Genomic DNA, 72,089 nt, shown 5'->3' on the forward strand with positions numbered 1-72,089 from the left:
TGACAAACTTGCCATCAAAGGCTAGCTACACTAGCCTACTTGTCCATTATGTCATTTACACCCCGAAATGACCATGCATCTCTGCCTCCTCTATCCCTACGCCAAGGCGCTCGGGATGAAGGTGATGTCCATATTTCAACATACAATCCCTACAAATGTGGCCCAAAACAACTTTGATTGCATGGCCGATTGGTGGCATGTTTTCTCCAAGACCACACCTAAAAACATGCAATGAGAAATAAATGGATTGTTGATATATATCATGTGGAACATTTGGAAGGAACAAAATAGAAGAATGTTCCAAAACAAATCGAAGAGATTCAAGGATGTGGCTAACATTATCGTTGACGATGTCAAACAGCGGAGGAACACACTTTTTGTTGCACATAATACTATTTCCTTCCTATGTAGTTTTCCAGTGGCTTGTACTCCATCGCCCTTAGAATGCGCTACTAGCTATGGTTGCGGTGTGACTGTTGTAAAAAAAAACTGCTCAAAATCCTCTCCTAATTGATTTGGCAGAGCTCCTGCTATTTTCTGCAAAGAAAATATCTGCAACCTACACTACACCAGGAGGCCAAAAAGATCTGTTAACCATTTGTTTGTAAGTAATTTTTGTTTAAACTTAGTAGTAGGCCACTGCTCAAGGAATAACTTAGTAGTAGTCCACTGCTCAAGGAATAACTTAGTAGTAGTGTGTTGGGCTATAAGGTTGAGCATCAAGCAATGCCAGAATCCATCAAAACCGGTGTGCTCATGTCTCACGGGGCACATGCTGATCACCGGCTATGTTCATCCTCAGCGATTTGCAACCAAAACGATCAAGATCCTACTAGGCGTGTTGGAGGTTTGGTACAGACTCTCTTTAATGCTTTTGATTTGTCTATTTCATCATTTTTTTAGTATTTACAATGGACCATTTGGCCATCCTTCACACCTCTTGATTCTGGTATGTGTTGTAAAGCAAGAAAAGGACACACACACAACACAAGCCTGCCTGCATCCTTACAAAATTCATCATAAAAAGTTGGCTAGGCATCCATTGCCTCCAGACCTATCCAAATGGGACTGCTAGATCTGCCTGGCATGGACTTGGCTAGGCACAACTTGGTTATGACATGGCCCATCAGGCCCTAGTTAAGTTAACGAGCCATTCTGTGCCGGCCCGTGTGCCAGAGTAGTGGCCCATAGCATGGCCCGTGAGCGTGCGTGCTAGGCCGGGTTGGCCCGGGTACGCTTACGGCATGACCGGCTGTTCCAGCTGGTCTCGTCCGAAAATAGAAAGATTCAAAAATAATAGTTAAAAAATAAAAATAATCAATTTTTAATGAAAAATAGAAAAAAAGCTTTATTGATTGGTTGCCTCGTTACAGACCTTTCTACTAGAAGAAAAAAGAGTACAACCTATACTCTAAAAAGGCGAAAATTACACACTGACAGTTACCCTCGTCAGGTCTTGTCCCCATGGGTTTCAGACCCTATGAGGATAAGTTTAGGTGGGAAAACAGCCTCGCAGGGGCATCAGGTTAGGGCCCTAACCCGAATTGGGTTTGAGGCCAGGGCTGTGTTTTCCCTTCCGGGTGGCCCCATGGGCCTTGAAATGCATTGACGGGCCTAGGAGTGGAGGAGCCCAGGCGACCCAGTTAGCCAGAAAATGCGCACGCGCAAGCTGGCTCGCACAAACACACCCCGCCTAACCGCCATTCATCCAGTTTCCCACTACTCATCCTCCGTTCGTTCGTTCAGTGACCGCCCTCGTTGCTCCACAACCGCCCATTGTCGCTGCACCCCACGTGTCTGCTCCGCCTCGCCTGCACGCCCTTCACCACCTCGGTCGTCTCCTTGCCCCTTCTCCCACTGTCACACTTCAGATACCGTAATCCATCATTAAGTATGCATACGTATCATAACACCATGCTTAGTGTAATTACTAGTAGTTAGTCACATTTTGAAATTGTTATGTGATCGATCGATATATGTTTTCACCATATGTATATGTGTGGGAACTGCTTTGGAAAAGTTTAGATAGCCCAAAGTCATTTAGGAAGGATAAGGAAAAGAATAGGAAGAAACAGAGAAAAGAACGAAGCCTTTCAGCATGCAGATCCTGCCCCACGGTCTGACCGCCAAAGTGTAGAACCACTTAAAAGCCTTTCCACCGATGCTCTTATCCTCTCCCTCGTTCATTCTTCCTCACAGAGAGAGGGAGAGAGAGAGGAAGAGAGAAAGAGAAAGAGGGAGAAAGGGAGATCCCACCCTTTCTTCCACCTAGAGCTCCATGGAGGCCAAAGATCAAAGGAGGAGGTTGCCCACGAGTTCCCCATGTTGTCCTAAGCTCATCCCCAAGCCTCCCTTCGCCGGAGCATGCCCGAAGCTCTTCTTCCTCTAGACCGGTTGTAGCACCCCAAAGCTGATCTCCACCTTGGAGCTTCCCCAGAGCCGGCCAACCCTTAAGAAAGCTTCCTCACACCAAGGTGAAACTTCACAACCCCTTTCCCCTCGTTTTCCCAAAGTTTTCTCCACTTCCCATGGCCATAGAACCAAGCTCTACCTAGCCTTGTATGTTGATCCATGGGGCCCAAACTTTTGGCCCCATGAATAGCGCTCAAAACACCTAAATGGATCCCCTTAGTTACATGGAGCATTTAGGTGCCGGCCTTGGCCGAAGGCATCATCAGAATCATCGTCGGTGGGCTCGCCAAGTGCTCTAACCACTGTCCCAGGAATCAGACCGCCTCTCGTGCTGGTATGATTGCCGGGAACCAAACCTACGCTCTTCCCAGGAGTCTGGCCACCACTCCCAGTGGTCTGACCACCTTTGTTGGCGGTCTGACAACGGTAACTCAGATAGAACCGTTTTAGTGCAGTTTACTGTTTCTGAAACTTGTAAAATTCATAATAAATTTCATGTAGCTCTAAAAACTATGAAACCAATTTTGTTGGTTTCATAATAACTTCCTCTAGCCATTAAAAATATCCACAACCATTAAATAGTTAATTAACTTCCTGAGATTAATTAATTATGGTAAATCTTAATTAATTCACCATTAATTCATCGCAAGTCCAAAATTGGTGAAACCAATTTTTTAGTCTTCTTATGACTTGTGATAACTAGGAAATTTGTTTTCACATCATGTTGCAATGCATTTTGTTCATGATCATGCTTTGTATGCTTATTGCGATGCATTTTAATTCTTTTAGCGAATGACGTTCCGGAGAGTGACGGCTTTTCTTGAAGTGTTTTTTTGTTGTTGTTCATATTTGTGAAGCAGAGCACCAAAGCAAGTATCTAACCATATTTTACCTTGTACTTTGGATGATGTGATGTCTAAATTGATAAACTATAACTTTATGTATGTTATGCATGTTAGCAAGTCAGTGTCGGATTTTATGGGTAGAAACTATGTTGATGCATTATTCCTACCTTGATATTGATGATCTCAATCCTTGTAGCCTATGATTAATCATATTAATGTTTAACTTAAAAGTATCCGATATGTTTAGCAATGCATAGATCGTCGGTAGAAGTCGAGCAGTGGTTCGACCATCATTCGCGAGCTTAGGGCTTATTAATGTTCACAAAAATAATGATGGTGTTTGTTTGTATGAGTTGTGAGGATGAGATGAGATGCAATTGGTGCTAGGGGTAGGTCGGGAGAGGAACCCAAATGCCATAGGCCGCTTGCATTGATTAAGCATTGTCCGTTCTTGCAGTTGACTTTAGCACTATTCTGTACTTACAACGTATCCATATATGAGATGGATGAGCTAAATATCTTTGTAGATGTGATCCTTAGGAGTGCGAGTCTATGGTGTTGTGGCCATAATAGACTTGTAGATGTATCTAGTTTGTTCGATGAGTAGTTCTAGATTACCTTCGTACCTATATACGCATGTTCAAACGGTTATCACGAGTACCCTCTTATGTGGACTTTAGCGGGTTGCACATGTCGTGTGGGTACAGATGTACCCAATGCAGGGTGTAAGAACAATTCGAATTACCGCACTCTCGATCATGAGCATGCTTCTATTCATTTGCATTAATCGTAGAGTTCCGAATGTGGTTATGATGGTATGAGAGGAAGTGGATAGAGATGGTTGATGATGAGTTGTTATGGTTTGAGTTACATATATGATTATGTTGATGATCTCAGAATGGGATGATACTTGTGGTTAAGTGTAGATGCTCACATATTTAAGTCAATTTCTACTTTTGCATATAAATTCACTTAACCTTGTGGTTAATTTCTTGCTAATTTATCCAGATGCATAATCCTTGGAGTCTGGTTATTATATGTACCTATTATGAATTAAGTCTTACGAATATCTTCATACTCACGCTGCTTGTTTGCTTTTCAACTGGAGTTGGGTGCCAGCTACTTGAATCCCACCGAAAGCGGTGTGGTGGCGAGCAGTCGTTATACTACCTCTAACCCCGATCGGTTGCCTTGTGGGCAAATAACACCACCAATGTTTATTTTCTTTATATGTTTTCCGCTTCGATTTATGTATATTTATGCTAGATAACACTTATCTTTATTTAGTTCATCCACTTGTAATATCATTTAATCACGATGTTGTGATATACATGTTGGTAGAGATATGTATGGATAATAGTTCTCCTGTGAATTATCAAAACAGGCATATCAGAACTACCGAGATTGGATTCGGGTTAATTATAAGTGGCTGCGATTGATGTGATGAGATGTAGGTTAGCATGTGACGCATCAAGAGACGGATGTGAGCTAGCTCTCATCTTATTAAATGATTGTCCCAATGATTAATTAGAATTTAATCTGGACGAGTTCTCACAATATGGTATCAGAGCATGATTGACATGATAGTATAATAGTTTTAAGTAAAATATATCAACCTCACTAAGAAAACTCACTAATGCTTAATTTCATGCTTTAAGAATATACTCTATTTTACTCCTTACATTTTTCTTAGAGCTATCTCTTGTCTTGTGCTTGATAATATGACTCAATTGTTCTCTAACTCATCTTGCTCTCTCATGGGTTACGGGTGAATTGGAAATACTCTTACTTCTGTTGTTTATTTAAGGATTTGTGTCTTGTCTAATTCTTGATGTCTGTTCTATTGTACCTCACCTTGTCATTGATCTTCTCTCTCGTATTCATGCTTTTCTCGCTCATGGTGTAATGGCAGAAGTTGCCGACAGAGGGAATGTGTGATGGAGATGTATGAGGAACGTGTCTTCTATGTCGTGGTTTTAGGCCAAATGAGAGCATAGGAACCGAATCTAGTTAACTAAAAGTTAGTCGAACTCAAGTCACGAGAATTAGGGCGTAGCTTCTTTTCACGAGCAATGAGACGATTAATTAGCAACACTATTGCCCCTAAGTGTAATGAAATCATTGTTATTGCTTCATTTTTGGTTTTGTTGTTAGAGCGTGTGACGTGCATAGAGCGCATTTGTGAGTCGCGATTGGCGTATCATCATGATTATCGACGTTCATGATCAATGTTGAATGGCACTAAAAATTCAAATATTTGGAGTTAGAAAGGAGAAATAATCAAATAATAAAACAAAGAATGGAAGAAACAAGAAAGAATATCGATGCAAAAAATCATCAAGATTTCTTCAGGACAGCAGGATGATGATGTTGAAATTTCTCAAATTTTTGCAACAGTTCAAACTAACATTGCTAAATTATCATAAATTCTCAAGAACTTTGAGACAAGGATGAGAGGAGAAAACATGAGAGCAACTATTGTTGCTGGTGTGGAATGAGAGGGAAGGATTGTGCTCTATTTATAGGTGAAAATGGTGAATTTTGCCAAAAAAATAGATTTTTTTGGAGCCTAAACTGTCACAAAACAACTAGAAATTTAAATTTTTTTGGGTTAACACAGCCCGCTTAACCCATTAACATGTGTGCCCCCACGTGTCGGTCGTGCCTAGCCGGACCGACGCCACGTGCCAACAGCTCTGAGCCGAGCCACTGACATGCTTGTCCGTGCTGTGCCCATGCTGGCCCTTCGCAGCCGGGTCGGGCCATGTCGCCACGGCGTGCCACAACCTCAGCCTAGGTATAGCCTGGTGACCCATGTTGCGCTGACCCGACTGTAGCGAAAATGACCCTATTAGGTCATGATTATGATTTTGGTGATTAATGATAACATAGTTAATGGGGCTAACATATTTGTTAAGTATATATTTTAGTGGATCTCATAGATGCAATACATAAAGAAACCACCGTAGCCGTGATAAAGTTTGACTGAATTAGAAAAAGGTCCCATAGAATTTGTTCTCACCGGAATGTCCGGTGCAGAAGGGTTGTACACGCCGGAGCATTATGTCTAGAGGTTGATAGCCTCACCGGATAGTCCAGTGAATAGGAAATGAGAACACTGGAATGTTTCTGATAAAGGAGGAGGTGATTGAGGACCTCACCGGATAGTCCAATGATCTGCGGTGGGTAACACTAAAGTATTTCCTATAGGGAAGAATACAAGTGCAGAAAACTGAAGATCAACCTACCGGATGGTCTGGTGCTTGGTTTGTGCACACCGGATTATAGCGCCGGAGCATTTCTTGCAAAGGCGACTGGTAGTGTTGAAGAATGAAGAATAACCCACCGGAAGGTCCTGTGCTTTGAAGCTCAATACCCCGGAGCATTTCTTGTAGAGAAGAAGTGGCACGGTCTGGCTCAAGTTAACCCACCAGAAGGTCCGGTGATGGAGTTGAAGATCTCACTAAATTATCTGGTGTTCACAGAGGCTTAAGTGGAGTTCTAACCTATTTTTTAAGGTTGTACTCACTAGATGATCTGGTGCTAGTACTACTGTTGTCACCAGATCATCCAGTGTTAACAACTTTTCTGAGCCATTAGAAAAACGGCTAGTTATCAGGTTTATGACTATAAATACCTCTCAACTCAGTCATTTGAATGTGTGCCATGCTGCTGGAGTCCAGAGAAACACATAGACGCTTGAGAAGATATCCAAGCCATCAAAGTGTTTTAAGTGATCATCCAATGCAATTAAACACAAAATTAGAGAGTGCTTAGTGCTTATAGGCATAGAGAAAGTTGTAGCTAGGTGCTATGACTTTGAGAGGAGATCAAGGAGTGATCCTAGCTTGTACCAAGAGGTACGCTGACACCTTAGAGTCTTGATGACTCACCGATAAGTTTGTTGACTCTCTGACTTGGTGTGGAGCGGTGGCAAGACACGTGTATGAGGACGCGGAGAACCTTGTCTTAGTGGATACCCATAACGCTTCACTTTTTGACGACACTAATTTCTCCCGATGAAAAATTCTAATGACCTATTTTTTGCAAGCCAAGGATTTAGATGTTTAGAAAGTCATTGAGAAATGGATGAGACAACGCATCACTAATAAAGAGAGATAATTAGATGCATTGACGGAGAGTATCCTTTTATCATCCTTTAATGTTGATGCATTTAATCATGTTTATTCTCACGCCAATGCACATGATATTTGGACTAGTCTCATTAAAATACATGAAGGCATAAATGATGTGCACAATAAGAAATATCATATACTTGAAACTAAGCTTAATAGCGCAAAAAAAAAAAACTACACCATGAAAATACTAATGACATGTACTCACATTTGAATATTCTTGTCAATGAGATCAATAGGTTAGGTTTGATGCAAATTGATGATTATCAAGTGGTGAGAAAAATACTTCAGACTCTTCTTTCGAAGTACAAGTTGATAGTCTTTATCATCTACGACAACAATCACATTAAGACGATGACTCCAAGTCAAGTATTTAGTGCTTATAGGCCTAGAGACAGTTGCAGCTAGGTGCTGTTACTTTGAGAGGGGATCAATGAGTGATCCTAACTTGTACCAAGAGGTATGCTGGCACCTTAGAGTTTTTGTGACTCGCCGACAAGCTTGTTGACCATCCGACTTGGTGTAGAGCGGCTGTAATACACATGTACGAGGACGCGGAGACCTTTGCCTTGGTGGCTCAAGCTCCGAAGATAGGCTAACGGTGAGACCTTGCCTTGGTGGCTTGGTGACTCATCCAACATAAGGCCTTGACTTGTTGGCTTGGTGGCTCAAGAGTCGTGATCGGGTGCTGATCGGGAGCATATTTTTGGTGGAGCTCCAACGTGGACTAAGGTGACATTCATAACATTGATACCACGGGATAAAAATTCTTTACGCAGAGCTTTCTTTCTCTACCGTCTTTACGTTTCCGCATTTATATTCTTGCAATCTACCTTAGTATATTTTACTTTCCTAGAATAGTTTGCTAGTCCTGGCTATAAGTTGCAAACCTTTTGAGCGGTAAACCTAGAACATATTTATATAAAAATTAATATATATTTATCTTATGAAATTTGTAGAGTCAACTAGATTAATTTTTAAGTATCCTAATTCAATCTATTTTAAGACATCACCAATCCTTTCACTGACCTAGCTAACTTCGGACTATGTCATACCTACAGTGACAGACCTCGAGTCCACGCATAGGTACCATCCAGTTAATCAGCTTTAATTGCCACCCTGCTACTGTTAGTTGATAGTTCTACCATTATTAACGCCTGCCCAGTTTCTTTCGACAATGAAATAAACTTCAACGATCAAAATTACGTCATATTGGACAATGTGGTTTTCCTACAAGTACAATCGAAACCTTTTAAAAAAAAAAAAAAATCTGCGACACTCCACTGAAACCCTTTCCCACTATAACGTCAAGCAGTCGTTTGTCCAACTGATGATTTTACATTTCTCTCATCCTAAAAGCTTCAGTAGATGCAGCCGTTTGTACAATTGTACTATTTAGAAATTTCACGTGAAACAGTCCACAACTCCATAAGCAATCAAATCTTCGGAACCGTAGCTGCCCTTGCCAAAACGACGATGAACAAATCAAGCGGAATTTTGCCCACCATGATCGCCAGATCATGCTCGGTACGTGGAATACAACCTAGCAGATTGGTTCTTTCTGCGACGTCCATTTCACCTGGCATGGGGGAAAGGAGGCATGGGTGTATGATCAGCCAGCTCGAACTGATTGAACGGTCGATCGTTGCTGACGGTGTAGCACAGCAACTTGTGCGGCCGGCTTCCATTTTTATACACTAGCTTTTCGTAAAAGGCGCAGAAAGTTTAGTTGATCGAACAGGAGAGATCGCCCTCCATCTGCCGAAATTATTGTTGCCCACGGGAGTAGATGACACCACATGCGAGCACTTGACCCCAAAGATAAGCTCTCGTTAGCTGTAAAAATGTCTCCTCGTAGCTGTGTTTGCTCTCCTTTTTCATGGTGTGCATGCACGCACGTAACTAGGAGTAGTGCTAATTTATCATCGGAAGTTTCGATGGATGGTACTGAAAATCAACAACTTGGGTTCATTTACTCTCTCGAGTCAGGAAAGAACAATCAACACGTTTAAATTTTGACCAAATTAAATATTTCAATTGAACTTTGAAATGCTAGATTTGCTTTTAAAAGTAGTTTTGAAATATTGCAAGTTTGCTATATTTGATATACGTTTGATATTAGTATTAATTAGTAGTCAAAGTACTATATTGATGACCGTGTTTATATCTAAAATGATACTTTTTTTTTTGTGAGCTGTGTATGTGCCTTGAGAGGATTGAAGTTCGTCACGTTTAAGTGGCTCTGCACCTAGCGGTGGTTCCTCGTTTGAATCATTTTTTGAGGGAATATAATCCCCGTTAGCATCAGTGCATTGTGATACGATCATATGATCCAGACGGTCCCTTGTCAATCTCTTATCTATCGATCGGCAGTCTATGCGATACGGTGCATCCATTCATCGGTTCCTTTGTTTCCAAGTCAACTCCAACAGTTTCTGCAACATTTTTTTCTGCACATTCAGAGATTGCTTGGATGGCTATGGCGATTAGCGTAGCTCAATCCTGTTCAAATTTTCCTTTCAGTGCCGGCCAAGCGGTTAGATGTCATCCGGTCTATCCAAACAAGACATCAGAGGGCATCACAACACAGCACAATAGCCACAAATTGACTCTACCGGGTAGGAAGAGAAAATTCCACTAAACCATACGTCATACAGATGCATGATTTATGATCAGGATCGCTCATTTATATTGTGATTCAAGTAAAACAGTAGGTGAAAAACTATAAAATATATGAGAGAATTAGCAGATAAATAAGTATAAGCGAGAGAAATAGACAGTTAGAATACCCTGCATGTCCACTACTTATGAAGCTGTATTTCCCCTTCTAGCTACTTGGCTCTACGCTACTCCAGTCGATCGTGTCACGCTCCTCGATGGCAGCGTTCGATCGAGCGCACATTCTTCTGCTGATCGATCCAGTTGCAGTGTTTTCACAAGCCGCCATCGAGTGCTGATGCTACCAAATCGATGCAGATCAATCTCTCGAACGTACAAAACAAAAGGTAATTACTTCGACCAATATAACTTGCGTAGATCTGGAGGCGACGAGTGAGAAAACCAAAGGGATCGTCCAAGGCTGGCGACACTGCAGAACGTGCACGAACATTTGACGCCATGCACGCGTGTGCTGATCAGAGCGGTGCACAGTGCACACTCATGCAGGGAGCACGATGACCCCATCCTTACAACTCAAAAGGTACGCCTGCCCTCGTGGCCCTGGCCAGCTCCTCATTGGCCTTTTCTTGGCCCGAATTTCATTTCGTTTAACCACACCGAAAGAAACTCTGGTACTGTAAACAATGCAGCTGTACGAGCATCAGTACTGCACGTTAATATTGGCTCGAGGCCACCTTCTGACTGACCAGTGCAACTTGCTTGAATGTATGATATGAGAATGAGATGCACATGTAGTCATGTGAGAGCTCCAAGATTCATACTCTTGTAACTTTTTTTTTTGACACAAAGGCTGGATTGCTCTTTTACTTTGTGAACTGGCCTTATGACCATTTTGGCCTTGGAGCGCCCTATATATAGCCCCTCTGCCTCAACACGCTGCTTCACAACACAGCCACATACACTGATACACACACTCGCGATCACACTGACAAGCTCTGCTTAACTGCTCAGCTAGGAGCTTCACACAGGTCGATCTAGCTCGGCAGTCAGAGCTCAGCACCAATGGCCACCGTCGAGGTAATGGCTCTTTTTGATTTCATTTACCCATCCTACACTAAGATGATCCGCATCTGAGACGGATCGAATTCGATCGTCTATTTCGTCCTTAAGTTGCATGCATTCCATCAGCGTTATCAGTGCAGCATATGATGAAACTGAGCATTTGCACGCCCGTGTGTGTGTGTGTATACAAATCATTCTCCCGTACGTGCATGCGCAGGTCCAAGTCCCGACCAACACGCTGCCCGCCGAGGAGAACCCGGTGGTGGTGGAGGCTGTTCAGCAGGCTGTCGTTGCCGAGGAGGCTCCCAAGGAGGAAGCCGCTGCTCCGGCCGTGGCCGAGGCCAAGGAGGCCGAGCCTGCAGCTCCGGCCGAGACGGAGGCGACCAAGGAGCCGGAGCCAGAGGCTGCCCCGGTTGAGACGGAGACCGAGGGGGCAGAGGCTGCCCCAGCCGAGACAGAGACCAAGGAGGCAGAGCCAGAGGCAGCTCAGATCGCAACCAAGCAGGCAGAGCCGGAGGCTGCTCCGGCTGAGACGGAGACCAAGGAACCAGAGCAAGAGGCTGCACCAGCTGAGACCGAGACCAAAGAGGCAGAGCCAGCTGCGGCGGAGGCAGAGGCTGCACCTGTCGACACCACGGCCGCCGAGGCCGAGGCTAAGGAGTCGGAGGCTGTGGCGACTGAGGAGGCAGCGCCTGCCGCGGAGCCGGAGCCACTAGCTGCCGTCACAGAAGCAGCACCAGCGCAGGAGGAAGCACCGGCCGCCGCCACCGAGGAGGCTGTGGCCGTGGAAGCGGCTCCGGCTGCGCCGGCAGAGGCAGAGGCAGAGACACCAGCGCCTGCTCCTGAGGCCGACAAGGCTAGCGAGTGAACTGAGTGGCTGTACGTACGTACTGATCGATCTTGCTCGTGCCACGGCATGGCGCCGGCATGGTTTGCTGCTTGTTTGCGTTTCAGGGAGTCGTCGTCGTTTGTTCGGGTTCGTGTCCATGTCGTAGCTACGTTGGGCCTCCCTAGTACAGGCCGTGTTGAATAATGTGTCTGTGTCTGTGTCTGTGGGGTTCCGGGGCCCAGTGTCAGTGACGGCGTGACGTGGCTTGACGGCACTTCGGTGGGGCCGGGCTCTGGAGGTCATAATCGTTTAATCATGTTGGTTAATATGTGTACTGTTTTGGTACTAGTTAATCAAGTTCGACTCGTATCTTTCGAGCAGATTTGTATATGTCAAACCTGTGTTACCGGCTTACAGGAACGGAAATTCAATAGGCTTCACGGACGTATGATTTATTAAGATCGTTTATTTATATTAAGATTTGTATTAAATGATTAGAAGAAAAATCATAAAATCAATGGATTGATGAGTCCGAGATACACCATATGTGTATAAAGATATACGGAATTGTATTTTTCTAGTGGCCAAGTTAGCCTTTGCCATCAGGACGTGACCCAACAAAATTCCACGAATCATATAAAAACTTACTGCTCCCGACAGGTTATTTATGTTGTTGAACCATCATACAAAGATGAGGACCCAATAATCTTTCCGACTGGCTCCGTCTCTGATTTCCCCGTGCTTACAAAAGATGCAGCTTTCTGGCAAGCTAGGTGCTTGAGAATCAGCGTGACCAATCCGTGCTCCAGAGTACCTATCGGTCGAGATCGCTCGACACAGAAGCAGCGTGTCCCATGACCCATACACTAGCAGCTGCGACGAGAGGTCGACGAGGTACACGGTAGCCATATGGGCTCCAGTTCTCAGGCTATTTAGGCCTAGTCCATTTAGAATCAGTTTCCACAAGGCGAAGCTACCTAGTGCCAAGGCCATGTAATGATCTCTAGGCCCATTACAGTATGGTTCAACAGTTATTTCAGCCACTGCGTCCGAAGATATACAAACAATACCGATACTAGCCTTGTCTGATTCTACCGTGCCTTTGAGATCGCAGTGCAAAATACATGAGTCAATTAAAAAGCCATGCCTCGGGAAAGGAAAACTGAAACGAAACTTACGGGAAACTTGAAACTTGTTTTCTATCGTGGCGAAAAAGAGAAAAGAAAAGAGCTAGACACGGCTTGCTCTGGGTTGGTTTCATGCGCAGGCTACACGGAAGGCCGGAAGCCCAGGGCAGGCCGATGGAAGATGCACATCCTACGCCCAATCTGCGGCCTGGCCCAATCCAGGAACTCTCAGTTTGCATCTCCGAGCACCGTGGTCACCGTGAAAATGAAATCTGCACCCCGACGAGCCGACGACGGCAGGGTGCTGACCAGTGACCAACCTGGCCATGGTCCTGTCACGTCAGACTTCACAAGCTCTGCGATCTCTCGTTGTCTCCACCTGTCCTCTGCATCGCTCTTTTTTTTTAACGCCGGCCCCTTTCCGAGATTTTTCGAAGGCTTTTGATGAGATGCGAGACTGAGAGCTCGAGTCTCCGACCGGTCCCCCTCATCCATAGAGATCGCTCTCTTCCGCTGCCCCGGCGTGTCCGGTACCCGATCAGTGCGTTTTTTCTTTTGTTTTGTAAGGGATCATTGCGTTCAGCACCCACCTGGTGGCACCCGTCAATATCCGGCACCGGCGCACGCACGGCGCAGCTCCATTCATTTATGCTGATATTATAACGGACTAATCCTTGAAGGGACGTTGGTCAACAATGGTTGCAGAGCAGGTTTGGTCATGATATTTTGATGACCTGCGATGAGATTAAAAATAAGATCTTATTATTAAATATAAATTGTTCAGATATAATATTTTCAGTTAATTTTTGGATCGATATACATAGTATACATATATATATATATGTATATATATAGAGTCTTTGAATTTTAGGGACCCGAGGTGGTCGCACCGCTCGATCCCCTCGGGACCGGTCCTGTTGCAGAGCATATCTGAAAGGCTGTGCTTGTATGAGCGAGATAGGAACCTGAAGAAACTTCTTGGTGCCTTGTATATCGCGTCAACTTGTTGGGACAATATGATGCGATCTTCACTAGAACACCACTAGATTCCAGCTTTTGTTTTTGCCCATTTGCGTCATAATCTGATCGGCTTCATATTCGCACCCTGTCTCTCTCTCACTCCGGTGCAGCGGCAACGCCCGGTTCACTTACCCTGGTGCATGTGCTCCAAAAGACACTACAATGCTGCTTAGTTGAGCATTACTTAAAAATTATATAGTTACTATGGGTTGTTTGGTCGCAGGTCCCGAAGTATCAAGCCAAATATTAATCATAGTTAAAGTTAGCCTAATACCAAAATTTGACAGCCCGATAAAACACGGTGGGGCAAATCGACCAACCAAAGTTTGCCCCGCTACTAGTTGACTGTAGACGAGCACAACCAAAAAAATTCAGATGCACCCAATTTTTTACTTCAAACCAAACGCTAGTCAAATCACTAGGTATCACTAAAAATTGATCTGGATTTCTGATGTCGCAAACCAAATATACCCTATAAACAGGATCATGTTGTGCGCACCAGGGTATCCTTAGCGCCTGCTCCGGTCATCGAATGATACTACGGGTGACGAGTTTGTGTTTTTTTCCTTTTTCTTTTTTGAGAGGAGGCTGATGAGTCTTTTCCATCTTCACGAGACCGAGTTGGAAGTGGTTCGATCGAGTTGAGATGATTGGAATGCTCCTTTGCTGAGCTATGATGTAATGAAAGTTTCTCCTGCCCGCGTATTTCCTATGCTAAAATACATAATCGACGACCTTGACCGGCGGCAGTTTACGCATATAATTTACAATGAACATCCAATCTCTAACTAGATATATGCGTTCTCTTTTTCTAAACACAGAACAATTGACCAAATCCAAAGCCGTCGTAAAAAGGGACTTTGTGCTCCCATCCACAGCGCCTAAATCCCACCTTTATTCTCCGCGTGCAGCATGCATGTAAGGGTGAGAATCGTTGTCATCAGTTTTATTCTCCAATATCGCCGGATAAAATCAGCCATTTCTTATCCCTAGGAAAGTGGCAAGGACCCAATCCATCATGACCATGGGCGGGCACGCCTTGGAGCAAAAAATTAACTGTATATCATATATAATAACTGTTGATATAAGTAGTTATTAAAATTTAATAATTATATGTTATATTCTGACTCAGTATACTATTCATACTCTCCCGAGCTTTTTCTCACTATCTCAGTTTATCATCTCAAAGCCTAATTAGCTCCCAGTAAGATGAAAAAAGATCGGATTCGGACAGATAATACTCTTACCATATCCGCATTTTTTTTTTGTCAAATTCAGAGTTGGGAGCGGATATTGCACATATTGATTTAAATACAAATTGTTTTGTAGTTGGAGTCGGACCAAAAATAAACTAAAATAGTTGGATATTATTTGCATACACTACCGTGCAAGCAACATGTAGCGTGATAACAATCATGCCTATTAGCGTTAAGATTGTGTGGGTGCCATCTCTATTCCGAAGGCATTCATCATCTTTACTAGAATAAACTTTTGTGAGTATAATATTTATATGCATAATCAAAATCTCACTCAGTGCACTATCACCAGCCACCATCGTTTATTCACCTAAGTGATGAAAGCCTAAATGATGGGAGTATTGCCCGATCTACTGAAAAATAATGTGATAAGTCAATTTGGTAGAGTTTTAACGTTAATAATCCAAATGCTCCGACCTAAATAGATAAAAAACTCTTGCAACCACTACACCACTACACCACTACTTCGTGGTTATCAACGTGTTAAAATACGACTGACCTCACTAATAAGGATTTTTCTGCAAGCGAATCGAGAACACAAGCAAGAATAAAGTAGATGCAATCTAAATATTGCTAATTACCAACGAAGAACTTAGAGTTGGGGTTTCACAAACCGATATACCATAAAACCATCTGAAACAGAATAATCTAAGTAAAACCCGAGCCTAAACTATGATGGGTAGCCGTCGTAGGGAGAGGAGGTCAACCTAGGGTTGTGCAACCGTAGGGAGAGGCGTATATAACCTGGACTCCGATTCTGACACGCTTATAAAACCCGACAAGGTCCAAAACAGTGGTGCAACACCTTATTTCAATGACTTTGATTAATATATAAGGAATCTAAGGGTGATATTAGATCTATTGGAAATAACTCATCATAAACTTTCCAGCAAGTCAAAGAATACTTCAATTGGACTCTGTATACGAAAGTTGTGCCTATTTTATTGACGTGTTATCCTGAGACTCTAAACTAAATTTGGAGTCGGACTAGAGCTCTACTTTGAGTCTAAGTAGACTTAGCCTTCGATGAGTGACGTCCATGTAAGCTTGTGATGCCTTTCTGATATTCCTAAACAACAAAACATCACAACAAAATGTGTAGGATCCCATCCTTTACCTAGAAAATATGAACAATAAGGAACAAGTTCACCTTTTATGTATCCGAATGAGTGATGTTCTCATCACTAAAAGAGTCCAAACAGATATAGCTTTATCGAGGGTTAGTCCCTGGTAATCATTCCGGGGTGTACCGGTCCATGGACGCGTGAACAACACTTGCGGTGTGCATGTGTTTGTCATGAACTTAAGAACACAGGGGTTATTCAGGTTTATACCTCCCGAAGGATAATAGCCCTACGTCTTGTATATTTTGTTATCAGTGTTTGTGAATTGGTTACAGATGAGTCCCACTTTGCTCGACTCATTCTCCTCTTTATATACAAGAGAATGAGAACTTACAAGTGGACCCTTTTCAGCTGACTCATACCTAGCTAGATGCACTTTTTTCAGATCATCATCACACGGAGTGTGCGCGCCACACCTTGTGTCGGTGGTATTGTGGGGCCAGTCCCATCCTCTTGGACGCCTCCACTCTTACCTTACCTCGGTAGCCCTACCTGTCCCCTCACCGTGCGCCACAAGCTCATTTGCCAAGCCGTTTCGTCCCAGCCTTCTGTGAATCCGCCTGCAAACTCGTCCACTTGCCTGGTCATTCTGCAGACCCTGTCATATCTGTCGTGTGGTGCTAAGTTGGTCCGTAGCACCCCACTCTGTAGCAATTAATGATATAGGATGGGGCACTTCCCATCTGTGCTGGCCATGACTCTGCTCACTAAAGAGGAGTCTCGTGAAGGAAAATACTTGAGTAGATATCAATAAATGCGACTAGATAGGTTAGGTATGTACACCTTGTTGGTCGCAGGATCACATCAAATCGCAAGGAGGCTGGTCGCGCAAGCCTCGCGCTCGTAGTGCGAGGCAAGGACTGGTCACGCGATGGGCCAGGGTTCAGAAAATATCCCTCGCCGGACGCCATACCCCACGTGGTGCATGTTAGCTATGATGCTCCCTTACTCAATACTCTGACAGCCCCCAAGCTTCCCTATGGTCTTGGTCAGGTCTGGTCGCACCACTTGGACCCCGAGGGAACATAGTCCACCCAGAGCGTGGCCATCAATACCATTAGCTTTCAAAGTTTGACTCTAAACTCCACGTCACGTGGGGAGGTTAAGTATCCTGAGAAAGAGAGGGAGAGAGAGAAACATTGATTGCCATCGGGCCCGAGGGACTTTCAGTTCCCTATGCGCACCCCCTTGGATTTCGAGCGGTTCGGATGCCGCTCCAGTTGAGGTTTCTCAGTACTTCTGAGAGTGAGGTGTCATGACAAGATGTGTATAAAAAACTAAGGTGTTGGTGTCCAGACGCAGCCACGCATGCACGATTTTGGCTAGGAAGCGGCTATAAGCCCCCTGGGTAGTAAATGATAGGATTGGGAACATTTCCCACGGTGGCTCCACCTTCCACCCCAAGTGTGAATCAATGGCCGGTCGGGCTATAAAAGCCTGAGTTCACCCAGCTGGCCACCCATCGATGCTTTTTGCAAGACAAGAAGGCAACTCTTCTTGTGGATCATGGCATCCTCCTCCCATTCTTCATCGGGAAGGTTGATGATTTTGGAGGATTTGGGCCGAGTCGCCTCTGACATCGGCTTCGCTTGCTGTGGTGCCCCTGGGTGGCAGACAATCTCAAGGTCTTGCTCGCAGGGTTAGAGCCGACTGTCATCGTGCTTCCCTCACTAGAGAGACAGTCTCCCCCTATCGCTTCCACTCGATCTCCGGCCTGAGCGGTTGCCCCAGTCGAGGTTATTGACATCTTCGAAGATGAGGAGAAGATCGACTGGGACCTTTTGAAGGAGGAGACCAATGAAGAGGAGAAGGCGGAGGAGAAGCAGAAGGAGGGTTAGCCGGGTTCACTAGCATCGGTCAGCAGCCCCAGTATGGTCTTTGCGCTGGCCTCCCTACCTGGCCCCCATGCAGGCTGTCATCCAATTCCCGGGGCGACCAGCTACCGCCCTAAGGAAGAGTATAAGAGGTTCCTCGACTTGTTTAAGGTTAAGTAGGCGTTCATGTACTTCTGAATTCTTGGAGGTGGTGGATCTTTACGATTTGTATGCGTTAGGCGGAACCTTTCCATCAACCTGGCTCTAGCCACTCGAGTCGAGGGGGCAGGAACAAGCATGCAATAGGGTAGCTAGCCTGGTCAAATGTAATCGACCTGCCTGTAGCCTATGTTCCCCATGAACAAAAATGTTTTAGCCCTTTCTGATGGCCTCGCCGATGGCTGGAAGACCATATGGGAGCCTCGCGGGTTTTGGACTGTCTAGTTCGAACCACTGTTCAGAGTGTTCAGAGAGTTTTCCCGATGCTATCAAGGCGAGTAGGCTCTTATTGTTCTACCCTGCTCGTTAGTTAGGCTTTCAAAGCACTAGACAACCCTTAGCACGACAAGTCCCTCGGCGGCAACCAGCGCTCGATACGAGTGGAGACTTGTGGCCTTGTGGTCACTATCCCGAGCAGTTCATACCTTTGACATTGCGTGAGCAACGATCCCACACTGTTCAAGAGCCCTTGGCCATCTAGTTGTTTTAAATTCCTGGTCGCCAAATCCTGTAGTGGTTGTCGAGTGTTGTCGCGTGCTGCGGCCGGAGAGCCACTCTGGTGGGGGTTTGTTGTTGATCGTAAAATCCTGTAAAATAGAGAGTCTAGTCCTTTGAACTTTAAAAACTTACAAGTTATATTTCACGCTCGTTTGGAAGGTTTTGCAAAAGAGAGAGATAGGCACGTCTCCAAGCAACCCTACATATAGAACTTGCGCAGCAGGGCGATGTTTCAAGAGTTGTGTAATTCATGGTTGTCCTCCATGGCTAGCTTGACCGCACCAGGTCGGGTGACATTTACCACTTTGTAGGGTCCTTCCCACTTGGGGGAGAGTTCATTCCGACCAGCCTTATTTTGAATTTGCCTAAGGACGAGGTCGCCTACGACCAATCTTTGCTCCCGCACCTTGCGGCTGTGATAGCATCTAAGGCTTTGCTAATATCGGACAGCTTGAATTAGAGCACACTCGTGGAACTCTTCGATCAAGTTTACATCATCCTCTTATCGCGCCACTTGGTCATCATCCGAGTAGTTGGCCACTCGAGGCGATTGGAAGGCGATCTAGGAGGGAAGCATTGCCCCTAAGCCAAAAATAAGGAAGAAAGGGGTTTTGACTATAGCCCTACTAGGAGTTATTCACAGCGACCAGAATATTGTGGGTAGTTCATCCACCCAGCATCTTGAATAGCTTTTAAGCCGATCAAAGACCCGGGTTTTGATCCCTTGCAGCATCATCCTATTTGCCCTTTTGACCTGTCCGTTGCTCTTTGGGTGTGCCACTAACGCATAGCAAACTTTGATCCTGATCTTCGCAATAGTCCTAGAAATCACTGCTATCGAACTGAGCCTTATTGTCCGTAATTATGCGATTTGGACTGCCAAACTACACTACCAGCCCCCATATGAACTTAATCGCCGCTGCGGTTGTGATCTTCCTGATGGGCTCTACGTCTATCCACTTGGTGAATCTGTCGACTACCACGAATAGAAATTCAAAACCACCTAAGCTTTAGGGAGCGGTCCCATGATATCGAGCCCCTAGACAATGGAAGGCCAAGAGAGTAGTATAGTTTGTAGTATTTAGGCTAGTAGGTTGGTTTGTCAGCCATGGTATTGACATGATTCACACCATTTCACCAGCTCGCAAGCATCCTGGAGGGCAGTGGGCCAATAAAATCCTTGTCAGAATGCTTTTCTGACCAGAGTACGGTACGAAGCGTGGCTACCACATATGCCTCTGTGGATATCAGAGAGCACTATGATCCTCTCTTCCTGAGTGATACATTTCAGTAAAAGTCTATTGCTCTGCCGGTGGTAATGGCATCCCTCTACTAGGGAGTATCTACGGGTTTGGCATAAGACCTTTTCTGATGATACATCATCATCAGGGATTGCTCGATTCTGAATTTAGTCTGAGATCTGATCCATTAAGGTTGTACTCAAATCGAGCAGGGCGACCACATGATGACCACCAAAGTTTGACAGCATCGAAGGAGGTGTTGTCTCCAAAGGTGTTGCCTCTGGTGCTCCATTTCTAAGCAGAGTATCCCCTTCACCTAGCCTGAGATCGCGGTGGATGGTCGTGTGAATATTTCTTTAAAGATTTTGACTAGGATAGGTTTGTGCGAAGAAACTAGATGGGCCAGTTTATCAGCTAGAAAGTTGTTCTTGTGAGGGACGTGCTTGATTTTGAAACCGAAAAAACATTGCACCAGTCTTCGCACTTTGGCAAGGTATACCACAATTGTTGGATCAGAGCACTGAAACTCCTTATGTACTTGGTTAACAACCAATAGCGAGTTCCCTATTGTTAATAGATGTTTAATCCCAAGTGTGGTGACTGCTCGCATTCCAGGCAAGAGGTCATCGTATTCTATAATATTGTTAGTGGCTGGAAAATATAATTTAACTACGTACCTAAGGAGGTTGCCGGTTTGTGAGGTCAGGACGACTCCAGCCCCCACGAAGGGATCGGTGATGTCATAACAGGGGGGGGGGGGTGAATTAGGACACTTAGAACTATTTTGACCTAAAAAAACAACACAAGCTAGACCTATATTATCGGTGATATGGGAACCGGAGGTCCCCGAGTCCCGAGGCCAGGATACCATAGTACCACGTGGTGCCATCCCTTGAGAACCATCTCCCCGAGGTCCCGAGAAAAGCCAAACCCGGGAGGGGGTGCTTGGGGCCAAGAACAGTTGGTTCCCAAGCACCCAGAGTTCCCCGAGGACCCCAGAAGAGCCAAGTTCGGGAGCGGGTGCTCGGGGCCAAGAACAGTTGGTCCTCGAGTACCCAGAGTTCCCCGAGGACCCGAGAAGAATCAGGCCCGGGAGGGGGTGCACGGGGCCACGAACCGTTGGTCCCCGAGTACCTAGAGTTCCCCGAAGACCTGAGATGCCCCATACCGGTGGACCCCGCAAGGGCTCCACGGTGAGGTGTCAATCAGTGGGAAGCCCGATGCTGCATTTAAGAGGGAGCGTGGCTGGTCACATCCAACCACTCCCCCCCCCACGCCTGTCGTTTTGAGTACGTCAGTCCCTACCACTGTCTGGCAGGAAGGCGTGGGGATAATTAATGCGACGGGTCCCATCGCACGTCACCCTGCAGGGCCCATAAAGGAGACGGCTTGAAGATATCGTCGATGGGCTCGAGGCGTATCACCTGTCACCCTGCCGCGTCAGACCGTGTTAGATCTACTCTGACCGGACGGGCATGCAGGGATGTTCAGCGGCTGGCCAGTGGACCCCTCTTCACCTGCTAAAGTTGGGACGTAATGACCAACGGGACCGACTGAAGGGTGCATTTTCAACCCCTGTAACATCGAACTGTAGACCCATAATGGTTGCTTTCTATTTATGGCATACATAAACTTGTGCCCCTGATCTGGGCACGTCGAGCCTCCCCCTGATAGGATAAAAGGGGGGAGCACTTTGTAGAAGGAGAGGCTGGTTGAAGCTAAGTTACGGGCAAAGTGAAGTTGAACAAGTTCAGAGAGACCGGCACTTGAAGACCGAAGCTCAAGGCTTGATAGATAGACCAAAAAACCTTGTAACACAGAGATCCAAAGAAAGACATTCCAAAAGCATTAATAGCACATCAGACACACAGGAGTAGGATATTACGCCTCCGTGCGGCCTAAACCTGTCTAAATCCCTTGTGCATTTACTCCTACTAGTCGACGATCATCCGTCCCGCCTAGATCCCACACCAAGAGAGAGACAACCTCGACGCCTAAGATGCTTAATCACATGATTAGCGTTTTGGACGTGACAGAAGTTAGCAACAAACTGGTTGCACAGATCCTCCTATGAGCCAACCTATTCATTGGGAAAGTTCATAAGCCACGACCAGACTGAACTGGTCAACGTGGTCGGGAAGTAGTTGGCAATAACTTTTCCGTAGCCTCCACGACCTGCACCATGGTGGTGTATATCTGCAGGAATTCTTTGGGGTTGGTCAAGCTATTGTACTTTTCAGCTAGGACTGGCTGGAACTTGTCCAACTAGTGCACCTCTCGTAGCCGGCTGATTAGGCGTTGCACCTCGCCTCGTAATGGGGAGTCACCCGCTGATGTGCGGCAGTGCGTGCTCGAGGAGATAGATGACGGTCGCGCGGTCCTAGGGAGGGGATGGAGAAATCTGACGCCTCCCTGTGTGGAGGAGGTGAGTGCTAGGGTTTCTTGCCCTTTTCCTGCTCTCATCGGGCGTGGTCCTCCTGCTCTCGGGTGGCCACCTGGCTCTGTATCATGCCGCGGAGGTCACGTTGGTGCAGAGAGTCACGCAGGTCAGAGAGTTGGCTGTCCCAATGCGGTGGGGGTCTTTGAACGCTCCCCGTTACTGAGGGAGGATGTGATCTTTCCTATCGTAGGCCTACCGCGATTCTTGGCGATCGTGACCTTCACCAGTCCTAGCGACGGACGTGGTGTTTACCACCACAGTTTGGCGTCGGACAGTTTCAACCAGGAGGGTGAGGCCATGCAACCATGGCGCTACTAGCAAACGCTCTGGTACTGCTACCAATGGGTGGCTAAGAAGCAATCACATGGTTTGCAAATTCTGGGCAGGTGGAGCCCTCGACATTTGCGCGACGTGATGGCCTTGGTGATGACCGCGTCCTTTGTGAGGGCTCCTCTGGGCGACACTATGGCTGTTGGGACTGTGCCAGAGCATCTTTGTGTCCGACGCTGGTCTGGTTCCCCTCTGTACGTGTGTCCTGGGGATCATCGTCGACACTAGGAACACGAGAGCCTCCGCTGCCTCCTGTAGCAAGAACTATCATACAAACTTCCCGTTAAGCTTGGGAGCCTTCGGACTCCGATTCGGTATCCCATACCTAGAGCACACCAGGCCTATCTGGGTCATATGCCATGATGAACACCTCACGGTGACTGGGGTCCTCGAAATGGAACTAAGTGGTTTCCATGGATCCAGCAATCGGTAGCCCAATCTAATCTCTAACACTTATCGAAACGCAAAAATGTGCCCCCTACCTAGCGCGCCAATTGACAAAATTTAGTCCCTGATAATGATTCTGGGGTGTACCGGTCGATGGACGCGTGAACAACGCTTATGGTGTGCATGTGTTTATGATGAACTAAGAACATATGAGTTACCCAGGTTCAGGCCTCTCGGAGGATAATAGCTCACGTCATGTATATTTTATTATCAGTGTTTGTGAACTAGTTACAGATGAGTCCTGCTTTGCTAGATCCATTCTTCTCTTTATATACAAGAGACTGAGAACTTACAAGTGAGCCTTTTTTAACTGACCCATACCTAGCTAAATGTACTTTTTTGTCCATCATCACACTGAGCGTGCGCACCGCACCTTGCGCCAGTGGTACTATGGGGCCTGTCCCATCCTCTTGGATGTCTTTACTCTTATCTTACCTTAGTAGCCCTACATGTCCCCTTCGTGCGCCGCAAGTTCATCTGCCAAGCCGTTCTGTCCCAGCCTTCCATGAGTCCACGAATCCTATAAAAAATTACTGCTCCCGATAGGTTATTTATGTTGTTGAACCATCATACAAAGATGAGGACACAATAATCTTTCCGGCTGGCTCCGTCTCTGATTTCCCCGTGCTTACAAAAGATGCAGCTTTCTGGCAAGCTAGGTGCTTGAGAATCAGCGTGACCGATCCGTGCTCCAGAGTACCTATCGGTCGAGATCGCTTGACACAGAAGCAGCGTGTCCCATGACCCATACACTAGCAGCTGCGACGAGAGGTCGACGAGGTACACGGTAGCCATATGGGCTCCAGTTCTTAGGCTATTTAGGCCTAGCCCATTTAGAATCAGTTTCCACAAGGCTAAGCTACCTAGTCCCAGGCCATGTAATGATCTCTAGGCCCATTACAGTATGGTTCAACAGTTATTTCAGCCACTGCGTCCGAAGATATACAATACCGATACTAGCCTTGTCTGATTCTACCGTGCCTTTGAGATCGCAGTGCAAAATACATGAGTCAATGAACAAGCCATGCCTCGGGAAAGGAAAACTGAAACGAAACTTATGGGAAACTTGAAACTTGTTTTCTATCGTGGCGAAAAAGAGGCAGAGCCAGAGGCAGCTCCGGCTGAGATCGCAACCAAGCAGGCAGAGCCGGAGGCTGCTCCGGCTGAGACGGAGACCAAGGAACCAGAGCTGGAGGCTCCCGCGGCCGAGACAGAGACCAAGGAACCAGAGCAGGAGGCTGCACCAGCTGAGACCGAGACCAAAGAAGCAGAGCCAGCTGCGGTGGAGGCAGAGGCTGCACCTGTCGACACCACGGCCGCCGAGGCCGAGGCTAAGGAACCGGAGGCCGTGGCGACTGAGGAGGCAGCGCCTGCCGCGGAGCCGGAGCCAGTAGCTGCCGTCACAGAAGCAGCGCCAGCGCAGGAGGAAGCACCGGCCGCCGCCACCGAGGAGGCTGTGGCCGTGGAAGCGGCTCAGACACCAGCGCCTGCTCCTGAGGCCGACAAGACTAGCGAGTGAACTGAGTGGCTGTACGTACGTACTGATCGATCTTGCTCGTGCCACGGCATGGCGCCGGCATGGTTTGCTGCTTGTTTGCGTTTCAGGGAGTCGTCGTCGTTTGTTCGGGTTCGTGTCCATGTCGTAGCTACGTTGGGCCTCCCTAGTACAGGCCGTGTTGAATAATGTGTCTGTGTCTGTGTCTGTGGGGTTCCGGGGCCCAGTGTCAGTGACGGCGTGACGTGGCTTGACGGCACTTCGGTGGGGCCGGGCTCTGGAGGTCATAATCGTTTAATCATGTTGGTTAATATGTGTACTGTTCTGGTACTAGTTAATCAAGTTCGACTCGTATCTTTCGAGCAGATTTGTATATGTCAAACCTGTGTTACAGGCTTACAGGAACGGAAATTCAATAGGCTACAGGGACGCATGATTTATTAAGATCGTTTCTTTATATTGAGATTCGTATTAAATAATTAGAAGAAAAAATTATAAAATTAATAGATTGATGAGTCTAAAATACACCGTATGTGCATAAAAATAAACGGAATTGTATTTTCCTAGTGGCGAAGTTAGCCTTTGCCATCAGGACGTGACCCAACAAAATTCCACGAATCCTATAAAAAATTACTGCTCCCGACAGGTATTTATGTTGTTGAACCATCATACAAAGATGAGGACCCAATAATCTTTCCGGCTGGCTCCGTCTCTGATTTCCCCGTGCTTACAAAAGATGCAGCTTACTGGCAAGCTAGGTGCTTGAGAATCAGCGTGACCAATCCGTGCTCCAGAGTACCTATCGGTCGAGATCGCTCGACACAGAAGCAGCGTGTCCCATGACCCATACACTAGCAGCTGCGACGAGAGGTCGACGAGGTACACGGTAGCCATATGGGCTCCAGTTCTCAGGCAATTTAGGCTTAGTCCATTTAGAATCAGTTTCCACAAGGCTTAAGCTACCTAGTGCCAGGCCATGTAATGATCTCTAGGCCCATTACAGTATGGTTCAACAGTTATTTCAGCCACTGCGTCCGAAGATATACAATACCGATACTAGCCTTGTCTGATTCTACCGTGCCTTTGAGATCGCAGTGCAAAATACATGAGTCAATGAACAAGCCATGCCTCGGGAAAGGAAAACTGAAACGAAACTTATGGGAAACTTGAAACTTGTTTTCTATCGTGGCGAAAAAGAGAAAAGAAAAGAGCTAGACACGGCTTGCTCTGGGTTGGTTTCATGCGCAGGCTACACGGAAGGCCGGAAGCCCAGGGCAGGCCGATGGAAGATGCACATCCTACGCCCAATCTGCGGCCTGCCCCAATCCAGGAACTCTCAGTTTGCATCTCCGAGCACCGTGGTCACCGTGAAAATGAAATCTACACCCCGACGAGCCGACGACGGCAGGGTGCTGGCCAGTGACCAACTTGGCCATGGTCCTGTCACGTCAGACTTCACACGCTCCGCGATCTCTCGTTGTCTCGTCCTGTCCTCTGCATCGCTCTTTTTTTTTAACGCCGGGCCCCTTCCCAAGATTTTTCGAAGGCTTTTGATGAGATGCGAGACTGAGAGCTCGAGTCTCCGACCGGTCCCCCTCATCCATAGAGGGGCTCTATTCCGCTGCCCCGGCGTGTCCGGTACCCGATCAGTGCGTTTTTTCTTTTGTTTTGATAAGGGATCATTGCGTTCAGCACCCACCTGGTGGCACCCGTCAATATTCGGCACCGGCGCACGCACGGCGCAGCTCCATTCATTTATGCTGATATTATAACGGACTAATCCTTGAAGGGACGTTGGTCAACAATGGTTGCAGATTTGGTCATGATATTTTGATGACCTGCGATGAGATTAAAAATAAGATCTTATTATTAAATATAAATTATTCAGATTTAATTTTTTCAGTTTGTTTTTGGACCGATATACATAGTATATATATATATATATACATATAGAGTCTTTGAATTTTAGGGACCCGAGGTGGTCGCACCGCTCGACCCCCTCCGGAACCGGTCCTGTTGCAGAGCATATCTGAAAGGCTGTGCTTGTATGAGCAAGATAGGAACCTGAAGAAACTTCTTGGTGCCTTGTATATCGCGTCAACTTGTTGGGACAATATGATGCGATCTTCACTAGAACACCACTAGATTCCAGCTTTTGTTTTTGCCCATTTGCGTCATAATCTGATCGGCTTCATATTCGCACCCTGTCTCTCTCTCACTCCGGTGCAGCGGCAACGCCCGGTTCACTTACCCTGGTGCATGTGCTCCAAAAGACACTACAATGCTGCTTAGTTGAGCATTACTTAAAAATTATATAGTTACTATGGGTTGTTTGGTCGCAGGTCCCGAAGTATCAAGCCAAATATTAATCATAGTTAAAGTTAGCCTAATACCAAAATTTGACAGCCCGATAAAACACGGTGGGGCAAATCGACCAACCAAAATTTGCCCCGCTACTAGTTGACTGTAGACGAGCACAACCAAAAAAATTCAGATGCACCCAATTTTTTACTTCAAACCAAACGCTAGTCAAATCACTAGGTATCACTAAAAATTGATCTGGATTTCTGATGTCGCAAACCAAATATACCCTATAAACAGGATCATGTTGTGCGCACCAGGGTATCCTTAGCGCCTGCTCCGGTCATCGAATGATACTACGGGTGACGAGTTTGTGTTTTTTTCCTTTTTCTTTTTTGAGAGGAGGCTGATGAGTCTTTTCCATCTTCACGAGACCGAGTTGGAAGTGGTTCGATCGAGTTGAGATGATTGGAATGCTCCTTTGCTGAGCTATGATGTAATGAAAGTTTCTCCTGCCCGCGTATTTCCTATGCTAAAATACATAATCGACGACCTTGACCGGCGGCAATTTACGCATATAATTTACAATGAACATCCAATCTCTAACTAGATATATGCGTTCTCTTTTTCTAAACACAGAACAATTGACCAAATCCAAAGCCGTCGTAAAAAGGGACTTTGTGCTCCCATCCACAGCGCCTAAATCCCACTTTTATTCTCCGGCGTGCAGCATGCATGTAAGGGTGAGAATCGTTGTCATCAGTTTTATTCTCCAATATCGCCGGATAAAATCAGCCATTTCTTATCCCTAGGAAAGTGGCAAGGACCCAATCCATCATGACCATGGGCGGGCCCACCTTGGAGTATGGATGTACAAATGTACATTCAATTTTTTGCAAAAAATTGACTATATATCATATATATAATAACTGTTGATATAAGTAGTTATTAAAATTTAATAATTATATGTTATATTCTAACTCAGTATACCATTCATACTGTCCTGAGCTTTTTCTCACTATCACAGTTTACCATCTCAAAGCCTAATTAGCTCCCGGTAAGATGAAAAAAGATCAGATTCGGACACATAATGTTCTTACCATATCCGCATCTTTTTTTTTTTGGGTCGAATTCAGAGTTGGGAGCGGATATTGCAGATACTGATTTAAATACGAATTGTTTTGTAGTTGGAGTCGGACAAAAATAGACTAAAAATAGTTGGATATTATTTGCGCACACTACCATGCAAGCAACAGGTAGCGTGATAACAATCATATCTATTAGCGTTAAGATTGTGTGGGTGCCATCTCTATTCCGAAGGCATTCATCATCTTTCCTGGGATAAACTTTTGTGAGTATGATATTTACATGCATAGTCAAAATCTCACTCAGTGTACTATCACCAGCCACCATTGTTTATTCACCTAAGCGATGAAAGCCTAGATGATGGGAGTATTGCCTGATCTGCTGAAAAATAATGTGATAAGGCAATTTGGTAGAGTTTTAATATTAATAATCCAAATGCTCCAACCTAAATAGATCAAAAAACCCTTGCAACCACTACTCCGTAGTTATCAAGCATGTCAAAACACGACTGACCTCACCAATAAGGTTTTTCCGGTAAACGAATCGAGAATACAAGCAAGAACAAAGTAGATGCAATCTAAATATTGCTAATTACCAATAAAGAACTTGGAGTTAGGGTTCCACAAACCAATATACCATAAAACTGTCTTAAACATAATAATCTAAGCAAAACCCGAACTTAAACTATGATGGGTAGCCGTCGTAGGGAGAGGAGATCGACCTAGGGTTATGCAGCCATAGGGAGAGGCGTATATAACCTGGACTCTGACTTCGACACGCTTATAAAACCCGACAAGGTCCAAAACAGTGATGCAACACCTTATTTCAATAACTTTGATTAATATATAAGGAATCTAAGGGTGATATTAGATCTATTGAAAAGAGCTTGTCATAAACTTTCTAGCAAGTCAAAGAATACTTCAATTGGACTCCGTATGCGAAAGTTGTGCCTATTTTATTGACGTGTTATCCTGAGACTCTAAACTGAATTTGGAGTCTGACTAGAGCTCCACTTTGAGTCTAAGTAGACTTAGCCTTCAATGAGTGATGTCCATATAAGCTTGTGATGCTTCTCTGATATTCCTAAACAACAAAACATCACAACAAAATGTGTAGTATCCCATCCTTTACCTAGAAAATATGAAAAATAAGGAACAAGTTCACCTTTTATGTATCTGAATAAGTGATGTCCTCATCACTAAAAGAGTCCAAACATATATAACTTTATCGAGGGTTAGTCCCTGGTAATGATTCCAGGGTGTACCGGTCCATGGGTGCGTGAACAACACTTGTGGTGTGCTTGTGTTTGTGATGAACTTAAGAACATAGGGGTTATTCAGGTTCAGACTTCCCAAAGGATAACAACCTTACATCCTGTGTATTTTGTTATCAGTGTTTATGAACTGGTTACAGATGAGTCCCCCTTTGCTCGACTCATTCTCCTCTTTATATACAAGAGAAGGAGAACTTACAAGTGGACCCTTTTCAGCTGACTCATACCTAGCTAGATGCACTTTTCTTAGACCATCATCACACGGAGCGTGCACGCCGCACCTTGCGTCGGTGGTATTACGGGGCCAATCCCATCCTCTTGGACGCCTCCACTCTTACCTTACCTCGGTAGCCCTACCTGTCCCCTCACCGTGCGCCGCAAGCTCATTTGCCAAGCTGTTTCGTCCCAGCCTTCCGTGAATCCGCCTGCAAACTCCTCCACTTGCCTGGTCATTCTGCAAACCCTATCCTATCTTTAGTTTGGTGCTAAGTTGGTCCGTAGCATCCCACTCTGTAGCAATTAATGCTATAGGAGGGGGCACTTCCCATCTGCGCTAGCCATGACTCTACTCACTAAAGGAGGAGCCTTGTGAAGGAAAATACTTGAGTATATATCAATAAATGCGACTAGATATGTTAGGTATGTACGCCCCACGACCAACAAAGGCTGGTCACAGGATCACATCAAATCGCAAGGAGGCTGGTCGCTCAAGCCTCGCGCTGGTAGTGTCAGGCAAGGATTGGCCACGCGATGGGCCAGGGTTCTGGAAATATCCCTCGCCGGAAGCCATACCCCACACGGTGCCTATTAGCTAGGATGCCCCCTTACTCAATACTCTGACAGTAGCCCCCAAGCTTCCCTATGGTCTTGGTCAGGTCTGGTAGCACCACATGGACCCCGAGGGAACATAGTCCACCCAGAGAGTGGTCATCGATACCATTAGCTTTCAAAGTATGACTCTAAACTCCACGTCACGTGGGGAGGTTATGTGTCCTGAGAAAGAGAGGGAGAGAGAGAAACATTGATTGCCATCGGGCCCGAGGGACTTTCAGTTCCCTATGCATGCCCCCTTGGATTTCGAGCGGTTTGGATGCCGCTCCAGTTGAGGTTTCCCAGTACTTCTGAGAGTGAAGTGTCATGACGAGATGTGTATAAAACACTAAGGCTTTGGTGTCTAGACGCAGCCACGCATGAACGGTTTTGGCAAGGAAGCGGCCATAAGCCCCCTGGGTAGTAAATGATAGGATTGGGAACATTTCACGCAGTGGCTCCACCTTCCACCCCAAGTGTGAATCAATGGCCGGTCGGGCTATAAAAGCCTGAGTTCACCCAGTTGGCCACCCATCGATGCTTTTTGCAAGATAAGAAGGCAACTCTTCTTGTGGATCATGACGTCCTCCTCCCATTTTTCATCGGGAAGGTCAATGATTTTGGAGGATTTGTCAAGGGCCGAGTCGCCTCTGACATCGGCTCCGCTTGCTGTGGTGCCCCTGGGTGGCAGATAATCTCAAGGTCCTGCTCGCAGGGTTAGAGCTAGCTACCATCGTGTTTCCCTCGCTAGAGAGAGAGTCTCCCCCTACCGCTCCCACTCGATCTCTGGCCTGAGCGGTTGCCCTAGTCGAGGTTATTGACATCTTTGAAGACGAGGAGAAGATCAACTGGGACCTTTTGAAGGAGGAGACCAATGAAGAGGAGAAGGCGGAGGAGAAGCAGAAAGAGGGTCAGCCAGGTTCACCAGCACCGGTCAGCAGCTCTAGTATGATCTTTGCGCTGGCCTCCCTACCTGGCCCCCACGCAGGTTGTCGTCCAATTCCCCGGGCGACCAGCTACTGCCCTAAGGAAGAGTATAAGAAGTTCCTCAACTCGTTTAAGGGCAAGTAGGGGTTCATATACTTCTGAATTCTTGGAGGCGGTGGATCTTTATGATTTGCAAGCGTTAGGCGGAACCTTTCCATCAACTTGGCTCTAGCCACTCGAGTCGAGGGGGAAGGAACAAGCATGTAATAGGGTAGTTAGCCTGGTCGAATGTAATTGACCAGCATGTAGCCTATGTTTCTCATGAACAAAAAATGTTTCAGCCCTTTTTGATGGCCTCGCCGATGGCTGGAAGACTATACGGGAGCCCTGCGGGTTTTGGACTGTTTGGTTCGAACCACTGTTTAGAGTGTTCAAAGAATTTCCCCTATGTTGTCAAGGCGAGGAGGCTCTTATTGTTCTACCCTGCTCGTTAGTTGTCATGTCCCAATTCCTTAATCACGCATTTAAGCAAAATTATGCTTCTTAAGTATTATGCTTAAAATTTGCGTAATGGTAATCCGGAGCGCTAATGCACTTCATTAATAATCATTAGGATAAGAGAGAAAGTTGGGGGAGAAAATAATGGAAAATACATTGAAAATACCTATTCTCTCTAACATTTGGGCCCCACATGTGGCCCCACCCCTCACCCACTCCCTCTCTCAAGTGGGCAGCAGCCCACCTGCTCTCTCTCTCTCTCTCTCTCTCTCTCTCTCTCTCTCTCTCTCCTCCCTCATTCAACCACGTCCTCACCAAGTGCAGCACCCAGCTGCAGCTCCCCCTCCCCCTCTCACTCAAGCTCAAGCACTCACTCTCTCTTTTCCTCCAAAATCTGAGCACAAGTGGAGGATTGAAGGTATGCATGTGGTTCCATTGCATTCTCTAGCTCATAAGCTACTCATCCATCCAAACCATTTTCGTTTTCGTGGAGGAATTGAGTAGTTCTTGGAGTTCTTGGCATTTTGAGCTTTTTGGAGCAAAAATGGAGTTTTAGTCGAATCTGAGCTCTAGAGTCATGTTGGTAGTTGATGAACAAGTTCTAGTACCCTTAGACTATCCCTAACATGTTCCTTTTAGGCTTAGAAAAGATCACAACTCGAATCGACCAAAAATTCACTCGAGAACAGCTTTTTTGGCTGACTCGGATACTCCGGACTCACTCGAATACTCCGGGTTCAGCAGATTTTGTTCGATAAATTGTGTTCAAAATTGGTTAGGGTTTAGGGTGCGAGTTTGGTTTAGGATCATTTGGATATGGCATGTACATGTTTGTGTAGCACAGATTTGTAAAATGAGTCAAAACACCCAAGTGAAAAAATCATGAAGAAACCAAGTCTGTATAGCTCGGATTATCTGGACAAGCCTGGAGACTCCGGGTAGTTATGTGATCGCATAGCCGAGAGCTCCGTTCGGAACCTCACTCTGAGTATCCGGTATATCCCGGATAGTTTGGACCAACCCGGAGGTTCCGAGTCAAGTTAAAATAATACTAACCGAAAGTCTTTCCCGGAGGATGACCCGGATACTCTAGAACCCGAATACTCCGGATTCACCCGGATACTCCGGGCCAGTCAAATAATAAAAAGCAGTAATAGAGCGCCTCTCCCGGAGGGTCACCCGGAGGGTCCAAATCCGGATACACCGAACCAGTCCGGATACTCCGGATGGCTGTTATTTTCCGAGTTTCATTTAGATTGTTTAGTATTGCATTGATTCGTATATCTTATACTTCTAGCATTTGTTAAGCATTGTGGCATGCATTGTTGCACTTTATTCATACTCATGGCATTGCACGCGTTATTCTTTTTAGAGGACGTCGAGCCGGTGATCCAGGAGGGCGAGGGAAACTTTGGGTAGCCACCTGAACAGCAAGGCAATCAACTAAGCATATTGACCCATCTTGTGTAATTGGATAAGTCTAAAATTGATGAATTATGCTTATGTATGTATGCATGTTTAGTGAGTCAGTGTCGGGTGCCAATGGGTAGAACCTATGCCGATTGCATTCTTCTACCATGAATACTTGTGTATTTACATTCCTTGTAGCCTTGAGAGGTTGTCAATGTCTAGGTATGAGTTCGACTTATATGCTTAGCCTTGCTTAGGTCATTCGGTAGAAGTCGAATGGCGATGCATTCCGTTGTTCACGAGCATAGGACATTCTTATGATTGCATACACTTGTTGAGGTTGAGATGGTTGTATGAGTGGTGAGTATGAGACGAGGTGTGGGCGGTGCTAGGATAGTGTTTTGTCTTGCCCGGGTGTAGAGTTCCCCTGGGTAGGCCAGTAGAGGAAAACCGAATACCGTAGACCGCTTTGCGCCTGTTAAGTACCGATCGTTGGTGTTGTTGGCGTTAGCACTTACCTTACTCACCACATGCTGATCTAATTGTAAGGCGAGCCGAATACCTTCGCAATTGTGACTTTTTGGGCTTGGACATCGACGGTGTGAGCGGGCGGGCTTGTAGCAGTACTAGTTTGCTCCGGAAGTAGTTCTAGTATTGCCGCGCCGAGCGATACATGATCCAAACGGTTGGGACTGGTTGGGAAAGGTTGTCACGAGTACCCCTTGTGTTCACTTTGGCCGGTGGCCCAAGCCAAATGGTCCTCGTGTCGTGTGGGTCTAGGAGTATCCCCCTGCAGGGTCTAGTTCGAACTGCCGCGCTCTAGGTCATGAGCATGCTTCTGTCCATCTGCATCAGTTGTAGAGTTTCGAGTATGGTTTGTGGTTCGGTATATGGGAGATGGTGATGTTGGTACTTGTTATTTATTGATATACATGTTGTTTACAGTTACTTTGTTCAGTTGTTAGTTGTAGGGTAGTTTTCATATGTTTTGGTAAAGTTTCAGTCGCTTGCACGTATGTTTAGGATGCCTAGTGCATATGTTTTACCTAACCTGTGGCTCATCCTTGCTAATGATCAATGCATAATCCTTGGAGTCGAGCTATGTATATGTGCTCTATATGGTTTAAATCTTGCGAGTACATTCGTACTCATGCCTGCGTTTTCAGGTACTCCTGCTGCTGAGGAAGAGGCTATTTTTGGCTACTTCGTGCCTGCCGATCTTGGTGGCGGGCAAGAGTAGTGCATCCTACTCTGAAAGTGGTATTTTTGAGATGGTGCCTAAGGGCATGCGGCGCCGTTCTCTTTTGTTGTTTATAAGTTTAACTTTCCATTGCGTAGTTCTTTTTTGGTTAGGAGTTGAGGGGTTTTATCTCCTCCTAGCTCGCTTTTGTTGTAAATTGTTGAAATCAGTTGCATGCTTAATACTAGTAATATAAATATTTATTACTTGCTCTTTATTAAGCTATGTTGTGATGTACATGTTAGAAGGCATGGTTCCGATCCTTGGGCACAAAACACATGCTGGGACTACTGGGATGATATTTTGGTTAATCATCGAGGTGGTGATTATGAATAATAATCCTTCTGGTGATTAATTGGAATATTATTTGGATAATTCCCCACATTAGTTAGGCTTTCGAAGCACGAGACAACCCTTAGCACGACAAGTCCCTCGGCGGCAACCAACACCCGATCCGAGTGGAGACTTGTGGCCTTGTGGTCGCTATCCCGAGCCGTTCATACCTTTGACATTACGCGAGCAACGATCCCACACTGTTCAAGAGCCCTCGGCCATCTAGTTGTTTTAAATTCCTGGTTGCCAAATCTTGTAGTGGTTGTCGAGTGTTGTCGCGTGCTGCGGTCGGAGAGCCACTCTGGTGGGGGTCCGTTGTTAATCGTGAAATCATGTAAAACAGAGAGTCTGGTCCTTCGAACTTTAAAAACTTACAAGTTATATTCCACGCTCGTCTGAGCGGTTTTGCAAAATAGAGAGATAGGCACGTCTCCAAGAAACCCTACACATAGAATTTGCGCAGCAGGGCAATGTTTCAAGAGTTGTGTAATTCATAGTTGTCCTCCATGGCTAGCTTGACCGCACCAGGTCGGGTGACATTGACCATTATGTAGGGTCCTTCCCACTTGGGAGAGAGTTTATTCCGACCAGTCTTATTCTGAATTTGCCTAAGGACGAGGTCACCTACGACCAGTCTCTGCTCCTGCACCTTAAGGCTGGGATAGCATTTGAGGCTTTGCTGATATCGGACAGCTTGCTTTAGAGCACACTCGTGGAACTCTTCGATCAAGTTTACATCATCCTCTCGTCGCGCCACCTGATCGTCATCCAAGTAGTTGGCCACTCGAGGCGATTGGAAGGCGATCTCAAAGGGAAGCATTGCCTCTGAGCCAAAAACAAGGAAGAAAGGGGTTTCGACCATAGCCCTATTGGGAGTTGTTCGCAGCGACCAGAATATTGTGGGTAGTTTGTCCACCCAACATCTTGAATAGCTTTTAAGCCGATCAAAGACCCAGGTTTTGATCCTTTGCAGCATCATCCTATTTGCCCTTTTGACCTGTCTGTTGCTTTTTGGGTGTGCCACTGACGCATAGCAAACTTTGATCCTGATCTCTTCGCAATAGTCCAGGAAATCACTGCTGTCGAACTGAGTCTTATTGTCCGTAATTATGCGATTTGGACTGCCAAATTGCACTACCAGCCCTTGTATGAACTTAATCGCTGCTGCGGTGGTGATCTTCCTGATGGGCTCTACCTTTATCCACTTGGTGAATCTATCGGCTGCCAGAAATAGAAATTCAAAACCGCCTGAGCTTTAGCGAGCGGTCCCTCGATATCGAGCCCCCAGACAATGGAAGACCAAGAGAGTAGTATAGTTTGCAGAGTTTAGGCTAGTAGGTTGGTTTGTTAGCAATGGTATTGACATGATTCGCACCATTTCACCAGCTCGCAAGCATCTTGGAGGGCAGTGTGCCAATAAAATCCTTGTCAGAATGCTTTTCCAACTAGAGTACGGTATGAAGCGTGGCTACCACATATGCCTCTGTGGATATCAGAAAGCACTGAAACTCCTTATGCACTTGGTTAACAAACAATAGCGAGTTCCCTATCGTTAATAGATGTTTAACCCAAGTGCGGTGATTGCTCGCATTCCAGACAAGAGGCCGTCGTATTCTGTAATACTGTTAGTGGCTGAAAAATATAATTTAACTATGTATCTAAGAAGGTTGCCGGTGGGTGAGGTCAGGACCACTCCAGCCCCTACAAAGGGATCGGTGATGTCCTAAGAGGGGGGTGAATTAGGACACTTAGAACAATTTTGACTTAAAAAACAACACAAGCTAAACCTATATCAATTTCTATCTAAATGTGCTCTAGGTATATCTAGTGTGTCTACTATACCGATCAAAGCATTTGCAACCTATCTAAGAAGGTAAACTGCAAGAATGTAAATGCGGAAACATAAATAAGGTAGAGAGAGCAAACTCGGCACAAGGAATTTTCCCCATGGTATCGATGGCATGAATACCACGCCTAGTCCACGTTGGAGCTTCACAAAAGATATGCTCTCGATCAGTATCCAGTCACGGATCTTGAGCCACCAAGTCACAAAGACAAGGCCTCCACCCGGATGAGCCACCAAGCCACTAAGGCAAGGTCTCACCACTAGCCTCTCTTCCGATTCCTTGCCGTCGTGATCACTTTGGAGCTTGAGCCACCAAGGCAAGGGTCTCCGCGTCCCCGCACAATCATCCTGCCGTCGCTCCACACCAAGTCGGATGGTCAACAAGCTTGCTGACGAGTCACCAAGACTCCAATGTGCCGGCGTACCACTTGGTATACGGTTGGATCACTCCTTGATCCACTCTCTAGGCAGTAATCACCTAGCAACACTCTCTGTAGGCTTATAAGCGCTAATTACTCTCTAATAGTGTGCTTAATCGCCTTGAATGATCACTTTGAACACTTTGGTGGCTTGGATGTCTTGTTAAGTGTACATGAACTTCTCTGATCTCCAGCACCTTCAAATGGCTGAGTGGAGGGATATTTATAGCCTCAAACCCGCGCACTAGCTGTTAACGGAACGACTCTGAAAAGCTATTAACACCGGATGATCTGGTGAGAATAGTAGTACTAACATTGGATCATCTAGTTAGTACACTCTCACAAACTAGTCGTTGGAACCCCACTCAAATCTCTGTGAACACCGGACACTCCAGTGTATACTTCATCTTTATTACCGTACTATCCAGTGAATTATCCTGAGCCATCCGAACCTTTCCTTATTATCTGTGTAAATTACTCCGGTGCATTCATCCGGTGCACATCACTCCATCACCGGACTATTTGGTGAGTTGTCTTTAGCCAACCGAGCCAATGCAACCCTCTCTGGAAATAATGCTCCGGTGTTACATAGCCTTCATCACCGGACCATCCGTTGGGTTGAACTTTGTTCTGCTTCTTTGCATTGTTCATTGTTTGGTGTATTGTCCGGTGTTCATTCCATTCTCACCGAACCATCTGATGGGTTGAGCCTTCTCTTCTTTTATCTGAAAATGCTCCGATGCAACTCCCACTGATCACCAGACTATCTAGTGAGGCTTATCCTTTATTCTTCAGCACAACACCTTCTCTGGAAGAATTACTCCGGTGAGCACTCTGCTCAAACACCGGACCTTCCGGTGAGGTCTTCAGGCCTCTCTCCCATTTGACAAATATACTCCGGTGAGTTCGGGTTGAACCTTTGATCTATATCGGCTGCATCCTTCTCTGGTAATAATGCTCTAGTGCATTCAACCTTCTCAAGACCGGATCATCCGGTGGGTTGAGTATTCTCTTCTTTTCTTTGGAAATGCTCCGTTGCAACTCCCACTGATCATCGGACTATTCGGTTAGGCTTATCTTTCATTCTTCAGTACAACACCTTCTATGGAAGAATTGCTCCGATGAGCACTCTGCTCAAACACCGAACCTTCCTGTTAGGTCTTTAGGACCCTCTCCCATTTGACAAATATACTCTGGTGAGTTCAACACCCAGAGCATCGGACCATCTGGTGAGGCAAATCTTTCGAGGACTTCTCTAATTTAGTCCAACTTTGTTCCGACTGCGGTGACTTCTTCATGTATTGCATCCATGAGACCTACTAACATATATTCTTGACAAACATATTAGTCCCATTGACCATGTTGTCATTAATCACCAAAATCACAATCATGCCCTAATGGGGCTATTTTCGCTACACCCCGCTCCCTTCAACGTGAACGATCCATCGAAGTGCAAGGTCCAGTGCTCATCTGCCTCTGGTCGTTGTACCTGCTCGGGCTCAAATGACTACCACTCGGCCACAAAATCAACCAGCGCTTGGGACTTAATAGCCATTCGGGGGACGAATTGGAGATCAAACTCCCTAAGCTCTACTGCCCACTTTACTATTCTTCCTGTCACATCCCTATCATGGAGAATTTCTCTAATCGTGAGCAAGAAGATCACCTTGATTTTGTGGGCCTGGAAGTAGTGTCTAAGCTTGCGAGAGGCCATCAGAATGGCATATAGCAGCTTCTGAGCTTGTGGGTACCGAGCCTTCGCATTGTAGAGGACCTCACGGATGTAGTATACTGGTCCCTGAAGACGTTCTCACTTGACGACCAGTACCGCGCTCGTGACTTGTGGGGTAGCTGCAACAGAGAGTAAGAGGTCCTCATCTGGTCGAAGCACGGTCAGTACAGGAGGGAAGGAGAGGTATCTTTTTAGATCTCAGAAGGCCGTTTCCGCTTATGGGTTCCATCGGAAGTGGTTGCTCTTCTTCAGGAGCTTGAAGAGTGACAACCTTTTCTCTTCCAGCCTTGAAATGAACCTGCTCAAAGCTTCCACATATCATGTTAGTTTCTGGACTTCTTTTAGTCTGGTTAGGGATTTCATCTGGTCGATGGCTTTAATCTTGTCAGGGTTTGCCTCTATTCCTCGACTGGAAACAAGAAACCCGAGCAACTTCCTTGATGGGACTCCAAACATGCACTTTTCAGGGTTCAGCTTCATGTGGTACTTTCGAAGGTTATCAAACATTTCCTAGAGGTCTGCGGCTAGGTTGTCCCTAATTCTACTCTTTACGACCACATCATCAACATATGTCTCGACGTTTTTACCGAGCTGTGGTCGAAGAATGAGCTGAATATAATGCTGGTAAGTGGCACTGCACTTTTTAATTCAAAAGATATTTTTGCATAGCAAAAGACCCCGAAGGGTGTCACAACAGCAGTCTTCTCCTCATCTTCCCTATACAGGCTAATCTGGTGGTACCCTCAATGAGCATCCAAGAAGCTTAGAAGATCGCTGCCAGTGGTTGAGTCAACAAGATGGTTATTCCGGGGTTGAGGGAAGAGATTTTTCGGGCATGCCTTGTTGAGGTCGGTGAAGTCAACGTACATCCTCCACTTACCATTGTGTTTTTGGACCATGACTGGGTTAGCCAGCCATTCTGGAACTGTATTTCTTGGATTAAGCCTGCTTCTAGGAGCTTATCAATCTCTTTATAAAGTGCTTCATTTCAGTCGACTACAGACTGATGTGCTTTTTCTTTGACTGGTTACGCGTCAGGTCACATTGACAACTTATGCTCTATCATGTCCCTAGGGACTCCGGGCATATCAGATGGACTCCATGAAAAGACGTCTGTATTTGTCCAGAGGAAAGTGACGAGCGTGAGTTCCTATTTGGGGTCTAGACAGGCCCCTATATAGACCATCCTGGTTAGGTCAGAGTCATTAAGGCATACTGCCTTGAGCCACTCGTCCTGGCAGGTGGCAATATGAACCTTCACTGGACGACTACTAGGAGTAGCGTTCTCTGACTGCGATCTGTGAGTTAGCTCAACCATGTCGAGGCTCCTCTTATCACAGTGCAGGACTATCTTTGTGTTGCCAAAGATGGTCATGTCCCCGGTTGGACCAGGGATCTTGATCGCCTGATACACGTAGTGGGCAACGACCATGAACTAGGCCATCGCTGGTCGCCCCAGGATTGCGTTATAACCGGTCCTGATGTCCGCCACATCAAACAGGACCCTTTTGGTTCTGAAGTTACTTGGTGAGTCGAAGGTGATGGGCAGCTCGACCTGCCCTAAGGGCTTAGCTGAAGAGCCCAGGGTAATCCCAAAGAAGGGGGGAGATGGTTTTAATGAGCTCCTTAGGATTTGCAGGGCATCCAACACATCAACAAATAGGAAGTTGATAGAGCTCTCTCCATTGATCAGCACACGACCAAGTCGAAAGTTCTAAATGGTGCGTTCAACCACAATAGGGTAGTGACCAGGACGCTTGACACTCATGGGGTTGTCGGCCTGATTGAAGGTAAGGGGCACCTCTAACCACTTCAGACGCGGGCTTAGGCCTGGTGTGGTCACCCACATCTCTCGGACCACCAACTTGTATTCCCTGATTGAGGAATATGTCACAATGCCCCCGAAGATGTGATGGATCATGTGATCGGCCTGCTGGTACCCTAGTGCCGACTGGTCAGGGTCGGCCCCATCCTCACCATCCTCGTTGTGTCTGGATTTACACTTTCCAAGCTCCTTGCCAATGATGCCCCGCATGACCTTACACTCGATCAGGTCGTGGGCATCTATGTGGTGGATTGGGCAGTAGCCACGGCCCTTCTTGCTCCACCGCTATGACGTCGGATGGTACTTTGTGTTTATTCTTCTTTTTCTCCTTCTGACTGACCCATTTGGAGGAGGTGGGCTGGTTGAAGGTCGGCCACGACCTAGCATTAATATGATGCTCCTAGGCCTCGACGGCCTATGCGCACTTGTCTGCGAGTTCCAAGAGCTTGGTAGTGCTTCGGATTTCCTCGGTGGCCAGCCTCTCAACCATCTTTTAGTCTCTAACCCTCTCTTGAATGCTATGACTACGGATTCACCCGTGATCCTTGGAATGGTGTTTCGACGCTCGGTGAAGTGCCGGATGAAGTCTCAGAATGACTCACCTTGTCACTGCCTAACTTGGTACAGGTCGTCCTCGACCACAGGTCGGGCATAGGTCCCCTAAAAGTTGCAAGTAACATTATTCTAACTAATCATTAGGACGATCATTTGCTTAATCACGACCACGATGATTAACCATAATACCATCCCGGAAGTCCCAGCACGTGTTTTATGCCCAAGATCGGATCACATGCCTTTCCAACATATAGCATCACAACAAAGGTTAAGAAAGAGCGAGTAGTTAATTATATTACAAGTTCTTAAGCATTCAACCATTTATACAATTTACAACAAAAAGATTAGAGAAACTACGCAGCGGAGAAGTAACACCTATCAACACCAAAAGCTATGTGAAATCATATGCCCTTAGGCTCCACCCAAAAGCAGACCACACGAGTAGCTTGCACTACTCATTCCCGCCACCTACATTGGCGGACGTGAAGTAGTCAAACATGAGCTCCTCCTCACCGGTAGAATCTGAAAGAGCAGTATGAGTACGAAGGTACTCACAAAACTTAATCCATAATGAGTACATATAATAGCCCGACTCTAAGGAGAATGCATTGAGGTATTAGCAAGGAATCGGCCACATGTTTAAGTAAATTTCATAAGCAAAATGCAACTTGACATACACATGTGAGCTTCTATATTTAACCATAGGTATCATTCTATCATATAATTATTACAAGAACATATGTAACCAGGACCATAATAAGCATATATGTAAATAGAACCAGCTAAACCATAACCCAACATGCCATACCACAACATCCCACATTAGCAACTCTACGACCGATGCGGATGGACAAAAGCATGCTCATTACTGAGAGCATGGTAATTCAAATTATTCTTATACTCTGCAGGGGGTACAACTTTACCCACATGACCCAGATCCATCCTCTTGGCCCCCGAAACAACCTTTCTCATACTTGGAACTACCCACTTGCACATGCCCCTATGTCACCGGGGTTATCGCGAGGATGTCCCGGACACCTCTGGCTCTCCACTATCTTGATTCTCCTTTATTTTTCTTATACGTCATAGGGCCACAAGACAAGCATCAGCGCGACGTATGATACTCAGCTCATTCGCCCATTATCCGAATATGTGGTTGTACAGAAAGTGCTAAAGCCAACGACAACAATAGACGTTACTTAAACGATACAAGCTGTATATGGCATCCGGACTCCTCTCCTGACCTACCCCTAGCACCACCCACCTCTCACCTCACCCTCACATCTCGTACAACCCACATCATTGTCATTATGTTTGTAAATAATAAGTATGCCCTAAGCTCGCAAACAACGACTGAACTATTGCTTGACTTCTACCGATGACATAAGCATTGCTAAGCCTATCGAACAAACTTGTAAGTTAGACATTAACAATGTTATCAAGACTACAAAGATATGGATAATCAACAACTCAAGGTAGATGTAATGCAATTCATCAATATAGGTTATACCCATCAAAACCCAACAATGGACTCACTACTCATGCAAACATACATAAATAGTAATTTGTCAAGTTATACAATACGAGATCCAAAGTAGTAGGTTGAGTATGCTTAGATACTTGGTTTGCTGCTCTGGCGGTTGCTTGATACTCCCGACGTAACACTCACAGAACTCTAGTAGATTGTTGTTGCCTTCACTTACTTGGACCATCAGTGTAACGCTCTCTAAACAAATCAAGAATGCATTACAAAAAATAATCAAATGATTGAAAAGTGTGCATATGATGCATGCTTGAAAATTAATAGAGCACTGCATTTCAAAAACATTTGCAAAAGACCACCAAATGATTATGAGTCTGAAGTTTGAAACCCTGGATAAGGCAACCTAAGTGCATATAGCTTTAAGTGGCTGGCGGTTGGACCGGTGTTGAAGTGGTAGTCAGACCACCGGCGTGCAGAAGGTTTCGGCCTCTTGTGGTCAAACCGGACCCACAGCGACTAGACCGCGAGGTTCTGCGGTCAGACCAGCCAATGACGGTCTGACTTCTAACTATGGGTTCGACTGGGGTATTGATTTTCTTAACCGGCAGTCAGACCGACCTAATCGACGGTCAGACCTTGAGACCTTGCTGGCAACACATTTGTGAGGTCATCGGCAAAGGCTCCGGCGAGGCCTTCAACCGTAAAGGGTACCAAAATGCTCTATAAAACTAGTGGAGTGCTTCTAGGGTGGTTTGGATAGCTATCACCAAGCTAAACATGGAAAACAACACCGATAAGCCTAAGGCTAGGGTTAAGCTTGGGTCTAAACGACATGGGGATCGACTTGAGTTTGGGAATGATGGAGAATCGATAGGGGATGCCTCACCTTAGGGTAGGGGAACTTTCTATTGGGGGATCACTTTGGGGAAACTCCGATTTGAAGATCGAGCTTCGGGGTGGTTTGGGGCTTGAGGTGGATGAAATCACGTGGAAACTTCACCGATGAGGAGGGTGAAGGGGATGAGCTAGAGGAAGTCCCCTCCATCGATCTCCGGTCGTCTTGGGCGTCGAGGTGGTCTCTCTCTTGGTGTGGGTGAAGGAGTGAGAGTGAGAGTGTGAGAGAGAGTTGGCCGACTTGCTTAAGTGGAGCCTCTGTGCTGTGGTGGCCAGACCGCAGAAAGCCCACGTGACAAGCCTACATGGGTGGCCCCTGGCGGTCAGACCGCGGGGAATCACAGTCAGACTGCGAGAAGAGTCTTTTGCTAAAAGTTCCTAATTTTCCCCTATTTCTATTCTTCTTCATCTCCAAGTCATTTAGGGTTTTCTTAAAGGGCTCTAAACTACCTCCAAGTACTTTTGAAACATGTTAAAACTCAAATTATCAAGTGAATATGCATAAACATAATTATATGATGCTTATGAATGCTTAATCACATGATTAGCATTTTGGACGTGACAGAAGTTAGCAACAAACTGGTTGCACAGATCCTCCTAGGAGCCAACCTGTTCATGGGGGAAGTTCATAAGCCATGACCAGACTAAACTGGTCAAGGTGGTCGGGAAGTAGTTGGCCATGACTTTTCCGTAGCCTCCACGACCTGCACCATTGTGGTGTATATCTGCAGGAACTCCTTGGGGTTGGTCAAGCTATTGTACTTTTTGGCTAGGACTGACTGGAACTTGTCCGACCAGTGCACCTCTCGTAGCCGGTTGATTGGGCGTTGCACCTCATCTCGTAATGGGGAGTCACCCGCTGATGTGCGACAGCGCATGCTCGAGGAGAGAGATGATGGTCGCGCGGTCCTAGGGAGGGGATGAAGGAATTTGACGCCTCCTTGAGTGGAGGAGGTGAGTGCTAGGGTTGCTTGCCCTTTTCCTACTCTCGACGGGCGCGGTCCTCCTTCTCTCGGGTGGCCACCTGGCTTTGTATCATGCTGCGGAGGTCTCGTTGGTGTAGAGAGTCACGCAGGTCAGAGAGGTGGCTGTCCCGATGCGGTGGGGGTCTTTGAGCACTTCCTGTTACTGAGGGAGGATGTGATCTTTCCTATTGTAGGCCTGCCACGATTCTTGGTGATCGTGACCTTCACCAGTCCTAGAGATGGACGTGGTGTTTACCACCACAGTTTGGCATCGGACGGTTTCAACCAGGAGGGCAAGGTCACGCAAACATGGCTCTACTAGCGAACGCTCTGGTACTGCTACTAGTGGGTGGCTAAGAAGCAATCGCATGGTCTGCAAATTCTGGGCACGTGGGAGCCCTCGACATTTGCACGGCGTGATGGCCTTGGTGATGACCGCGTCCTCTGCGATGGCTCCTCCGGGCGACTGGGGCTGTGCCAGAGCATCTTTGTGTCCTACACTGGTCTGGTTCCCCTTTGGACGTGTGTCTTGGGGATCATCGTCGACACCCAGAACACGGGAGCCTCCGCTGCCTCCTGTAGCATGAACTGTCATGCAAACTTCCCGTTGAGCCTGTGAGCCTTCGGACTCCGATTCGGCATCCCATGCCTGGAGCACACCGGGCCTATCTCATCCCATGCCTGGAGCACACCGGGCCTATCTGGGTCGTATCCCATTTTCGAACACCTCGCGGTGATTGGGGTCCTCGAAATGGGACTAAGTGGTTTCCATGGATCCGGCAATAGGTAGTCCAATCTAGTCTCGAACACTTACCAAAACGCAAAAATGTGCCCCCTACCTAGCGCGCCAATTGATGAGAGTTAGTCCCTGACAATGATTCTGGGGTGTACCGGTCGATAGACGCGTGAACAACGCTTATGGTGTGCATGTGTTTGTGATGAACTCAAGAACACATGAGTTATCCAGGTTTAGGCCTCTCGAAGGATAATAGCCCACGTCATGTATATTTTATTATCAGTGTTTATGAACTAGTTACAAATGAGTCCCCTTTTGCTAGATCCATTCTCCTCTTTATATATAAGAGACTGAGAACTTACAAGTGAGCCCTTTTCAACTGACCCATACCTAGCTAAATGTACTTTTTTTAGTCCTTCATCACGCTGAGCGTGCGCACCGCACCTTGCACCAGTGGTACTATAGGGCATGTCCCATTCTCTTAGATGTCTCTACTCTTATCTTACCTCAATAGCCCTGCCTGTCCCCTTCGTGCGCCGCAAGCTCATCTGCCAAGCCGTTTCGTCCCAGCCTTCCGTGAGTCCGCCTGCAAACTCGTCCATTTGCCTGGTCGTTCTGCAGACCCTATCCCATTTGTCGTGTTGTGCTAATTCGGTCTGCAACATCCCACTCCATAGCAATTAATGCTACGGGACGGAGCACTACTTATCTGCGCTGACCACGACTTTGTTCGCTGGAGGAGGAGCTTCGGGAAGGAAAACACTTGAGTAGATATCAATAAATATGATTAGACATGATATGTATGGAATAGAATATGCATTGCTGGTCGCGAGATCACATCAAATCGCAAGGAAGTTGGTCGCGCAAGTCTCGCGCTGGTCGTACGAGACAAGGGCTGGTTGCGCGATAGTCCAAGGTTCAGGAAATATCCTCCATCGGACGCCAGACCTCACATGGGGCCCGTTAGCTAGGATGCACCCTTACTCAGTACATCAACCAGCTTCTACGTATGTAGATATAAAACAAGATATGCATATCACAGTCTTCGGTTACAAGGAAAAGAAACCAATAGCTATTTTTATTTCTTTCAAGCACGTAAGAGGCATATACACTAGCACATAAAAATACTATAAATTTTATCAAATAAGCATAATATAGCAGACAATAGCAAATAGCATAATTCAAAATATTCTATTACATGAATAGATATAATCCATATTCTATTCCATATACATCCATGACCGGTGGCAAGGTCTCCCAGACAACACTTAGACCACCAATTTTCTTATGCTCCCTTCCGTCTAAAAAAAGTCGTTTTAGACGTTGACTGATTGCATGCGAAAAGAAGTCGTTTTAGCCTTTTGATGGTCCTTTGGACTCTTCTACCCCTACTGTTAATGCTTGTTAATTACTGCGGCATGCAGTCCTCTTCGTTTTGCATGTAGTTAACGTTCAGTCTCCTACACACTAGTACTTGTTGCTCTCCAGGAGTTGCGGCAGGCTCCAACAACATGGATCTCTCGTCATTTGCATAGGAGAGCGAAGAAGATATAATCCATTTTGTAGACGATTCGCTAGAACTTGAAGTTATTTGTGCTTCAATTTAGGAGATCGCCAAAAGTATTTTGGTTAAAATAGTTTCATGCATGTCTACTGAACATGCGGAAAAAATGTTCTATGTATAAAATGGTTGCGAAATTCACTCTTGCATATTAAAGAGTTTCATGCATACTATTGAAGGGATCAGTCAAAGAGTGTTGAATTAGGACACTTAAAAAATAATCTAATTAGCTTTAAAAAATTTACAAGATAAATCTATATTAATTTTTTATCTAAATATGCTCTAAGTTTATCTAGTGTGTCTATTCTATCGCTCAAAAGGTTTGCAACCTATAACCAATTCTGGTAAATTATTTTAAGAAATTAATGCACAAAAGTAGATTGCAATAATGTAAATATAGAAATGTAAAGATAATAGAGAAAACAAACTCGGCATAAGAGATTTTTATCCCGTGGTATCGATAATATGAATGTCCTTCCTAGTTCACGTTGGAACTCCACCAAAGATATGCTCTTGGTCGTCAAGACTCTTCACATCATAGCTCTTGAGTCATAAAGTCACAAAGCCTCAACCCAGATGAGCCATTAAGACACAAAGATATTGTCTCACCACTAGCCTATCTCCCTGTCACTTGTCACCGTCTTCACGTCGGAGCTTGAGTCATCAAGGCAAAGGTATTTGCATTCCGGTACACGTGTCTTACCGCCGCTCCACACCAAGTCGGAGGGTCAACAAGCTTGAGCAACTCTGGCTCAAGTTATCGGCAAGTCACAGAAACTTCAAGGCGCTGGCGTACCACTTTGTAGAACTTAGGATCACTCATTGATCCACTCTTCAAGCTACAGCACTTAGCTATAACTCACTCTAAGCCTATAAGTACTAATCACTCACTAATCTTGTGCTTAATTATCTTGGATGATCACTTTAAGCACTTTGATAGCTTGAATGTCTTCTCAAATGTCTATGTATTTCTCTAGACTTCAGCAGCATACCATAGCTTCAAATAACTGAGTGAAGGGGTATTTATAGCCTCAAACCCGCTAACTAGTCATTTTCCCAACTACTCAAAAAAGATATTAACACCGAATGATACGATGAAGATAATAGTACTAATACATGATCATCTAGTGAGTATATCTTCAAAAACTAGCCGTTGGAACCCCCACTCAAAGTCTCTGTGAGAACCGGATACTTCGGTGTATATTTTATCACTATCACCGAACAATCCTTTAAGTACATTTGAGCCATCTGAGCCTTTGCAACCTCTCCGTGTAAATTACTCCGGTGTAAGCCTCCAGTGCATTTCCTCTTGATACCGAACTATCCGGTCAGCTTATCCTCGTTCTTTGACACTTGGAATCGTCTCTGCAAAAAATGCTCTGGTGTATATCTTCCGCTAATCACTAGACCTTCTGGTGAGTTCAACTTCGTCTGTCCTAAGCCACAATACTTCAGTGTGGCTTCTTCATGTATAATATCCATGAGACCTACTAAAGCATATACTTGATAAATATGTTAGTTTCAATAACTATATTATCATTAATCACTAAAATTACAATTATGACCAAATAGTGTTATTTTCGCTACAACTACTATTTACATATCAATATATTTTGGCATCAATAACAAAGCAGTAAGACCAACTCCAGCGGACTCCGTTTCCGAGCCGCAAAACGCTGTAGCGGCTGGTTTTGGTCCCGAAGCCGGCCGCATCCGTCTCCAGCGGGTATCGTATCCGGAGGAACAGGGAAGCGGGGAGGGGATTGGCGTCGGCAAAATTGCGGAGAGATGCGGGCGCCTCAACACTGTGCGCGAGGGGATTCGAGTACCAGCCGTTGCTCCCGCGGAGAGGAGGAAGTGGAGCTGGCGACTGGTTGCGGCGGCGAGGTGGGAAGGTTCGGGGGCCGGCGCAAGCGAGCACCATCCGGCGAGCCGGCAGACGACGCAGATCCGGCGGCTTCCCCACCTTCAGTTTGCTCGGCCGCCGGCGCCCTAGCAACACCGTGGTCCTCCCCAAGGCTCTGGTGAGTCCTCCGCTCCGAGATCGATGAATATGCGTGGAGGTTGGGCGGTGCTACGGTGGGTTGCCGTCGGTAGTGAAGGGGATAGAACGATGTAGCTGTTGTAGGGAAGGTACCTCCGAAATATGCTGTGATTTGTAGTGATTAGTCTGTGAATGTGTCATCGTTCTTGGTTTGGTGCACAGATCTGAGGGTTTGGCACACTTAACATTCGGATCTGGTAGTCAATGATGGAAACCTTCCTTCATTTGTGCAGCAAAATGGTAGGATTGTAGGTTAATTAAACAACTCTGTTTGTAGCATAAATTTGACTTGAACTGTGTTCAATTTGATTATTGCGTGAGATTCAAGCGAGTTCCCTTCTAGATTTTAGCCTGTAGATTGAAAGAGTCTGGTCTGTTATGCTTTGGGCATGGCGATTCCCATTTGTTCGTCCTCTGTTTGTGGCAAGGATTATTGTACCTGCTATCTTGCTTGATGCTGGCCTTTGATAGGATGTCTGGTGCTCTGATCCTTGAACAATAGAAATGCAGTTGAGATCAAATTTTCTACTACAATATAAGAACCTTGACTGTATTTGAACTATAAGCTTCTCATGTAGTGTGCTGACCATTTCATACTTATGTGTTTGTGGGTTTGATAAAATTTAATCGTTCTGAAGACAGTAACATGCTAGCATTCAACCAACTGACCTCTGTTTAAATGGAATTTTGGCAACTTCATAACATATTGGGACATGGACCATTTTGTGCAATGGCTCCTGCAAATTTAGTGCAAACTGTCATGTGATATATCATCCTGATCATAGTGTGTTCAGAAATGTTTTTTGTGTCCAATGATGAACTAACCTGCTGTTTGATAAATGTAGTTTCAGTGCAAGTGCAACTCATTGAAATAATTGCATTGTGTTTGATTTGAAAAATGAACTTTTGTACTTTGGACTGATGCCTGAACTAAAGCTTTTGAAATCTTTATGGTACTGATGACTGAACTGAAGGTTGAGTTCATATAAGGTTCATGTAAAATAAGGGGTCATATTAGAGGGAAGGCATGGAACCGTGTGCAATTATTTGTTTTGAATCGAAAAGCATGCTGATCATAGTGTGTTCAGAATTGTTTTTGTGTCCAATGATCAAGTAACCTGATGCTGGATAAATGTAGTTTCAGTGCAAGTGCAACTCACTGAAATAATTGCATTGTATTTGATTTGAAAAATGAAGTTTTGGACTGATGACTGAACTGAAGGTTTTGAAATCTTTATGGTAGTGATGACTGAACTTAAGGGTGAGTTCATAGAAGCTTCATGTCAAATAAGGGGTCATATTAGAGGGAAGGCATGGAACCGTGTGCAATTATTTGTTTTGAATCGAAAAGCATACTGTGTATGTATGTATGCTGTGTATGTATTGGGGGAGGGGGATAATAATGAGAATGGGCCATACACTAGTGTGCAGTACTGTGTATGTATGTATGCTGCATGAAATTTGTATGCAGTGTTCACTTTGAGGTGCAATTTAGTTTGTCGCTTTAGTCTTCCCTCTCCCTTGCTTGTAGATGGACACCGCCGAGCTAGCCGATCTTGTGTCGAAGATGCAAGCCCGTGTGCAGGTGGCGGCTGACGCGTTGCAGAAGGTGGTCAGTGATAACCTGAGTCCGGACAGCACCCCTGCTGCCGTGGACCTGAACATGGCACTTCTTCAGGTCGAGACCATTGCGGCGGACCTGGAACAACTTGGGTTCGAAGTAGAAGATGCTATGAACCATGTTGGTCACGGCGACAATACGAGCGTGGCAGAGGTAGAGGAAGCTTCGGGATCATTGCACGTTGACGACGATGACTTGGTTCCCGTTGACTGGAGCCCGGATGAGTTACTTTGTTCGGATGATAGCATGGCCTATGAATCCGATCGTTCTGGGAGGATGTAGTTGGGGAGGGTGGAAACTTAGATGTTTGGAATTGGCCGTAATGTATGTGTTCCAGTAGTACCGCGTGATGTATGTGTTATTGCCTAAGACGTAACAATTTGTGTGTGAACTGCTTATGGCAGGGTGAACTGTGATGCTCACTGAGCTAAGTTATGTCTCAATGTACCTTTCAGAATCTCTAGAACCATACTGATTTTCGTAGAATGTCAGTCCATTTGCTTATTTTGTTGTGTTCAGGGAATCTATGGAGTACGCCGGGTTCCTTCGTGGCGACAGCGAAGACATGAATTGGGGCGATGTTACGTCGCTGACCTAAGACGGAATATTCGGGACCCAGATCCCTTCGGCAGAGGTCCAGACTGTAGAGGCTCATGGAGATGTCGCACCTGGGGGTGGCCGTGGATCCAGTTACAGGGTCGAGGAGGACCTACTACTGGTGGGGGCATGGCTGCAAGTGAGCATGGATCCCGTGGTGGGGAGCAACCAGAGTTTGGGTGCATTCTGGCAGCGGGTCGAGAGTTTCTACCATGAGAACAAAAAGTTCACGTCGACCCGCAATAGGAAGTTGCTGCAGGGGAGATGGACTTTCATCAACGGTATGGTGCAGAAGTTCTGCGGCCATTATGCTAGGGCTCAGCGCAATAAGAGGAGTGGAACAACCGAGGCCGAGACGGTATGTGAATAGTTCATTATTTTTTTCACTTCAGCAATTTATTCCAAGCACAGTTAGGATTGTTGCACCTTGTACTGCTTCGTTATGTACAATAGCTCAGTGTGCAAACCTAAACCATTGTAGCTCTTTTCCATAGGAGGCATGTGCTTAAGTTTTTCATATTGGCCGAACATATCAATAGGATATTGGTTAACACTTTTGCAAACTTGCAACAATTACAACATGCCTCATATGCAATATATGTGCAATTCTATTAAACTGATGTACCATGTATTGTACACATTGGAGGTCATGGGGGCATGCACGATGTTTCAAGCCGCTGAGCACAAGGAGTTCACATTGCTGCCTTGTTGGAGGGAGTTGAGGGATCATCCCAAGTGGCAAGTAGAGTCCTCGCGCAAAAGGCAGAAGATCACCGCCGCGGGAAGCCCCTCATCGATGCCTAATGTAGCCTCGTCTGCCGGCCTGAACAGAGCAGAGGATGTGGATGCACCTACATCTAATGCCGGTGAACGTGCCAAACGGCCACCTGGTAGCACTCGGTCCAAGGAAGCCCGCGGTACTTCGTCGTCGAGTTCAGCCTCTGGGCCCATGAAAAACTTATTTGATCGGCAGTTGGCAATGAAAGACAAGATTGAAAAGGAAAGAGCTGAGAGGTTTGCTGAGTTGATGGATGTGGAGCGGCAGAGGCTAAGGCTCGAGGAGGAAAGAATGAAAATGGAACTAGAAAAGGAGCAGCAGAGGCTAAGGCTCGAGGCGGAGCGTATGCAAATGGAAAAGGAAAAGGAGGAGAGGCACATAATGAGCATGGACCTTTCTCAAATGGACGAGGACCAGCAGGCCTACTACAAGAGCCTCAGGCAGAGCATCATTGCCTCTAGGCGCGTCACCTGAGGCCCATCTATGTAATTGTGATCTTGTTTGCGGAGTTTTATTTGATGGTGAAATTGTTTTCCAGTTTGCTTTCTGTACTGAACCAGTTCTAGTTGATTCATGCTGTTTGGCTTAGAGCATGTGTAGAGTACCTGTATGGCATATTGCAGTGTGGTTATGATGCTGTTTGGCTTAGATGTAGTGTGCTGGTCCTGTATGCCTTATCTTCGTACTTGTTACTGGTTTTGCAATCAGGTTTTATTCATCCATGATTTTCGGACTGGTTAATGGCTTTGCTACCATGTGTTATTGTTCCATGCCTTACTGAAGAGTTTGATTGACTAGTGCAATTGTTCCTCATGGAAATCCTACATAGTCTGTATGATGCATCCAGTTCTTATGAGCTGATACAAAAAACTTGATTCAATCTGGTGTTTGATGGCTATCAACCATGAGTAGTGATGCGTACTGATGTAGTGCAGGTGTCGGCCTGATTACTGATGCAGTGTAGTGCTCCGTTGCAAAGTCGTAATGTATTACTGATGGAGTGCAGTGCTCAGTTGTCAGAACCATTCAGAATTTGCAACTCTTCAGTACCTTCTTCGTAACCAAACAGACCATAGGTTCATAATATGCCAAAGGACACGGGACAAATTACTCATTTTGGTACGCACTGCCAAAGGACACAGGACAAATTACTGAACATATTACGCACTGCCAAATGACACAGGACAAATTACTCAACATAATACGCACTACCAAAGGACATAGGACAAATCAATTTATTCTTGAGACTACCTGATGTGCATACTACTCCACTCTGTGGAACTGCCACAGATGCTCGACAAGATCGTCACGGAATTGGTGATGCCCCTGCCTGCTAGTTATCATCCCATACCTTTGGGCAAATGCTTCTAGTGTGGGGGTTGGGGTGTGTGATGGCTCCACAGGATCACCAGCATCGTCGTACACATGTTCGACGTCCCCATCCAGTCTCTTATCTTCGATTATCATGTTGTGCATGATAATGCAGGCGGTCATGATGTTGTGAAGTGTTTCCTCATCCCATATCCTTGTAGCCCCCCGGACTATGGGAAACCGAGACTGTAGGACCCCGAAGGCCCGTTCGACATCCTTCTGTAACGCCGCTTGCTGAATGACGAAGTGCTGCCGCTTCCTCCCAACTGGACAAGGAATAGGCTTCACGAAGGTGGCCCATTCCGCATAGATACCGTCTACAAGGTAGTACCCCATGGTGTAGGCATGTCCGTTAATGGAGTATTGTACCTGGGGGGCCACGCCAGCGGCAAGATTGTCGAGGAGATGCGAGCGGTGTAGAACGTTGATGTCGTTTAGCGAACCTGGCATGCCGAAGAAAGCATGCCAAATCCACAGGTCCTGTGACGCCACCGCCTCTAGAATGATCGTCGGAGAGTTCACATGGCCGGTGAAGGAACCAGACCACGCTGTCGGACAGTTCTTCCACCTCCAATGCATACAGTCGATGCTTCCGAGCATCCCGGGGAACCCTCTTCGCTCGTTTATAGCAATCAAGCGCGCGGTGTCCTCCTCGTTCGGAGCACGAAGGTACTCGTCGCCGAATACCCCGACGACGGCTCGCACAAACCGCCTCATACTCTCAATGATAGTGGCCTCCCCTAGCCGGAGGCACTCATCGAGAGAATCGGCAAGAGCATCGTACGCGAGCATACGAAACGCCGCAGTGACTTTTTGCAACACCGACAGGCCGAGCTCTCCTGCAGCATTCCTCCTCTGTTGGAACCACGGGTCATGGTCCGCAACTGCCTGCACAATCTTGAGGTACATGTCACGTTTCATCCTAAACCTGCAGGACCGACGAGCATAAGACGTTTCATCATAATACTTCGACAAGACACTTTCTTTTCGCAATATTACCTGCGATGGAAGATGTAATCTGGGTACACCGGGTGATCGGCGAAGTAGTCATTAAACAACCTATGATGGCCCTCCAGGCGATTCCGCTGGATACGCCGACGGCCCGGCACTGAACCACCCCAAGGTCCCCGCTGTGATGCCTCCGACTCATGCAAGGCGCTCACAGTGGCAAGGAACAAATTATCTTCCTCATCGGAAGAGTCATTGCCGAAACACAACTCCCTCACGGTCTGCTTCCAGGCTTCGCGACGATCCATTTTTTGCTGGCTTGCAAAGTCTGAGTACCTCACCCTCATATATATAGGGATATCATGAGCCTTGTGACGGAAGCCAACGCCGTTCCTTCCCCTGGAAGCCAGTTCTCGTGAGGCTTCGGCAGCAAGACTCGCGGCCTTCTTCCGCAGCAACGCACCGCAGTTCCTTCCACTCCAAGCCAGTACTCGTCATTCCCCCGCAGCAACACTGCTGGCCTTCTATCTGTACACGCTACATTGCATGGAACGCCTTTGGTCCTGGGTACGTTGCAAACGTTCATTTTGGACTGCGTATTTGCAGGTGCCGAGATCAAAATAAGCGCTCAAATATTTAATGCAACAATATCGTCCGCAAAAAAAAATTCTAAACAAATATAATTCGACACACTAATTTGTAACGTGCGTTTCAATAGCCGCTGCAACGGGATCATACGAAAAAACATTGCTCCTGCGACGGTTATGGCGGTTGGAAAAAAATCAATTTAATATAGGGGAGAGAAGATAGTGGATGAGATATAGAGTATCTGCTGGAGATGGAGAGATTGAGGGATGCTGTAATAGTGATAGAGGATACTGTAATAGTATTTTTAGGATAAAAATTTAAGATAGCTGCTGAAGATAGCCTAACATTTTCTCTTATCAAATTATTCAACAAATTAGATCATAGTATCGCTTACAATTGATGATTCACAACCGATCTACAAAGATAAATATCTTAGTCTTTCTAAAGTCACTTTCTTTATAGGTAGAATTTTGAAGTTATTTCCTCCTCCTCGTAAAAAATACCACTACACGCACTAAGCACCTACGCGTGCTTGCGACACCCCCTACGTGCCGCCCATCAACACACGGAATAAAAATTCAGCAGAGAAAAAAAAAAATCCGCAAAACGAAGACTCTAACCCAAGCCTGTTGCATGCTTCTGTACGCTCAAACCTCGAGGACAACAACCATTTACTGACTTTAAAGAGCACCCCGACCTATTTAATATGCACAAAACAAAGAATATGTATCTAATTAACCACTCTTTGATATATGAGTCAAGGCCCAAAATGACTTTTTTTTAGACCGGAGGGAGTACTAGTGTTGTTAATGACTATAGAATTATGATCATAGGAAAGTGTATCAGAACATGAATCAAATGATACCAAATTTGAATAACAAAGTGTAGAGACTGTTAGACTAATTGTTGATCAAATGCCGTGAAATTTGAATCTTCAAATGCGTTCACGCCTTATAGAGAAAAGTATGATTCCATCATCGTAAAACGACACCTATTTTAAAATTTTAAGCAAAGATAGTGTTACTGTTGTTGGAAAGCACAAAGCGTTGTGAATTCTAAGTATACATTTGTTTCAGCTAGAAATTCTAAAAATCAGTTTGTAATTATGAATTGTAAAAAGCTATATTATAAAAAGCTAAATTACGAAAACATTAAGATGTAGATTTAAAAAATTTGATAAACAGTTCAGTAAAATAGACTTTCATAATCTGTAAAAAATTGAGGAAAACTAGCTTCTTAGATTCCCAAAACCTAATAAACGGATTGTAATAACTATGATAAAAATTTATCTATTTATTTTAACTTTGATTGTAAAAGCTACCCTAAGTGCCTGATTAAAAAAGATGTTGAGTTCTTAGCACACATACCAATGCAACGGCTAGCTCAAAGCCTTAAACCCCTAGCCGAGCCCGTGAACAATTCGACGCGGATCGCACACCGCAAAGGCCGATTCCAAAACGACAATAGCTAACAGGGGAGGTGTCTGTGTGGATGCCAACACCATAGCATGAATTAGCTGCGAGAGTGTGACATCGTTTTTTAAAACACCGGTGCAATTCGTATTCACGCGGCGCTTATAAAGACCAAAGATTTGAAATTTAAAAAATGACATTTAAAATTTAAAAATTAATAAAATCATTATTAACATCTTTTTATCGATGGATATGTTACTTATAAATTTTTGACTACATGACCACACGAGAAATAATGTCCACATCAAGAGCGCAGTATTTTTTTTTTTTTGAAAAACGAGAGCACACTATAGTTGATCACGGCGTGATCAGGGTTAAAAATGCAACGGTTATTGAGTGATTATCATGGTTACTGAGCTTATCGGTCTGTACCAATTTCATAATACGAACAATTTTCGAATTTAAATTCAAAAATTCATAAAAATAAAAAAATCCTAAAAAACTAGAGACGATTATAAGACCTTTTATGAAAAAAATTCAAAAATAATGTCATTTGCATCATATTCTATAGGGAGGAAGTTTGAAAAAAAAAGTTAAAGCGTGCAACTTATTATTAACTCATGTTAAAGAAAAACTTAACATGCAAACACATATTTTCCTTGTGTAGGGGTATCTTAAGAGGATTTAGAGTTTTATTAATTTCTCCATAATTTTTTACAAATTTCACAAGTATAAAGTGAATATGTTAAGAAAAATCACTATAATTAATTTTATTATGCCTACTATTATTTTTTCTACATAAAACATAGTATAAGTAAACTAATAAAAGTGGTTTCACTAGTTTTGGAGGTGTGATGGGTTAGTTCTGAATTAATCTAGTTACAACACATTTACATAATCCTGTATGTTACAATAACTATTTCATGAGTTCATGTATTTTTAAAAGACATAGGATCGTAGAAGAAGACTAACAAAATTGGTTCATAATTTTTGGATTAACAAAGAGTTAATTATGCATTTAACTAGTTTTAGCAAATACATTTTCTCATAGGAAATATTTAGTTTTTTTATGAGTATAAATATTTTTATCATGTATATCATGTTACAAAGAAACTAACACTTGATTTGAAGCTAAGATGAATTAGTTATTGATTTTATAAGGTTTCGTTATTTTTTGGTTTTTTTAATTTCACTAAAATTCGAGAAAACCAAGTCTGCTGGGTTGTGAAAAATTCTTGTATGGGATTTACGTATCACAAAAATCGACGGTTCTGATTCCCATAGCTAACCCATTGAGGTAGTGGATGAGTTTTGAATTTGTTATCCCTCTTGTTAAGATAAACGCTAATGACTTCTCTCAAGTTTCGCTAATGGTCGTTTTTGAACACTTTTGTAAATATAAACCAGCAAGGTGCCTCCTACTAAATAGTGTGCTAGTCTCGTTGTAATATTTTGTTATGATAATATTTAATTAAAAATAGTCACTTTAACTTTTTAATGAGGTCAGTGTCACTCAATACAAAACATATAAAATTATAAGAGATAAAAATTATGTTAGCGGAAGATAAAATTATTTATGCTCTAAATTTGTTCCAAATATATGTATTGATTCGATTTATATATATTTTGATCAACTGTCAAAATTATACATCAGGTATATGCACTCAACCAAAATCAAAATAGATTTATCTTTCCTGCGTGTTGTGCCTTGCGTGTCTACTTGTGCGATAACTTAAGCTACAGAATGCATCTTAATATGTTATCTTAGTAAAAGTTTTTAAAGTTTTTTTATTATGAATTTAGCTATTGATTAATTCTATTTTATAAAGACTCTTTTTAGGTATTTTATTTTTATAATATTTTTTCTAAGACTATATTTGATTTGGATATTTCTTTTTCTATCCTAGCCCTAATTTTAATTATTATTAATTTTATTTTATTTGGATTTTTATTTAGATATTTTTACTTCCTAAATCGTATATAAATCGAACTGCTGATTTTTTTATAATTTTAATTCCGAATTTAGTCGTTAATTAATCGGATTTGATATGGATTATTTGTCTAATCTATATTGCTAGATGTTCATAATAGTAAGTGATTTAGATCATTTTTTTCGATTAATATGATAATTTTATGATATTAAAAATGAATATGATGACTTTTAACACTTAAATAATAATATAATAAATAAATAAAGACCAAAAAGACAAGCAATAGGGCAGAAGACCAAACAAAGGGTGGTGAACTTGAGATGGAACAAAGGTCACGCGGAGGGTGGTAGTGGTCTGGTGGTGACGGACGCGGCCACGCGGGTTCACAAGCGTCTCACTGCGGCCTGGGCCCAGACGCCAGTGCGCCAACCTTTGTTCCACCTACTGACGGTGGGGACAGCTTTTTTGAACGCCGTGCTTTTATATGCGCTCTGCCAAAGCATCAGAGCATTTCAGTGCTCTGCTCTCCTCTCTCTCTCTCTCTGCCGCTTCCCACGCGTGGCGCGCTTGCTCTCGGCGAGAAGCTTTGGGAGATGCGGAGGAGCAGAGGCCATGGAGTGGGACGAGGAGGGCGTGTTGTGGGTGGTGGAGGAGGGGTGTCCGCCCCCCTCGCGGCGCTGCTGTGCTGCCTCGTGGCCCTCGCCGGCGCCGCCGCCGCGCGGAGCCCCCGGGTCCCCGCTGTCTACAAAACCCTAAGCGGTAAGGCCCCGGCCCTCCCTTTGTAGAAGGTTCTAGACGCTTGTACTCCTCTGCTTCGCTTGGTGCATAGGTTTCTAGGGGAGCGGTGCATGCTTGCGCGGGTTCGGTTGCTGACAAAGCCGATTGGGTTTTGGGATGGTTGTTCTAGAGGCCCATGGAGGCCACCCTCTCTTTCGACGCCGATTATAGGAACTTTCCTCCGAAGATCTTAGGAGGTGGTATTGCTTCTGGAACATTCCAGAAGTTCATGTTCTCTTTTGACAAGTGGATTTTACTACAGCGGTCACCTTTTTTTGTTTTGGGTGGTGGGGTACAAATTTGTTACCGTGATTCATGAGGTCGAACCTTGTAAAATTAATTGAGTGTTGATTTGAACAGATATTCTACAATGGGAACAATCATGAGCCTTTGTTGTGCAGGTGATGCTCCCCTCGTGGTGGCCAAAGGTGGCTTTTCAGGAGTATTTCCTGATTCCAGCCAAGGTGCCTATGCTTTTGCGTTGATTGCCAGCGCACCTGATACAACTTTATGGTGCGATGTTCAACTAACAAAGGATGGTGTTGGAGTTTGCCTTCGGGATATAAATATGCAGAATTGCACCAATATTGCTGGAGTCTACCCTGCGAGAAACAGGAGCTATGTCATCAATGATGTGCAAAAAACTGGATGGTTTCCTTTGGACTTTAAAATGGCGGAGTTTCAAAATGTTATTTGTGAGTACCACCATACCACTGCCAACCTTTCATTAAAGCAACAAGATCATTGCATAAGATCTGTACATCTCAAATGTGTAGTGAATACAGACTAATTTTAAGGACTAAGTATACACAGTAGGAATCTTTTTGAGGGAACTTATACTGTGGGAATCTTTCCAACTATTTTGCCTCACAAAAGAAAAATACTAAGTATATGCACACATGCCACTCGACGCACCAACAAGTTCATGAGTGATGAAACATCATGACAGAATATTGATGTCTTTGTTCGTGCTCTTTTATTTTATTTTATTTTTTTAACCAGTTTTACATTATGGACATTCCTTTTTCTCTTAAGTTGTTTGCATAGACATTTTTTTATCTTTGTTTGCTCAAGCATTTTCTTTAGATTATATGATTTCTATGGCTTACAATCACCTTATAAAAGCATGATCTGATGTTGTAAGATGTACTTATTAACTGATTATCTAATATTTTGAGCAGTAACACAAGCAATTTGGTCTCGCACCAACAGATTTGATTACACCGAGTATTCTATCCTCTCTGTCACTGATTTGCAGTCCCTTGTCAAGCCGCATTCTGTTTGGTTGAATGTTCAGGTTGAATTACTGTTTGTGGAACTTAACCAGACTTTATTGTTGCTAGTTCTATCCTTCAAAAGCTAATTTCTTTTTCATATGTATAGCATGCCATCTTCTACAAACAACATGGTTTGAACATGCGGAACTACATACTTTCCATCCAAAGACGCGTCTCTGTGAAGTATATCTCGTCACCTGAACTGGGCTTCCTCCAAAGTATATCTGGAAGAGTTAGTCGAAGAACGAAGCTTGTGTTTAGTTTTCTTGATAAAACCCTACCTGATCCTTCTATAAACCAAACATATGGTTCTCTGTTGAGTAATCTAACGTTTATTAAGTCTATTGCTTCTGGTATAATGGTCCCTAAGAGCTACATATGGCCAGTGACAATGGATAACTATCTGCTGCCGCCCACATCAATCATCACAGAAGCCCACAGTGCAGGGCTTGAAATATATGCCTCTGATTTTGCAAATGATAGAATTATTCCCTATAACTACAGTTATGATCCATTGGCAGAATACCTAAGCTTTATCGTGGATGGTGGCTTCTCTGTTGATGGTGTATTGTCAGAATTCCCAATTACTGCATCAGAGGCTATCGGTACGTTACTAAGATTTGCATTGATACATGTTAGAGATTCAACTACAGTATTGTTATCGATTTTCACCTTTACCTTTATCCTAGCCTGTGAACTACTCGCTCTGCTCTTCTATAAATGATGTTTTAGACTTGTGCCCACTTAGTAAGTAAAAGGCAATAGATTACAAGCCTCCTATGGAACTTGTGCCTTGTACCACCTCATGTCCTCGTTAAATTTATTTGTCCCCTAATCTATCCCCATTTAGTCCTAGTGTTCAAAGTGTCCAGTGATCAAACAGATTGGAATTATAAATTTTAGCATACATTAAATAACCTTACGGCATTATAAGATATGGTTGTGTCCATCGCGGAAACCTTAGAATGATATTTAATTGTTTATGAAGAAATAAGCAACATTCATTTGTTAATGCATTTGAATGTCCTCATCTGCAGGTTGTTTTGTTAATCTGAATTCAAGTAAGACTGATCATGGTATGTCTCATCTGGGAGTAAGACCTACCTTAGTACTTGTGCCATGATGCTTGAATTTCTTCGATTTCAACTCTTTAATTACCGTGATGTTTCTGTACAGGAAACCCCTTAATTATCTCGCATAATGGTGCTAGTGGGGACTACCCGGACTGTACGGACCTGGCCTACCATAATGCAATCAATGACGGTGCAGATATAATTGATTGTCCTGTTCAAGTTACTGGTGATGGAGTTCTTATATGCATGAGTTCCATTAACCTGCTTAATACCACGAATGTTCAGCGAACACCTTTCAGTTCCCGTGCTTCTATTGTTCCAGAAATTCAGTCGACACCAGGAATATTCACATTCAACCTCACTTGGGACGACCTTAACAATAGTACTTTGAAACGTGAGTTCTTTTGTAGCGTTATTGAGATAACTTGTTAATGTTCTTTCCTACCAAAAGTAGGTGGCTAATAACTTCAGAAATATATAAATGGCTTACAAAAAACACATTCATGAAGTAGCCTTTGACATGCCCTTTTTCTGCAGCCAAGATATCTTCCCCAGAGAGTAGCTATTATTTTATAAGGAACCCAAGGTACACAAATCAAGGGAAGTTTCTGAAGTTATCAGATTTTCTAACAATCAGACAGGATAAGGATTTGTCCGGTGTCATGATCATTATTGAGGTGATACTTCCGCTTGAAATTTCACTTGTTTTGATATTATCCCATAGGTTAAACTTTCTACTTGAATTATACATATATACCCTGATATGACTATGTGGCAGGCCAAAGTTCACCTGATAGTTAACCTTTCAATATGTTGAAGAATAAACACGAGTATGAATACTAAATAGTAGCCAACACAATCTGTTTTTTAAGAAAGAGCTCATAATCTGTTTTTCATTTGTCTACTTATAAATGGTATAATTTTTTAACTGTTGCCATCTCGATGTTATTTTTGATATTATTGTTTTCTCACCATCTTTTTAGTTGGATCTTGTGGGTTTCATCTCTAGCCTACCACAACTTGCTTGGGACAAAGGCTATTGTTGTTGTTGTCATCTTGATGACGAGTTTTGTTACTAGAAAGCAACCAGTGTGAGAATCAGACATACCAAACTTGTATTAGGCTGTGTTTGTTTGCTGCTTCTGAAACTGCTTCTGCTACTGGCAGAAGCCAGAAGTCAGAAGCCAGAACAAACGAGGTTCTGGATAAGTGGCTTCTGGAGAAGCCAGAAGCCTATTTCTGAGGAAAATGAACTAAAGCTGAGAAGCTCGCTGAGATGTGCTTCTCTGAGAAGCTATGTGCTGAGAAGCTAAAAATTTATTGTAGAAGCCAACAACCTATTTCCAAAAGCAGCTTTTCAGACAAGCCAAAAACACAGCTTTTCAGAAAAGCTCAAAAGCAGAAGCTCAAACAAACACGGCCTTAGTATAGACCTCTGGGCTAAGGTAGCAATGGAAATATCTTATTTGTCCTTCATGCATTACCAAATATTCTATTCATATTTCCAGAAGTCAAATTTCTTGAAACTTATCATCCTAATTAGTGGAGTTCTGTCTGCATTGATCAATCTACCTTTTGTACTGCAGAATGCTGCATTTTTGGCAAAGTCATTAGGAATTGACATTGTTGATTCTGTAACCACCGCCTTGAGTGATGCTGGTTATAATAATCAGAGTACCAAGGAAGTTATGATCCAGTCGAAAGATAGTGCTGTTCTTGTCAAATTGAAGCAGCAGAAAACGAAATGCAAGCTTGTTTACACTCTCCCGTTGGACATTGGGGATGCATCTGCTTCCTCATTAGTAGACATGAAGAAGTTTGCTGATGCTGTAGTTGTTGACAAGGCATCTGTTTTTGCGCTAAGTGCTGAATTTATCATCAATCAAACCAATCTTGTGAAACATCTGCAGTCAGTGGGGCTAGCTGTGTATGCACAGGTGTTCCGGAATGAATTTGTATCACAACCGTGGGATTTCTTCTCTGATGCAACAGTGGAAATCAATAACTATGTTCAATTGGTTAATATATCAGGCTTCATAACTGATTTCCCAAAGACAGTCAAAAGATACAAAAGTAAGTCTCACTTGCCATCTCCGTATGGTGGAATGTCATTTTGCGGCTTGCATCTATAGGGTATGATGAAAATTAGCATGGGGACATGGCTAGTGTTTAGATCATTTTTTGAATCTTCGCAATGGAGATGCCATTTTCCAACCATTTTCAACTTTGCAGTGCCATATAGCTAGTGCGATATCGAATTTTCAAGTGCCATCTTCCTGATCCCATATTTGCAGTAGCCTACTCCTGATTTTGCCATGAGATTAGTGAGGCAAATATTTGCGTTCTTTTGTTAGGTTATTCCGTAAGGCCGTAACAGTATTTAATTAGTAGTTCCAGTGTTTGTGCTTCTGGTTATACTCCTGTTTCTGACACCCATATACTCTTGTATTGGCAGAAAACTCTTGTACAGGTTTGGGAAAGGACATGCCCAGCTACATGCAGTCTGTTCAGGTTGGCTCTCTTGCACAGTTCCTCCGAACTTTTAATGCCCAGCCGCCAGCTCTGGTGCCAATGCCGACACTGAATGCATCAAGCGTGGAGGAGCCACCACTTCCTCCTGTCACGTCAAAAAATTCGTCTGGTGGTGCCTCATGGGGCGCCCCAACTCCTAGCGCACCGCCTTCTGGTGCTCACATAGCTTCTGTAAGCACTGGCAAGCTGCTTGTGATGGTTTTTGCAGCTCTGCTGATCTGACCAGACACATGAAGCTGTATAGCAGGCGATTAAAGTTAACACAATGTCAATTGAATTCGGGCAAGCTTTGTTGATCAATGATCTGGTGCTACTGGGCATTTGTTTCAGCAACTGTTTTGGTATATGCCCGTGCATTCGTGCTGTATAAATTCGTCAGTAGAAAGGTTACACTCTCTAGCGAGCATGGGCCATGGGGTGTTGATACATTAGTTTTGGAGGCCACAGTTCATGGTGTACGCAGCAGATCATTGCTCTGTATAGGTTCTCATTCTGTATATCTTTCCTCATGCTCGTTGTATTCAGTTCAGCGCTTTGGCGTCGCCCAGCGCCATTCCATCTCCTTTCTGTTTGTACGGCACACATGTAGCTATATTTAAATCATGAACAAGGCTAGTGCGTAATGCTAACCGATCCTGTTGTACTAGAGCACTGATTCTAGCGAGGCCAATTCTCCGGCTGCCATTCTATGGTAGTCAGTGGTCACCATGAGTGATACCTCAAGAGCATTCGCATCTGCCACCGGCTAGACCATGGGTAGTACTGCCTCCATCGTTTCTGCTACGATGCCTTCATCTTCAACGGTTCCCGTGATCCTTCATCTGGTAGGCCATGCATGTCGTCGACATCGAGCTTTCCTTTACACACTTGATGTCCAATATAGTTATCATGCACAACCTCTTCTGTATCGTCCTCGGCAAATGCAATATGTGCGGTCATGTTGGTGGCAGAGCCACATATGAGGGGTCAATGATAACCTCTCAGTCCTGATGTGGATCAGCGTCTGCAATATCATCCAGTGTAATAGGTCTCCCGGGTAGTTGCAAGAACAATGTCCGGTCAAATAAAATTCCCACCTGTATTTTGTATTTCAAGGCTAATGCGATCCGCAACAGGCGCTGAAAGTTTGCAACACAAAAGGAGGTACAAAGGTTACCATCTAGTTTGTTTGATTTACAAATGTATCCGAATGCTAAGGGTATACTCCTGTAGGTATGTCAAACTATTTCTTTTTCATGAATACGTAGGAGAACTGTGTCTTTCTATTAAGCATGGGAAAAAAGAGTTGCATTAGGTATGTGAACTACAATTTTCTAGACCAAGTTTTGGCTATGTAAAAACGAAACTAAAATAGGACAAACTCTTATACTACCTAGCATCCCTGTAGTAAGAGGGGTAGTTATGAACCCTGTGCACTACCTCCATAGGGACGGTGAAGGAAAAGCCCCCCCCCCCTATGGATTAATTGTCATGCCAATACGGATATGGATTTCAGTGGCTAATATATTTTGCACAGATAAGGTTGTTTCTACCACCAACCATTTTGCACTGAGATTTGTGGACTCCACATGTGACATGTGCACTTTTTTTTTCTTATGTGCAGTATACAAATCTTAGTTAAAAATGGGATTTGTGGATAAACCACCTTCTGTGTAAGCCATTGTCGCAGTGCATTTTACATGCCAATATACCATAAGAATGTAGTTCAGAATTGTAGAAACTAAAGTGAATTCATTTGAATTCATGAAGAACCTTCTCCTGTCTATGTAGTCGGCACTAGAGGCAACATGATCTGATGTGGCTACAAATAGACATGAGGAAAGAATGGTGGCGGGTGCAAGAAAAGAGGGGAAAGGGATGAGTGTAGAGACTGCGAGGGTTTTATGCGTGGGGAAGGGGATTTTAGGTATTGAAAGAAACCGTTGCACAATTTAATTGTTATGGAAAGAGAAGATAAGTCAAACTAAAAAAACCGTGCCATGTGTTAAGGATAGATCGACATGTATCAATAGTCCAATATGTATGCCCCTCAAAGATTAGGCGCGCACAGCGGGAGGCAGGAGTAGGAGGGGGGGCGGCGTGGTGCGAGCAAGGGCATGTGCATGGTGAGGTGGCAGTGGATGAGACAGCTTCGACGGATGGCGTAGTATCTGGCGGTGGCTTGATGAGCTCAATCGAGGGATGGCACCCAAATCTTAGAGAGGAGGGTGGGGAGCCAAAGGGGAATGAGGGGGAGGGAGAAAAAAAAGGCAAATGCTAAATATGAGACTCCTGTTTTTGCAAAATGTTTCAAGCGACATCTGTGAGCCGTTGGATAGACATTCAATAGCTCACAATCGTCTTCTAGCTCCTACCCGCACCCCCGCCCCTAGTTGTCTTCGGTAGCACATCCACGCCCGCCACCCCCATTGCGCTAATCCCGCCGATTTGCGCTCCCCTTACCCCACCCTGGCTCACCAGTCATGCTCTGCCACCCACGGACGGTGACGCCCCGCCCCTCGTCTACCTCCTCCCACGGACTGGCCAGAGCTTCCTCTAAGTCAGCGACGAATGAACCCCCCCCCCCCCTCGAACCAATCCCCTGTCGAAAACCTTGCCGGCCTCTGTTGTTCTGAAATATAGGAAGCGTGAAAAAAAAGGAAAGAGGTAACTATTGAGACCAGTTACTTTCCTTGTTTGGCTGTGCTGACCGCGTGTCTGCGTTGTTGACAAGATATTGATCGCGAACGCATGCTCCAAGCAAACGTTCCGCACCACCACTCACCCAACCGCTGCCTCCAAGGGGCATCTATACTCACACGCTTCATTTCATTGTCACCACATGTACCCCTTCTCTGCCCTCGCGCCCTCACGTTTCCTCCCGCTCTCCTAGCCCTGCACCACCTATAGCGGAGGCAAGGCTTGTCGGCTTTCCCGTGCCACCCTATTCCATCTGTCATCCGATCAAAGGCACATCGACCTTATTCTCCCTCTCCAGCAAGACACCCAACACCACCCTCCTCCCATCATATCTATGGGTGAGAAATGGATAGCAGGTATCTGAATTATCCGATATTCTTATCTATCAAAACACGAATATAGATACATGTATCCATATTTATTTCTAAAATGGATACCAAAATGGATGTATCCGAATTCATTTTCGAGATTTGGATTCAAATGTCGATATCCAAATTGTATTGAATTTAGATGTGGAAATAGATAATATCCGTATCTGCTAACCAGGGAACCAAATTTTGCTAACATTTTAGAAATTTCAGAGGTGAATGAAATTTATATATTCCGGCCTAATCAAATTTCATTCAAATTTGACCAAAAATTTAATTTTTTGCCATGAATTTTGAATATAATTTCTAAAATTTTGGTAATTCCAGTAAGTCCAAATGTGAATGGATTTTTTGTGCACAAAAATAAAAAATATTGTCAATAAAGGTATAGGATATTTACATACAACCCGATCGAGTAGATATCCAAATGAGGATTTAGATTCGAACAATCCGATTCGTATTTGAATTCGAGAATATTCAAATTTGTATTTATATTCATATTAAAATATGAATAACAATATAAAAATGAACTATTTAATTCGTATCTAATCCGTTTCCACACATGATCATATCTCACCATTGATCATGCCACCACGCCCGCGAAATTAGATTCCCGTTCCCCCGATCTTTTTCTTAAAGAAAAATGTAATTTGTGTGATGGACACATGGTGGCGGAGGTGATGGGTGTTACGTAGCCTCCTTGGAATGGTGGTGAATTGGAGAGGTAAGTTAGATTTCACGACGGTAGCTCATGACAATGAGTAGGGATCAAAGGGGAGATAGGCCTTGTTGGTTGTGCAGGACAGGTCATGCACTCATGCCACACGTGCAGGATAGATATAATAGCAATAATCTAAAATAGATAATATATTAATATATTTACAAATCTAGCACCTATATTCGGTATTTTAAAGACCGAAAATCCAATTTTAGAACACGAGGCACCGAAAATGAGTGGGCCAACCTGTTTTCGGAACCTAAGGTGCCAAATACGTCACTGTGACGTATTCGACACCTCAGGTTGCGAAAATAGGCCGGCCTCACCACATGTTGCTTTTGTCGCTCATGTCGTGTCTTGTCGTATGTCATTTCTTATCATCTTTCTACATATAGTGTAATACTTATTGGTGATAGTGGGGCTGAATGAAGTACAATAGCGCAACTTTGTTTTATTAGGACACAAGCGTATAAATAAAGAAAAGAAGTTGATGAGTGAGTGTGTGTCATTTTGTGTCATCTCTCTGCATAGAGTGTAGTACCTATTAGTGATAATGAGGTTGAATAGAGTGCAGTAGCACAACTTTATTTTATCAGGGCATGAATGAATAAATAAAGAATGGAACTGGATGAGTTAGTGTGTGTAAATTTGTTTCAACGTAATTTTGTAGACATTTTATTATTCATTTAATGTATTTATGTGTGTAACTTTTTAGTGAAGTAACGTTAGGGGGATACAAATTCTAATTTGTCAAATAATAATAGCTGTGAAGTACAATTATCATATAACTTGGTATAGAGATTACATACGCTGATAAATATTACATGAGATATGTGGTTTTTTCTCGTTGTGCGAATGGATCCTAACCATAAAGATTTGATGACAATAAACGTTGGCATGTACGGTACACTTAAAGACTAACTTAATAGCGTGTCACTGCTAAACCTAATATGCCTTAGGGAATGAAAATAAATCGAGCTATAATAGATGCTCTCTATTGAGTGCACCTAGGATATTTGCCCTTTCGCGGGACATCGGGACTCTCCGCTTTAGCATGATAGGCCCTCTACCACTTACTTTTCCTCTCTGCTTCACATGACTTAGCCGCGGCGCACTCCTTCGCTTTCTTTTTCATACGCTCTTCCTCCTTACGCTTGAGTCATAGTTCCTCCTGTTATTGCTTGTACTCCCGGCGTTCATACGCTTTCCTCCTCCACCGTATGTTCATGTCGACCCACCGTTTCTGATGCTCATTTTGCTCCATGTCCGGCCATTCCATGAAGTCATAGATAGGTGGAGGAGACTAGACAAATCAAACAAGATAGGAGATTAGTAAGATAGTGCATGAAATCGTACGGAAAGTACCACATGAGTGATATACGTCACTTACCAATGGGTACTCATACAATCTATGTCGAAGCTTGTCGTACTAGTAATTGGCACACATGAAGAAGCGTATGTCATAGGTGTAAGAGATGTTTTAGGACTCGTGAAGCCTATAAGGGTCATCACAGAAGTACATCGGTGGTTCGACCATCTTGGGGATGAAAATCCTCCAATGTTCTTTGGATGGGTTTGGTGGAGCTGAGAAAGACATTGCAGTTGAGAGAGATGAGGAGGAGTGGTCTATACATGGATGATGGTGAGGTTATTTATGGTGACTGGGTATTGGTACATGTATTGCGTGCATGGACTTGGCTAGGGGCTGAAGCATAGGATTCCCTCTGAAAGCTAGAAAAGTTATGACATCAATGCTTGGCAGAGATTCCCTATAAAAGCTATTGCTTGGTATGGTCATTTCATTCTGCAAAAGTTCGACAATGAGTTATTGTTGCCTCTGCATGGAGGTATAGAATCCTATGAAAGCATTCCCTGTGAAAGATGTTAATTTTGAGTAAGTGTAACAGTAACATATATCACTTTGATCTTAATCCAAAGTCAAAACCTGCTTTAAGCATTCATCCTAAAGCAAGCAATCCTTGTGTGTTGAACGGTTTGTACAATCATATGGTTCATGCTAGAGCTGCAATTAATGTTAGTCCCTGAGGTATTGGTGATACAACATCAGTCTATGTCAGTCCTTAAGGTGTTCGTGCTACAACATTAGTTATAAGAGGACACTAGCATAACCATTAGTGTGTCTAAAGCCTGATCCAGAACAGATGTATCTAAACGATACTTAAGTAGCTTTGTAAGTAATGCTTTTCATATGTTGGAAAGAATTATGCTTCTATAGTACATTAATATAACAAACTTACCATCACATTGATTAGACATAAAGTTCATAAATAGTTCGTAACATAGTACGTTAATATAAGACGCTAACCACATACCCATCGAACTGAACTAATGAAATAGAAAGGTAAACAAAATAAATAGTCTTGCCTGGCATTTGTATAGTTCATAATGTATAGATGTTGAATACTAGATCATCTCAAGATGGTGGAGGAAAGTGGCGACGCAAATTAGCGGAAAGATGCTAGCTATGCCGGTCAATGCTATCCGGGTAAGATGGTTATCGTCTCTGAGGTGGTAATGAAAAGTTGTAAGGATGAGTACCAGTAAATCCACCGTCATTTTTAGGTCATTAATGTCCTCCGGAGATAGAGGCCTCAGAGGAAGAGGTTGTTGTGGCATAAAATCATCGTCATCATCATCATTTTGAGCTATCACGGTAGTAGCACGTCCTATTTCCTTATTGGTTGTACGTCATCTCGATGTGGTGCTTGAATATCCTCTTGTAATGTTCCTTGAACCTTTTCATTTATTGCTGCTAGAACGTCGAGACATTGGGGGCATAAAATCATCATCCTCATCATTCTCGTTATTTTCTAGATGAGTAGTAGGGGGTGCCTCTGTACCCCTTCGGTTCGCTGACCATCGTCGTCTTCTACGCAAACTAGTCATGACACCCTCGCTGAAAAGCATATACATCACTAAAAAATTTGTGATGTTTTTGTTGATCAATTGTGCATGTTTCGGGAACACCTAATGCAAAAGATGAGCATTCGAATCAATGAAAAAAAGATAAGTAGGGTGACCACATATAAAATTATGAATCTAAATATGGAATGTATACTGGTCAGACAGCATCACTATCATTTTTTGCCTCCTAGAATAACCTAGAACAGAAGGATGGTTAGCCAGTTTGACGCTGCTCATGCAAGAGGGTCTTAAGGTCCTCAGTGGTTATATGTTGGAGCAGAGTGGTTAACGCAGAACAGAAGGGTCTTGCATGTAATTTAGACACGGCTTGGATTAGGTTGTTCTACTCGAAGGGATCATCCCTCCCTTCATCTACAACCTGCAATGAGGCATTAATTGCTACATGGATCGTTATAAGGGTTCAGAGAAAGCATGTATTCGAAGATCCTGCTATAGATTTATAGATCCTTCACAGCAACGTTATGGCTTTGCACCAAGGCATGAATCCCTAATTATTTAAGAAACATTTAAAAAGTATTAAATATAATAATCAGATATGACCAAATGGGCCATTCAGGCTGGTCCGGCACTGGCCCAGCTATGACACGGCCCGAACGGGCCGACTACTGTAACAGGTAATGTCGTGCTGGCCCGCGTTCCTCCCCCTCGGCCCACGGCATGGCCCGTCAGCCACAGTGCCATGTCAGGCCAGCCCGAGCACAATTGCGGCTGGGGGACACGGCCGGCCCAGCGAGCACGACAAGCACTACGGGTACAGTGCCACGGGCGGCCCAACAGCACAAGGGCGGCTCGTCGGCACAGTTGGCCCGATAAAATAAAAAATCTACAAAATTAAAAAATATAGAAAATAGATAAAAAAAAAAGCTACATAATTAAAAAATATAGAAAATAGAAAATAGCCAGGCCCATGCGTACTAGGCCGGATCGTGCCTGGCTGTACTGTGCCCGTGCCGGCCTGACTTAGCTGGGTTGTGCCGTGCTGGCACGCCGTGCCGCGCGCTCGGCGCAGGCACGACCCGTGGCCTCGTGCCGTGCCAGTCCGTCCCATCTCAGCTCGGACCATGCCGTGCCTACAGTATCGTGCCCCGGCCCAGCCCAGTAAGCATGGTCCATTTGGACATCTTTAATCATAATTAATATTTAACAAAGCTTAATAAATAAATAACAAATAAAGTTATATGCCAAAATTATTTGACAAATATTACATAAATTAAAAATAATTGAATTAACAATGCAGTGAATAATACATAATAGGAATGACTATGACAATAAAATCAATAATACATGTGTCATTAATAAGTAGAAGTGCACCAAATAACTACACTAGCGACTCAATGACGACGATGCCACATGCAGTCCCTAGGAATGTACACATCTGGTGGGTGTGTGGCCCTCATCCTAGTGGTCTGCGCTGGCCCCTGCCACGTGTTCCTATGCTCATCATCATCATTGTCCTGCCTTGTGGGACCCCCACCGAGCTTGTATCCTGCCCCGCTAACTTTGCTTTGTATGTACCATGACGAAGAATCTTCATGCAGCAGTGTGGATGCCCGTAGAATGTGCTCCAACGGAGCCTGGTGTGTCGAAGGCTCGCCCTGCTGGTACCACTATGAACCCCCAG

General features: G+C 44.5%; 3 protein-coding genes across 4 annotated transcripts; 2 read left to right on the plus strand and 1 right to left on the minus strand.

Annotated features, from left to right (window-relative positions):
- The first annotated feature begins 10,942 nt into the window (after positions 1-10,942).
- Positions 10,943-25,252, plus strand: LOC133898275 (uncharacterized). 2 transcript variants are annotated; one of them, XM_062338904.1, is made up of 3 exons: positions 10,943-11,089; positions 11,292-11,543; positions 24,519-25,252. In XM_062338904.1, the coding sequence occupies exons 1-3, from the start codon at positions 11,075-11,077 to the stop codon at positions 24,936-24,938; spliced, it is 687 nt and encodes a 228-aa protein (XP_062194888.1). In that variant the 5' UTR covers positions 10,943-11,074; the 3' UTR covers positions 24,939-25,252. The 2 variants fall into 2 exon arrangements, with proteins under 2 accessions (XP_062194888.1, XP_062194889.1); XM_062338905.1 differs by lacking the exon at positions 24,519-25,252 and having other exon boundaries at positions 11,292-12,283.
- Positions 25,253-53,111: 27,859 nt separating this feature from the next.
- Positions 53,112-54,475, minus strand: LOC133898631 (uncharacterized). The gene is made up of 2 exons (XM_062339317.1): positions 54,219-54,475; positions 53,112-54,147 (listed from the first exon to the last, which is right to left on the minus strand). Exons 1-2 carry the CDS (start codon positions 54,473-54,475, stop codon positions 53,112-53,114), a joined length of 1,293 nt encoding a protein of 430 aa, XP_062195301.1.
- A 4,130-nt stretch (positions 54,476-58,605) lies between these two features.
- Positions 58,606-64,400, plus strand: LOC133898701 (glycerophosphodiester phosphodiesterase GDPDL3-like). Its single transcript, XM_062339374.1, has 9 exons — positions 58,606-58,857; positions 59,277-59,570; positions 60,057-60,172; positions 60,259-60,757; positions 61,190-61,228; positions 61,329-61,619; positions 61,763-61,902; positions 62,812-63,298; positions 63,681-64,400. Exons 1-9 carry the CDS (start codon positions 58,692-58,694, stop codon positions 63,977-63,979), a joined length of 2,331 nt encoding a protein of 776 aa, XP_062195358.1. The 5' UTR covers positions 58,606-58,691; the 3' UTR covers positions 63,980-64,400.
- The last annotated feature ends 7,689 nt before the right edge of the window (positions 64,401-72,089 follow it).

Source organism: Phragmites australis, chromosome 18, assembly GCF_958298935.1.
Source record: "Phragmites australis chromosome 18, lpPhrAust1.1, whole genome shotgun sequence".
NCBI classification, from domain to species: Eukaryota; Viridiplantae; Streptophyta; class Magnoliopsida; order Poales; family Poaceae; genus Phragmites; species Phragmites australis.

Coding starts and splice junctions, on each gene's coding strand:
- LOC133898701 (XM_062339374.1), top strand. CDS start 58,692: ATGCGGAGGAGCAGAGGCCATGGAGTGGGACGAGGAGGGCGTGTTGTG. Junction 59,571..60,056: donor GGAGTTTCAAAATGTTATTT/GTGAGTACCACC, acceptor TATTTTGAGCAG/TAACACAAGCAATTTGGTCT. Junction 61,229..61,328: donor TTCAAGTAAGACTGATCATG/GTATGTCTCATC, acceptor GTTTCTGTACAG/GAAACCCCTTAATTATCTCG.
- LOC133898275 (XM_062338904.1), top strand. Junction 11,544..24,518: donor CCGAGACAGAGACCAAGGAG/GCAGAGCCAGAG, acceptor GGCGAAAAAGAG/GCAGAGCCAGAGGCAGCTCC.
- LOC133898631 (XM_062339317.1), bottom strand. CDS start 54,475: ATGGATCGTCGCGAAGCCTGGAAGCAGACCGTGAGGGAGTTGTGTTTC. Junction 54,148..54,218: donor GATTACATCTTCCATCGCAG/GTAATATTGCGA, acceptor TCGGTCCTGCAG/GTTTAGGATGAAACGTGACA.